The 71678-nt window shown below is 47.4% G+C and overlaps 3 long non-coding RNA genes across 3 annotated transcripts; 2 read left to right on the forward strand and 1 right to left on the reverse strand.

Annotated features, from left to right (window-relative positions):
- Nucleotides 1-4255: 4255 nt before the first annotated feature.
- LOC129638944 (uncharacterized) lies at nt 4256-11046 on the reverse strand. Its single transcript, XR_008708100.1, has 3 exons — nt 10844-11046; nt 9747-9837; nt 4256-4977 (listed from the first exon to the last, which is right to left on the reverse strand). It is a non-coding gene; the product is annotated as an uncharacterized LOC129638944 (long non-coding RNA).
- On the forward strand, nt 10422-35474 carry LOC129638945 (uncharacterized). The gene is made up of 3 exons (XR_008708101.1): nt 10422-10509; nt 30753-30863; nt 35154-35474. It is a non-coding gene; the product is annotated as an uncharacterized LOC129638945 (long non-coding RNA).
- A 5488-nt stretch (nt 35475-40962) lies between these two features.
- LOC129639753 (uncharacterized) lies at nt 40963-53151 on the forward strand. Its single transcript, XR_008708581.1, has 4 exons — nt 40963-41024; nt 51546-51587; nt 51844-52031; nt 52935-53151. It is a non-coding gene; the product is annotated as an uncharacterized LOC129639753 (long non-coding RNA).
- The last annotated feature ends 18527 nt before the right edge of the window (nt 53152-71678 follow it).

Raw genomic sequence — 71678 nt, forward strand, 5'->3', positions numbered from 1 at the left:
TCTTTGAGCTGGAAAGCCTGTGTTCTTTCAAACAGGTGGTGAACAGGGGCAGAGGCCAAATCCCGGCTCAAACACCTCAGGGGGCTTCAAATTAGGGAAATCCCAATTTGGTCAGGGGGCCCAGTGGGTTCCATGTTTGTCTCAGATGAGATGACTGTCACAAGGGGAAACCCTGGGCAGGGGGCAGCTGGGGCCAGGGAGCCAAGATGGCAAGAATTAGGTTGGAACATTCCAGTGTGGCGACAGTGTTCAGAGCTTGGAGAGGTACTGAGGTATATGGGCAGGGACCCAGAGGAGCCTAGTGCCCAGTGGAATGGTGAGCTGGCTCAGGACACAATGCTTGGTGGGCACAGTAGGAGCAAGCCAAGGGCCTGGTGTTGAGATGACTCAGTGCTATGGTTTGACCTGAAATGGAAGGAGTCCTCAGAACCTTGAATCTTTAAGAACCAATGAAGTGGAGGGGTGCTTTTGGCTTTACCAGACCCCTCATGGGCAAGCAAGGTGAGTAGACAAGGAAGGTGTATATGCTACAAAGACGGCCACAACTACAGCTGTCATTCTCACAGTGGGACCAGCCACCCATCCATCAAGTCTATGTTTCCACCCCTTGGAATCTGATGAGACCCTGTGATTCTTTTGACCCGTTGAATACGATGGAAGTGAATCTATGCCCTTAGCCGACCTAGTGGCTTTTTCTTCCCGCCTTTTGAGACTCTTGCTCTTGAGACATGCCCTCTCAGAACCCAGCCACTAGGCAGTGGGAAGCCCGAGCCACATGGAGCTGCTCCCGTTGACAGTTCCAGTTTAGCTGTTGGCTCACAGCCAGCCTCAACCACCAGCCATGTGTATGTGCTATCTTGCATGTCCAGCCCAGGCCAGCCTGCAGGTGACTGCCACTGTATCCACTTGAGAACTCCCAAGTAAGAATGATCAGCTGAGTCCAGTCAGCTCAGAGAACCGAGAAACAGCTTTAAGTTACTAAGCCTTGGAGTTGTTTGTTACACAAGAACAGATAACAGAAAAAGAAAGACAAGGGTCTCCAAGAAGTCAGGCACTGTGGTCGCCAAGAAGTCAAGCACTGTAGTGCTGATGGTGTTGACCTGGGGGTGTAAGGAGGAGAATATTAAGGGAGACTTTACAGGCTTATTTTCATAAGAACACCAGTAAGACCAGGAGCCTAGAAACTTGATATGTGGGCTTGGTCCTGCCACTCACTAGCCCCAGAGTCTTCAGCAAGTTATCACCACTCTGGGCCTCAGTTTCTTCATCTGTAAAATGGATATGATTTATTCCACAAACATAGAATATTGTATCTGAATCCCAACTGGGGTGGGCAATGCAAAGATCCATACAAGCCAGCCCTTGAGATCTTTTGCCCATTCTAAGATGAAACCAGGCATTGTGAGAATGTCTGCATACAAATGCATGTAAGCACATGTTAATTGCCTAGAAAATTCCATGGACAGAGGAGCCTAGTGGGCTACAGTCCATGGGGTCGCAAAGAGTCAGACTGACTGAGCATGTACACACACATGTTGCTGCTGCTGCTGTTGCTGCTAAGTTGCTTCAGTCGTGTCCGACTCTGTGCCACCCCATAGACAGCAATCCACCAGGCTGCCCCGTCCCTGGGATTCTTCAGGCAAGAACACTGGAGTGGGTTGCCATTTCCTTCTCCAATGCATGCAAGTGAAAAGTGAAAGGGAAGTCACTCAGTCGTGTCTGACTCTTAGCGACCCCGTGGACTGCAGCCCGCCAGGCTCCTCCCTCCATGGGATTCTCCAGGCAAGAGCACTGGAGTGGGGTGCCATTGCCTTCTCCCACACACATGTTAATTATATGCAAATCTCTTAGAACAGTACCTAGCACACTACTATTATGCTGTGCCTGCAACTTAACTCTCTGAATAGCCTTTGTACCCTGACTGCAGTTTTAAAAAGCTAACCGGTACAACTACTTTGGAAAACTGGCAATAAACACATACCTACCTTATGACCTAGCAATTCCATCTCTGGGTGTATCCCCAACAGAAATGGGTCCTCATTTCCACTCAAAGGCACATAGGAGAATGTTCACAGCCACTTTATTCACGACAGCCCCAAGTTGGAGACAATCCAAATGTCCATCAACAGTCACATGGATAAATAAATTGTGGTATGTTCATTCAACGGAATAACACTCAGTAATTAAAAAGAATGAACCACTGTTTCATGCAACAGCCTGGATGAATCTGGCAGACAATGAGTGAAAAAAGCCACAGACAAAAGAGCACACGCTGCATGATTTTGTTTATAAAAACAGGCAAGACGAATCTATGGTGATGAATAGTTGGGGGATGTTGACTAAGAGGAGGCCTGAGGGAACCTTCTGGGCTGCTGAAAATGTTTTATAGCTTGACCTGGGTGGTGATTAGGAAGGCAGAAAGGGTGAAAGGGAAAGTGTTAGTCGCTCAGTTGTGTCCGACTCTCTGCGACCGCATGGATTGCAAAGGCTCCTCTGTTCATGGAATTCTCTAGGCAAGAATACTGGAGTGAGGGAGCCATTCCCTTCTCCGGGCGATCTTCCCCTACTCAGGGATCGAACCCTGGTCTCTCACATTACAAGCAGATTCTTTACCGCCTGAGCCACCAGGGAAGCCCTACTAAGGAAGGCAGATCCATATGTAAAAATGAACCAAACTTCCACTTCCACTGTACAGTTGTACCTTATTAAAAACAAGTAAAAAGGGGGAAAAGCTCGCTGTGTGTGGGTTGCTCCTAGGTGGGCACAGTAGGAGAGTTGGGAAAAGGTGGTGGGGGCATTCCTGGGTGCGGAGTCTTCGTAGGTGGGAAGAAAATGCCTCCTTTCCCCCTGGGAGGTGGCAGTCCCCCTTAAGTCTCATAGTGGAGAACTCTCCCTCGAGGGCTGTCCTGAGCTGCTTGTGGTTCCCTAAGGCTGCCATCCGGCCAGGGTAGGGCTCCCAGGAGGACTCCCGAATTCCCCAAGCCTGGGCCCTTCCTTCCACAAGCTGGCTGGAGAAAGGCTTTCTTTCCAAGTGCCCTGTTCCCGTGACCTCCCCCACACCGCCCCTCAGACTTGGAGAGGGGGTTTTTGGAGCCAACAATACATGATGCCCCCTCCCCTAGCGAAGGGCCAAGGTGTCCCTTGGTTCAGACCATCCAAGCCCGCCGTACCCCCAGCCGCCGAGCGCGGTGGATTTAGCGTAATTAATTTAGAAACGAGGGTGGATTTTTATCACCATCTATGCGGGGAGCGGGTTTCGCTGCTGCCTGCGGGCTTCCCTAGGTGAACACTCTGGCATCGGGCCCCCGGGGCATCCCCTCCCCTCAGTGCCCCTGCCCCAGGGCCTCCTGGGCCGCCGGGGTCTCCTGCAGCGCGGCGAAGCCCCAGGGAGCCCACTCCTCGGCCCTCCCGCCCGCGCGTTCCGTCCCTGGCACTTCTCCGGGGACGCGAGGGCGGCCCGGGGGCAGCCGGAGGCCTTGGCACGGCCGCAGGGTAATTGGAGCGCGCCGGGGACCGCCTGGGGGAGGGGGAGGGGATGTCCCTCGGGACGCCAGTCCCCGCCACAGCCCGGGAGGGGGCTGCGGGGACCCGGCCGACCATCTTGGGGGGGGGGGCGCCCAGTCACGGGAGCCCTCACCCGCTCCGCACCTCGCCGCGCCCTCCCCGCGGCTCCGCCCGCTCATTAGCGGAGGCCGGGCGGGCCCGTTCGCCTCCTCCGGCCGCCAATTACCCGCCCTGCTGGCTCCGAGCGCGCCGCCGGGCCAGACAAAGGCGCGGGCGGCGGGCGGGGAAGGGAGGGGAGGGAGCCCGGGGCGCCCGCGCCTGCAGAGCCGCTGCGGCGGCGGCGGCGAGATAAGGGCGCCTGGGACGCGCCGCGCTCCACATGGAAATGAACCCGGTGAGCTGGGGAGGCGAGCGCGGCGGCTTGCTCTGCCTGGGCGCCCGAGGCGGACGCGGCTCGCCCCCTTCGAACCCATGTTTTGAACGCGACGACACCCTCCTACGCCCCCGCAGATGAAGGCAATGGGGCCCGGGTCGCCCCAGGAACGCCAGCCGCTCGCCCCGCACGGCTTGGCGTTTGGAAAGAGCTGGAGCCGGAGTGCCACGTGCCTGGTGCCTCCCTCTCCGCAGCTCCCGAAAGTGGCTGTAGGGTTGTGGTTGCAACTAACCCAGGCCTTGCGTGCTTTTCCCCCTCAACAGCCCCCCTCCCCGTCCCCAGGTCCAGAGGGTCTCGCGCCTCCTAAGCAAAGCTGGGAGCCTGAGTCCGCGGTCTCTTAAATGGACTCAGCATCGCGCCTTGGTAGCCGATCTTCAGGCCAGCTCCTTTTGTGATCAGGAGATTTGTTTTTTTTTTTTAAATATTTGGAAACGTGAGACACGGGGAGATGAAATGATTTATTCACAGCTCTGCGGATTAGTGGCTGCGTCTAGGGCATAGTTCGTGGTCTTCCAGCATTTTGAACATCCTGACTTTTTCAGGGAGAAAACTCCCCACTAAAACCTTGCACTCTGATATTTTCCAATTCTAAAGCTCCCTTGGAGACTCCTTGCCACCAGAGTCTCTTTACATGAAAGAGAAGAACAGGGTCTGGGGACCTCCCTGATCTGGCTACAAAGATTAGGAGGAGGTTTGGTTTTTATTACTTTGCATTATGAAAAACAATAGGTGACATTTCTTCGTCATCCAAATCTAGGTTTATTATGCTGGATATGAGGTCTGAACTTTCAGAATCGGCTCTGGCTGAGGAGAATCTGGAGTTTGGGGGCCGAGTCTGGGCAGGGCCCACCCTGCCCTAGGTCTGCTCTCCTGTGTTGGGAGGCTGGGAGCTTTCTGGGGTGCTTCCCGGGGCTCCTCTGTTAACTCTTCTTTGACATCTATCACCTTGGTCCTCAGGGGCTTTCAGAGGTCACTTCCCCTTCAATCCAGCGCAGGGACGGTGGGGTAGGGGTCAGGGAGACTTGGGCCTTGGGGCACGCCTGTGAGACAAGATGTAGGCTGCCTCAAATGAAGACAAATGTCCCTCAATAAAGCGCCATTCCCAAGGCACCACCACCGCCCCCCCCCCCACACACACACATTGCTGTCTGTTGTCAGCCGTGGCTTAGGGCTCCGAGGTCAAGGTCTTCCTTCCGTCACCTCCCCCTCCCCCCAGGCCACTTAGCTTTTCACAGCACAGAGAATAGCCAGTGGGGGCCTTTCTGCTCACTAACACTGGCCTCAGAGGCCAGGCACTGGGCCAGAGGCAGAGGGAGGGAGAGCCTGGGAGGCTTGGTGCCAATTACAGTGCCCTCCCAGCAGGGGTGGTATAGGGGACGGGGAGACATCTCTGAGCGCCAGCCTTACAGGCCACAGCGTTTCTGCAGTGTGGATAGCAAAGAACATCTGCTCCGGAAGGGACTACTCTTGCATGGGGGCTCCTTCCCAGTGGCCTGGGAGAAACTGCCTTATGGAGCAGTCTTCTGTCCCTGAGGCTTCCCACACCTGTCCTGGATGGCACCTGTTCAAATCCCTCTGTGCTCCTTGGTAAACAGCCCCGACACCCAAGTGCCCTGCTCTCAAGACCTTTCCAGCAATGAAAAGGTTAACAGCAGGTGCAGGGCAGGAGAGGGGGTTGGAACCCTGCCCTAGCCTGCTTCCCTTCAGTGGGGATGACAGTGGGAATGGTCAGTGAGGATGACAGCTGCCCCCAGACCCGGCTTTTACTAAAAGTATTAGGTGGCCAGTCGGTGACCTATCAGTGAACTTGAGAGACTGCATTCACCCTCAGATTTCCCTTCTGCAGAGGCTCCAAATATCTCTCCCATGATTTCATTGTTTTGCATTCAGCTTCGGCCTCCTCTGTGATCCTGTTTTCAAATGTTCTTTATATCTCCGTCTTTGCAAATCTTGTGCCTTGGGCATGGGGCAGCCAGTGGGAGGCAAGATGCAGGGGATGATGTAACTGCCTGTGCAGCTAGAAGACACAGACACTGTGGTCTGTTGGGGGGCCTTTGGGGGCCCTGGGTCCTGAGGTTAGAGTCTCAGAGCAGGGCGGAGGGGACCCGCCTGGTTCTCAGCACCCGGGCCTTGGTGCTTAGGGAAATCCAGAGCAACTGCTAAACCCCTTTGCAGGGTTTGATCACAGCCTGCTGAGGGTGACTGTGTTGGAAGGGGCAACTGGCTCCTGTCCTCTTCCCACACACATATGTTCCAAAAGGAAAGCAGAAAGCCCCTCAGCTCATCTCTGCTTAAGGTTTCCTGAAGCAGACAATACAAAGCTGGTCCCACCCGCCTTTGGAGTATTTCCCTTTGGAAAGGCTGCTCAGGATACTTCCTAGGTTTGAACTCCAGAACCCCTGGTTCCTAGCTCTGTGCTCCTGGGCCAGTTGCGGAACTCAGAGCCTCAGTTTTCTCATCTGTATCAGATCAGATCAGATCAGTCGCTCAGTCGTGTCCGACTCTTTGCGACCCCATGAATCGCAGCACGCCAGGCCTCCCTGTCCATCACCAACTCCTGGAGTTTACTCAGACTCACATCCATCGAGTCAGTGATGCCATCCAGCCATCTCATCCTCTGTCGTCCCCTTCTCCTCCTGCCCCCAATCCCTCCCAGCATCAGAGTCTTTTCCAGTGAGTCAACTCTTTGCATGAGGTGGCCAAAGTACTGGAGTTTCAGCTTTAGCATCATTCCTTCCAAAGAAATCCCAGGGTTGATCTCCTTCAGAATGGACTGGTTGGATCTCCTTGCAGGCCAAGGGACTCTCAAGAGTCTTCTCCAACACCACAGTTCAAAAGCATCCATTCCTCGGCGCTCAGCCTTCTTCACAGTCCAACTCTCACATCCATACATGACCACAGGAAAAACCATAGCCTTGACTAGACGAACCTTTGTTGGCAAAGTAATGTCTCTGCTTTTGAATATGCTATCTAGGTTGGTCATAACTTTCCTTCCAAGGAGTAAGTGTCTTTTAATTTCATGGCTGCAATCACTATCTGCAATGATTTTGGAGCCTAGAAAAATAAAGTCTGAGACTGTTTCCACTCTTTCTCCATCTATTTGCCATGAAGTGATAGGACCAGATGCCATGATCTTCGTTTTCTGAATGTTGAGCTTTAAGCCAACTTTTTCACTCTCCTCTTTCACTTTCATCAAGAGGCTTTTTAGTTCCTCTTCACTTTCTGCCATGAGGGTGGTGTAATCTGCATATCTGACGTTATTGATATTTCTCCCAGCAATCTTGATTCCAGCTTGTGCTTCTTCCAGCCCAGCATTTCTCATGATGTATTCTGCATATAAGTTAAATAAACAGGGTGACAATATACAGCCTTGACGTACTCCTTTTCCTTTTTGGAACCAGTCTGTTGTTCCATGTCCAGTTCTAACTGGTGCTTCCTGACCTGCATATAGGTTTCTGAAGAGGCAGGTCAGGTGGTCTGGTATTCCCATCTCTTTCAGAATTTTCCACAGTTTATTGTGATCCACACAGTCCAAGGCTTTGGCATAGTCAATAAAGCAGAAATAGATGCTTTTCTGGAACTCTCTTGCTTTTTCCATGATCCAGCGGATGTTGGCAATTTGATATCTGGTTCCTCTGCCTTTTCTAAAACCAGCTTGAACATCTGGAAGTTCACAGTTCACATATTGCTGAAGCCTGGCTTGGAGAATTTTGAGCATTACTTTACTAGCGTGTGAGATGAGTGCAATTGTGCGGTAGTTTGAGCATTCTTTGGCATTGCCTTTCTTTGGGATTGGAATGAAAACTGACCTTTTCCAGTCCTGTGGCCACTGCTGAGTTTTCCAATTTTGCTGGCATATTGAGTGCAGCACTTTCACAGCATCATCTTTCAGGATTTGAAATAGCTCAACTGGCATTCCATCACCTCCACTAGCTTTGTTTGTAGTGATGCTTTCTAAGGCCCACTTGACTTCACATTCCAGGATGTCTGGCTCTAGGTGAGTGATCACACCATTGTGATTATCTGGGTCGTGAAGCTCTTTTTTGTACAGTTCTTCTGTGTATTCTTGCCATCTTTTCTTAATATCTTCTGCTTCTGTTAGGTCCATACCATTTCTGTCCTTTATCGAGCTCATCTTTGCATGAAATGTTCCTTTGGTATCTCTGATTTTCTTGAAGAGATCCCTAGTCTTTCCCATTCTTTTGTTTTCCTCTATTTCTTTGCATTGGTTGCTGAGGAAGGCTTTCTTATCTCCTCTTGCTATTCTTTGGAACTCTGCATTCAGATGCTTATATCTTTCCTTTTCTCCTTTGCTTTTCGCTTCTCTTCTTTTCACAGCTATTTGTAAGGCCTCCCCAGGCAGCCATTTTGCTTTTTTGCATTTCTTTTCCATGGGGATGGTCTTGATCCCTGTCTCCTGTACAATGTCACGAACCTCATTCCATAGTTCATCAGGCACTCTATCTATCAGATCTAGGCCCTTAAATCTATTTCTCACTTCCACTGTATAATCACAAGGGATTTGATTTAGGTCATACCTGAATGGTCTAGTGGTTTTCCCTACTTTATTCAATTTAAGTCTGAATTTGGTAATAAGGAGTTCATGGTCTGAGCCACAGTCAGCTCCTGGTCTTGTTTTTGCTGACTGTATAGAGCTTCTCCATCTTTGGCTGCAAAGAATATAATCAATCTGATTTCGGTGTTGACCATCTGGTGATGTCCATGTATAGAGTCTTCTCTTGTGTTGTTGGAAGAGGGTGTTTGTTATGACCAGTGCATTTTCTTGGCAAAACTCTATTAGTCTTTGCCCTGCTTCATTCCGTATTCCAAGGCCAAATTTGCCTGTTACTCCAGGTGTTTCTTGACTTCTTAATTTTGCATTCCAGTCCCCTATAATGAAAAGGACATCTTTTTTGGGTGTTAGTTCTAAAAGGTCTTGTAGGTCTTCATAGAACCGTTCAACTTCAGCTTCTTCAGCATTACTGGTTGGGGCATAGACTTGGATTACTGTGATTTTGAATGGTTTGCCTTGGAAATGAACAGAGATCATTCTGTTGTTTTTGAGATTGCATCCAAGTACTGCATTTCAGACTCTTTTGTTGACCATGATGGCCACTCCATTTCTTCTGAGGGATTCCTGCCCGCAGTAGTAGATATAATGGTCATCTGAGTTAAATTCACCCATTCCAGTCCATTTCAGTTCGCTGATTCCTAGAATGTCGACATTCACTCTTGCCATCTCTTGTTTGACCACTTCCAATTTGCCTTGATTCATGGACCTGAAATTCCAGGTTCCTATGCAATATTGCTCTTTACAGCATCGGACCTTGCTTCTATCACCAGTCACATCCACAGCTGGGTATTGTTTTGCTTTGGTTCCATCCCTTCATTCTTTCTGGAGTTATTTCTCCACTGATCTCCAGTAGCATATTGGGCTCCCACCGACCTGTGGAGTTTCTCTTTCAGTATCCTATCATTTTGCCTTTTCATACTGTTCATGGGGTTCTCAAGGCAAGCATACTGAAGTGGTTTGCCATTCCCTTCTCCAGTGGACCGCATTCTGTCAGATCTCTCCACCATGACCCACCCCTCTTGGGTTGCCCCATGGGCATGGCTTAGTTTCATTGAGTTAGACAAGGCTGTGGTCCTAGTGTGATTAGATTGACTAGTTTTCTGTGAGTATGGTTTCAGTGTGTTTGCCCTCTGATGTCCTCTTACAACACCTACGGTCTTACTTGGGTTTCTCTTGCCTTTGGCGTGGGGTATCTCTTCATGGCTGCTCCAGCAAAGCGCAGCCATTGCTCCTTACCTTGGACAAGGGGTATCTCCTCACCGCCGCCCTTCCTGATCTTCAACGTGGGATAGCTCCTCTATGCCCTCCTGTGCCCGTGCAGCCTCATCTGTATAATGAAGATAATAAAGGTCCCAACCTCCTAAGGTTGTTGTGAGGATTAAATAAGGTAATGCATATATATATATTTCACAAGATAATCACTCAGTGTCAGTTACCCCTCCCTCCCTCCCTTTTCAAAACTCTCACTGCACTTATGAGCTCAATGCAATACATTGGGCTGTGGGAGAAATTATAGATAATTTGAGTTAAATTAGGTGGCAGATTAAAAAATTTTTTTTAATTAGGTGAGAAAATGGCTTCCCCAATAGCTCAGTGGGTGAAGAATCCACAAAGGAGAGGCGGGTTCGATCCCTGGGTTGGGAAGGTCCCCTGGAGGAGGAATTGGCAACCCACTCCAGTTTTCTTGCTGGAAAAGTCCCATGGACGTAGAAGCCTGGTGGGCTACAGTTCATGGGGTCTCAAAGAATCAGACACGACTGAGCAACTAAGCACAGGCACGAGGTGGCAGAAGAGATAGAGTAGATGGCTAGTGCAAAAAGCTACTAGGCCTTTCAGCTGCGAGAATCTAATATAGGGCACTGGTTACACAGGTGATGGGATTGTTGAGAGGCCCCGCAGGGGAGGCAATCAATCCAGAGACTCAAAGTAGCAGAGCTGCTACTACCCTTGGGTGGAAGGCTAAACGGAAGACATGCTATTATTGGAACCCAGAAATGAGGTTGGTATGGCATGTGGGGTTGTGAAGGAAGGGACCTTGGAGCCACAGAAAAGAACCAAGGCTGCTGCTGGGGAGGCCACAGGAAGCAGAGAGAGGGGAAGAAATGCCCTAGCTTCTCCCTTCCTCCTGCCCTCTTATGTTCTGCCAGGGCAAGGGAGCCCATGAACTGTGATTCCCTGCGGTACAGGGCAGGTCAGAACGGGGGCAGGAAGCAAAATGACATTTGACCAGTGCAAGGGCCAGGCCTTCTCCAGCCCTGCTGCCATGGTGACACTGGGTGACAGAGGTCTTTCCAAAGCTCATCAAACTGAGTTCAGCCCCAGCAAAGGCTTACAGGTTTCTGTTGATCTTGGACTCCCCAAGAGTGGCTTCCAGCCTGTAGGAATGCAGGATGGCCATCTCCACTCCCCTAGAAATGCCACCTTTGTCACCAGTGTGGCTGCAGTTGTGGCCCCAGGCCACAGGGTACGGTGGCTTCACTAATTGTCCCTTTAAATCCCTGATTCTTGGGAACCTGGAGGAAAAGTGGAGTCTGCACAAGGGGGAAGGAGGAGGGGGAAGGCAGACTTAAGCCTTTCTGAAGATCCACCTTGAAACATTTCAGGTGAGAGGAGTTGATTCTAAACACATGCCCAGATGGGGCTCTGCATGGTTCTTCTATACTATCTTATGTATCTTGAGAACATAAATCAAATTATACTTCTGTGGGGCTTGTGGGAAAATTCTAGACGGACAACAGGCCTGTTTCAGATCAGGCCTTACTGGAAATCTTGCTTATCAGAAAAGTCCTTGGAAAGCTGGGTTAATTTGGAAATTGGGGTTAATTTGTTTGAAGCCAAAACCAAAAGTCAAGTGGTGGTTCTTTCTGCGCTTTGAGCACGGGCATTTTCTTTAGCACACATCTGGTTTTGGCACTGTAGGTTTTCCTGGTTTATTGCTTTAGCTTGGTGGAAAGATCCAGGAGTTTCTGAAGGAAGGTTTTTTTCAATTTTTAAGATGTTTTTAATTTCATTTACTTATGGCTGCGCTGGGTCTTCATTGCTGCTCCAGCTTTCTCCGGGGAAAGTGGGGACTACTCTCTAATTGCAGCTCATGGGCTTCTCCTTGCTGTGGCTGCTCCCACTGAGGAGCACAGGCTCAATAGTTGTGGCGCACGAGCCCAGGTGCCCCGTGGCATGTGGGGTCTTCCCAGCCCAGGGATCGAACCTGTGTCCCCTGCCTTGGCAGACGGATTTTCAACCTCTGGGCTGAAAGGGAAGTCCAGCATTGTAATTTGATGGTCCTCTTGGGAACCCATAGGACGCCTGGCCAGAGCTAACTTCTCTTTCTCCTCCAAGGTGGGGACACAACAGGGCCAAGTTAGTGCATTGATGCATTCTCTTTTGTCCCTGGTAGTCACCAATGCTTTCATCTTACCCAGACCTCATGTAGGATAGATGCTAATTGACAGAAGGGACCAGAGGCATTTGGAACCAAGAAGAGGTGATTTAAATTTCAGAACCACTGTGGCAGGGCCCAGGCCCCACCCTGCAGGACGATCATTTGCTCCCAGGACCTCCAGAGGAAGAGGAAGGGCCACTGCAAGTGTTCAGTGTGGGTTGAAGGAACCCGCTAGCAGAGAGAAGTTCGCCAAGGAAATGACTACATAAACAACTTTCCAGGGGGCCTATTTAAAATGCTCAGGGGAATAAATTGTTTTAAAGCGTTTAAAAAACACCATTTACATACAATTAATATGTTGATTGCACAGCATTCTTATTAATTCATTATAGCAAGGATTTCCACATAGCAAAACAGCTTTCCAGTACTCAGTTTGTGATATAGCATGGGCTGGGAAATTACATATATAATCGCTATATTTAACAGCTATATATAATTACACACATGCACACATATAAATGTCTAAATATGTAGAGTCTATAGTAACTCAAATCTCATTTCTCAGCATCCATACCCTACCTTACCCAAACATACCTTCTGCCACACAGGGTGGAACGAAGGAGATTTTCTTGTACATGCTTACAAGCCCAGAGCCCTTGTTTGTTGTTATAGTAAAGGGCCATGTGAAGCATCTGATAATCAAGATTCACTGTGTGAGAAATGTAGATGCTATGGTTTAACAGAAACCCCACTTTTACTGAGCAGGAGAGATGAGTCTACCAGAAGGAGAAGGTGGCAGTTAGTGGGGACCTGGAGTAGATCATTGGATACTAATGACAGATATCTGGGAACCTTTCATTATAGGGGTCACCAGGAAATGTGATCTTGACCTTGAAGCCTCTAGAGAATAAAGGAATGTTTTGGTTTTTCATTGCAGGTATAACTCATGACCCCAGAGCTTGTTGGCTGGGAACAAAAATAATTTGATTATTTTTCATGATTCTTTGGGTTGACTAAGGCTCAGCTGGGTGGATCTTCTGCTGGTCTTGCTTGTGGTTAAAGTCAGTTGGTGGGTGAGGCTGAAATGTGATGGCTTCATGCCCACGTCCTGTTCTCTGAGAGGGGGTGGTCAGGAGGTTGAGGCCTTTCTCTCTATGTAGCTAACTTGGAATTCTTTGTGTGGTGGTTGGATTCTAAGATTGAGTGATCCAAGAGAACCTGCTTATCCCCTCTGCCTACATCATTCTTGCTAAGGTCCCATTGGCCAAAGCAAGTCTCACAGAGTGAGAGGGGACTAGACCAGAGGGTGAAAGTGCAGTTTACTGGGAGCTACCACTGCCTGTCTATCACAGGGGACTGCTCTTTCTGTCCTCTTGTTGTCATGTAGTCACTAAGCTGTGTCTGACTCTTCGCGACCCCATGGACTATATCCTGCCAGGCTCCTGTGTCCATGGGATTTCCCAGGCAAGAATACTGGAGTGGGTTGCAATTTCCTCTTCCAGGGAATCTTGCTGACCCAGGGATGAAACCCGAGTCTCCTGCTTGGCAGGCGGATTCTTTACCACTGTGCCACTTGGGAACCCTTTCTATGCTCTTAGAGGCTATTATTTTGTATTCCCTATTCTTTCTTCCCTTCTTGCCTCTAGCTGCCCGCTCTTCCCATCAGAGGCACATGTAGGGTGGGCAGAGGCAGCACAGTAGTCAGTGGTGATGGCGGTGGTGTGGCGATCCCTCACCCTCCACCACCCCAGTCAGCATCTCAGAATCTTGGACAAACAGTCCTTATTTCTGAACTTATCCTGCCCCCACCCTGAATATGAAGGTTTATATAATATACAGATTGAGCAGGCAGGATGTTGATTTTTTTTTTTTAAGATTCCAAGTGAGTTGTTTTAATATTTCACTGAACCACTGCAGAAAGTCCTTCATTATGGGATGGAAATGCTTGGAAAATGGCCTTCTAATTAATGTGAAATGAGAGAGTGCCCCTCAGAGCAAGGGAGACTTGGCAGCTGTGAGGGTGATGTCAGCAGGCCAGCACTTCCTGGGTGGGGTGATTAGATGGGGCCCCATTCCAGCATATATTTGCCTCATGGAGCCCATTCAGCATAAATCCTGCCACGGGGCCAGGCTGGAGACAGCAAATTGAGAACCTTCCACAGCTCACTGAGTTACCGCTTCCCAGAAATTGCTGAAGCCATTGATCTCGATCTTTTTAAATCATTAAATGATTTTAGCATTCAGGCACGCAGCAGGTCTGTGCTTGGTGACCTGCAGGAAGTGGGAGTGGCTTCAACAGCAGATCCTGGCGTGCAGCTTTGGCTGGGCACAGGCTCAGTCACGTGGTGGCATGACAGTGACCTTTACACCAGCGTGCAAGACTGCTTCTAAATAAGACACAAAATCACTCACTCAGCCAGCCCTCCCTCTGTCCTCTGAGAGTCTCAGTAGAGCAGTGTTTATGAGAAACCTTAAAAGCCGCTTGCATCCTGCCCTGGGAGCATCCCCTCCTCCCCCGTTACCCCCTGCCCCTGCCCCTGCCTCCGGAGACAGTTACTGGGATGCGTACATCTCTCTTCTGGGGTGTCTGCCTCATTGGAGGAAGCCTTGGCAGAGCCATCATGGAGTAAAGGGGATTAAGAACCTTGCTTCAAGCTTGAACCATTGGGTGGAAGCAATAACAACAGTAATATTATCTCATACTTATTGAGCCCTTACTGTGTGCCAGCCCTATGCCCCACCCCACCACATTTGAACCTGACGGTAAACCTATGAAGTAGGTACTACTCTGGTTTTCCTTGTATAGACCAACAACAATAAGGAACATGGCCCAGAGCTCCCTATTTTAAAGAGAGTTGCTGCCCCCCTGGCTTCGTGGTTTACTTCTGGGCATCTTATGATATTCGATGTAATCAGTAATGACTGAGTGCCTAAATAAAGCCAGTGCTGGAGGAAGACAGGCCCTAAAGCACAGAGAAAGATTGTAAAGCTTGAGAGCTTTACAATCCAGGTGGGGCAGGAAAGCCAAGCTGTTTTCAGGGCAGTTCCGAACAGTTAGCCACACTGAAGGCAGCATTTTCCACACGTGACTACTGGAGGTGGTAGGGTCCAGTAGAAGATCGTGGGTGCTGCTGTCCCATCAGACTGGGGTTCAAATCTCAACTCTGCTGTGTAGTTTGGGGGAACTTAACCCTTTGAGCCTCAGTTTCGTCTTCTGTAAAATAGGCGTGGCAGCACCAACTTAGAAGTAGCAGAAAGAGTGAAGAGTCTGCCGTAAAGTAGTCTCCCAGCTATTTTCTTAGCAAATGTGGTCATTAGGCGAAGAGCATGAGAGGTGGTGGGTATAAAGTAGAAAAGGATCTGGAGGGGAACAAGGAGGCAGATGAGGTCAAATGGATTGTATGCATCACAGGTGAGTTTGTGCCTGGTTGTGTATACACACACACACACACAAACACACACACACATTGGACCAGAAGATGGTTACCTCAGTCTTCGACAGGGGCTCTGTGTTCCATGCCTGAGGGTTCGGGACTTGGGTTCACTTACCCCAAGCCACTGGCTTTCTGCTTAACTGGAGAGGAGAGAATATTTAAGCACCAGTAGAGCCAGGGTGGTGAATTCTCTGGTGGCTCAGTCGGTAAAGAATGTACCTGCAATGCAGGAGACCCGGATTCAATCCCAGGGGTTGGGAAGATCCCCTAGAGAAGGAAATGACAACCTACTCCAGTATTCTTGCCTGGGAAATCCCATGGATAGAGGAGCCTGGCGGGCTATATAGTCTCATGGGGTTGTGAAAGAGTCAGACACGACTTAATGACAAAACCACTACCACAAAGCCTGGGCAGGGGCCTCCCAGGTGGTGCTAGTGGTAAAGAACCCACCTGCCAATGCAGGAGACATAAGAGACTCGGGTTCGATCTCTGGGTCAGGAAGATCCCCTGGAAGGGGAAGTGGCCACCCACTCCAGTATTCTTGCCTGGAGAGTCCCATGGACAGAGGAGTCTGGCAGACTACAGTCCATAAGGTTGCAAAGAGTCAGACATGACTAAAGCGACTTAGCACGTATCCCGCACAAAGCCTGGGCACGCATTCATCACAAGGTGCCTTCTTTACACTGAAGCAGGGCTGTGGCAGGGTTTTGGAGTTAATACTTAAGGTGGTGGATTGAAGGAAGGTTAGAAAGCTGGGGGCAGGGGTGACCCTCAAGGGGTTTGGGTCAGTGGTGATTGCCCTTTATGTAGTACTTCAATATTTTAACACTTGATTTGACTTTACCGTTGTGTTTAAAAATCAGTTCTGAGCTTAAAGGTTACTTTCTGTTTCAGCAGCATTGCCACAATGCTTGTGTGCAAGACGTGGGAGTGGGGTAGGATGGGGTAGGATGGGGTAGGATGGGGTAGGGTGGGGTAGGATGGGTTAGGATGGGGTAGGGTGGGGTAGGATGGGGTAGGGTGGGGTAGGATGGGTTAGGATGGGGTAGGGTGGGGTAGGGTGGGGTAGGGTGGGGTAGGGTGGGGTAGGATGGGGTAGGGTGGGGTAGGGTGGGGTAGGGTGGGGTAGGATGGGGTAGGGTGGGGTAGGGTGGGGTAGGATGGGGTAGGGTGGGGTAGGGTGGGGTAGGATGGGTTAGGATGGGGTAGGGTGGGGTAGGGTGGGGTAGGGTGGGGTAGGATGGGGTAGGGTGGGGTAGGGTGGGGTAGGGTGGGGTAGGATGGGGTAGGATGGGGTAGGATGGGGTAGGGTGGGGTAGGATGGGTTAGGATGGGGTAGGGTGGGGTAGGGTGGGGTAGGGTGGGGTAGGGTGGGGTAGGGTGGGGTAGGATGGGGTAGGGTGGGGTAGGGTGGGGTAGGGTGGGGTAGGATGGGGTGCTGGTGTAGAAAGAGCTATCACTGTAACCACACTCTCCTGCTTCAGAGTTGGGGAAGCAAATTCCAGCCCCATTAGTGGAATAAAAAATTCAACACTCAAGCCCATGGGCTTCCCTGGTGGCTCAGACAGTAAAGAATCTGCCCTCAATGCAGGAAACTTGGGTTCGCTCCCTGGGTTGGGAAGATCCCCTGGAGGAGGAATTGGCAACCCACTCCAGTATTCTTGCCTGGGAAATCCCATGGGCAGAGGAGCCTGGAAGGCTGCAGTCCATGGGGTTGCAAAAGAGTCGGGCACAACTGATCAACTAAAACAACAGCAACAACTCAAGCCCGTCTGCCTAGATAATCAGAATCCGACTCTCCTAGACCCTGTCTCCTGGTCCTATATGCCTGCCTTGTTTCCCAGCCAGGAGTCTCTTTTGTGCTGGAGGGCTGATAACTTGCCCCTGAATGTGGTTGCCTCCCAGGTGCCTCTGGGAGCAGCTGGGGTCTGGGCAGTCTCAGGACATCGCTGAGTGTTGCTGCCTTCACTGGGGACACTGGAGAATGCAGCTTTGGGTGAGAGCTTCATGTCTGGCATTGGTGGCTGACCGCCTCCAGCAGCACAGTCTGGCCCAGCCCACAGGGCAAGGCATGAGGGTGATGGGTTCCTCCCAGGGCTTCTTTGGGCCACACCTGGTCAGAGACCCTGGACCTAAAGATCTTCACATTTTTCTCCCAGAGCCACTTGTTCAGGGGCATGCCTGCACCCAGTGAGCCCTCCTGGAGCAGGAGGGTGAGGTTGGCTTAGCTGCACCCCCAGGGACCCAAGATGACTATGCTGTGGCTTTGTCACAGGGGGTCTCCAATGCTGGCCTGAAGACTTGATATTTATGTGAGAAGGAATTAGGAATCAATCTCTTTGGGATGGAAATGACAGAAACCCAAATCAAACCAACTGGAGCAAAACATAGAATGGACTGGTGCAGGGAAGGGAAATTTCCAGCCCATAGCTTCAGACATAGGGACTCAAACAATAATTTTAAGTCTCTGTCATTCCATTTCTTAGTCAGCTTTAAGCCACATGGTGGGCAAGATGGCTGCTCCCTTAGGGGAAACAGAGTCCTTATTTCTGGGAGTAACACCCAACAAAGGCTCTGATTGGCCAAGCTAGTGTCAAATGCCCAATGACTGTGCCTGGGTATGGGGGTACACTGATTGGATGACCAGGACTGGGTCCTAGTCTGGTGGGTGGGGGGTGAAGCTGGAGAGAGTAGAGGCGGGCTCAGACCTTTTATTGGAATTGGTTGCCCACAAGAAAGGATTCCCAGGTGGCTCAGTGGTAAAGAATCCACCTGTCAATGCAAGAGACACAAGAGACAAGGGTTTGATTCCCTGGGTTGGGAAGAGCCCCTGGAGAAGGAAATGGCAACCCACTCCAGCATTCTTTCCTGGAAAATTCCATGAGCAGAGGAGCCTGGGTGGGCTACAACCATGAGGTTGCAAAGAGTTGGACACACTGAGCACACATGCATGCCCACAAGAAAGATTCTGTTTCTAGAAGACGAGGGTGCTGGGCAGACAAAGCCACAGTTTCCCATTGAGCTTTCTTAACTATTGGCGGAAATGGTGTTATTAAGGCAGCTCCAGGAGCTTCTTCCAAAAGCAAACTTGCCTGTTTGCCTTCCAGGCTGCCCCATGGAGGTGCCTGGGGCGGCTGCCAAGAGGGCCTGACTCCCCCCTCCCCACTGCCGCCCCCACTGTGTCCAGCTGCATCCATTTAGCGAGGCTATTTGGACCAGGAACAAGGGCTCTCCTTTCACTGTCTGTGGCATTCAAGACGGCCTCGTGCTCAGCCAAAGGGCTGCTCCTTGTCCAGATGTCCGGAGGGGCTGGTTTCATGTGTCTGACAAGGCCGCCTTTCTGGACAGGAGGATCTGAAGCAGGGACATGTCTGCAGCCTGGGCATGGGGTGATAAATGCCCCCTCTGGAATGCAGAGATGAATTCTTGGGGAAAAAAAAAAAGGCTTTCATGGTTATTGCAAAGACCCCATACAAGGGGGTTTCTCATCTCTAACTTCAGGATGCGGGGCAGTGGAGAGGTGTTGGGGAAACAGGGAGTGGGGGTGGAGACAGAAACTTGACTGTGAACCTCTGGGGACAGCCCACCAGCAACAGCTTCTTTTCCTCTTGAGCAGCCCCTGGGGCCACGGGTTCCAGCCTGAGCCCTGCCTCCTGCCTGAGTGCAGTTGCTGTCTGTTAACCAGCCTGGGAGAATGGGGTTGTGTTTGCCTTGCCTCCTGCCCAACCCCCGACCCCCCACCACCCGGGTGGTGGGGGAAGCTGCCCCACACAAATGGCTTTGTACAGCAAGGGACAAAACGGCTGTTCATTCCTCATCCTTGCCTGGGGACAAAAAGCTGAGTGTGGCCCGGTTTGCTCTGGTCTAGGAAAGATGGAGCTGGTGGGGACAGAGAGAAAAGGCTGGCAGCCCAGGGGCGAGGCAGGGATGTACATTGGTGGTGACCACGTGGAGGGACCACGTGATCCACATCCATGTAGGAAGGAGGGCGTTCCTTTAGTGCCCCTTTGACCTGCTGGCACAAGAATGGTGGTGACTGATACCTACATCTGTGGCAGTTTCCTTGTTAGGTCTGATCGCCTGGCTCCCCAGGGCCTCTGGCCTTTACACATCTCAGGAAGCTTTCCTTTCTTCACAGTCTTTATAGAGTCAATGCACTGTGGTAGTTAGGCACGGGCTTGAGGATTAGACAGACCTGGTTTCAAAACCGTGTCACAGTCCTAGCTGTGACCTTTGGCTTGTCACTTGGCTTCTCTAAGCCTCAGTTTTCCCATATGTAAAACGGAAATAGCTATAGCATGTATAGGATTGTTTGTAGGATTGAATGACACGATCCATGTAGAGTGCTGAGCTTAGAGCCTAGTACATAGGAGGTGCTCAATAAACATTGGTAATTAATAAATAACATGGGTAGCTATGTCCATAGTGTTAATGTTGGGGGTGGGGGATGAGAACTCAGGAAGTCCCACTTTATCAATAAATTGTGTCCCAAAGTTAACTTGTAAGTCTGTAATTTGGACCTCAAAACATGGTTCCCATAGAAACAGTGCTAAGAAGAGTCGTGAGGCTCCCGGGTAACCCACAAAAGCCAATTCAACTGTTAGTGCACCAAAAATAGCCGAGTGGTGGCTATAAAACATGGCAGAAAATTCTTTCATACTCTTCCCATTGAGAGATGGGGTCTGTGTCCTCTCCCCTTGAGTTGCATGGGCTTGTGATTGCCTTAGTCAAGAGTATGGCAGAAGTAACATCTCATGGCTCAGAGACTGGGTTGCAAAAGGCCATGCAGCTTCTGCCTTGTTTGCTGGAAGACTCGCTGTTGGAAGCCTGAGCCACCATGTAAGGTGGCTGGCTGCTCTGAGGCCATGTCGGGGGGCAGAGAGAGAGAGAGATGAGAGATGCCTGATGAACCCCCAGTCATTTGAATCATTCTTAACCATTCAAGTCTCACCAGCTGATACCTGGTTATCGTGGAGAAGAGACAAGCCACCCCAAGGTGCCCTGTCTGAATTCTTGATGGATGATATCTGTGAGCTTAATACAATGGCTGTTGTGGGGGGTTTTGCCACTGTATTTTGGGGTAATTTGTTATACAGCAATAGCTGCTCAAAGCACTATGGGCCACTACTAACTGGCTCACAGTTGTTTAGGGCTTACTGTATGCCAGGTACCATGGATTAACTCATTCATTCTTCTGCTGTAAACTAATAGAAAGTAATCTTAGTCACTAAATACAAATAGGACCATCAGTAACTTGAAACGGAGAAAGTTTCTTCTAGCTCAGTGCTGTGGCTTGAAGCCAAACAGGCATGAATTAGCTGGGTCTGAGGAGGCTCACGGAGACATCAGTGATGATGCATGGCACTTCCAGAAATGTCAAAGGTTGGTAGAGATTGATGACATTGATTGTTTATTTTGTCTAATTTCACTTCAAAATGAATAGCCTTTCTTTTCCTCCATTTGATTGTGTCTGTTGCAGAATTTGGCCATCACATGGCTTTTTAGCTCAGATATGGAATGAAGGAAAAGCAAAAGAGATTTTTTTTCCCTAGACAAAATTTGGAAGAGGGGAGTGGAAGAATAGGAGGAAGAGGGAGACAGAAGTAGCCTGCGATTCACTGACTGAACAAAGCTGATGAAAGAGAGGTTTCAGGAGACGTGAACTCTCCTTGGGTTGATGACGGAGATGGTGGGGGAGATATGACCAGATGTAGGGAGTTGTCCCCTTGTGGTGGGTTGAGTCATTGGCTCCAATTCATCCCCCCTGCCTGCATCCATGTCCTTGCCATGGCTTCATCATGGGTAGATGTACATTTCCTCCCTTGACTTTGAGCTTGGCCATGTGACATGCTGGCTGAGGGGGTGGCATGGAAGGGACAGTGTTCTGGCCAGAGCCTAGGTTCCATGAGGTCTCATGAGTCTCTGCTTGTCCTCTTGGGCTTCTGCCATTGCCATGAAAAAAAGAGAGAAAAGCACACTGTGGCTTGTACCCATTCCAGGAGGAGGGGAGAGACTTGCAGAGATGAGGCCCCCAGCCAACCCATGAACTTGTGAGTAAGAAATCAATGCTCATTGTTGGATGCTGCTATGATTTGGAGATTGTTATGCAGCAGTAGTTGGCTGATAGACCAATAACCCACCCACCCGATAAACTATTGGGTGCAAACGTGAGCGAGTAGGGGGCGCTGAGTAGACCAGGAAGTAATTTTCCAGTTGATGGTTTTGCAGTCACCTAATGAGACTGACTCATTTCTTCTTATTGACTATGCCAAAGCCTTGGACTGTGTGGATCACAATAAACTGTGGAAAATTCTGAAAGAGATGGGAATACCAGACCACCTGACCTGCCTCTTCAGAAACCTATATGCAGGTCAGGAAGCAACAGTCAGAACTGGACATGGAACAACAGACTGGTTCCAAATAGGAAAAGGAGTACGTCAAGGCTGTATACTGTTACCCTGCTTATTGAACTTATATGCAGAGTACATCATGAGAAATGCTGGGCTGGAAGAAGCACAAGCTGGAATCAAGATTGCTGGGAGAAATATCAATAACCTCAGATATGCAGATGACACCACCCTTATGGCAGAAAGTGAAGAGGAACTAAAAAGCCTCTTGATGAAAGTGAAAGAGGAGAGTGAAAAAGTTGGCTTAAAGCTCAACATTCAGAAAACGAAGATCATGGCATCAGGTCCCCTCACTTCATGGGAAATAGATGGGAAACAGTGGAAACAGTCTCAGACTTTATTTTGGAGGGCTTCAAAATAATTGCAGATGGTGATTGCAGCCATGAAATTAAAAGATTCTTACTCCTTGGAAGGAAAGTTATGACCAACCTAGATAGCATATTCAAAAGCAGAGACATTACTTTGCCAACAAAGGTCCTTCTAGTCAAGGCTATGGTTTTTCCAGTGGTCATGTATGGATGTGAGAGTTGGACTATGAAGAAAGCTGAGCACTGAAGAATTGATGCTTTTGAAGTGTGGTGTTGGAGAAGACTCTTGAGAGTCCCTTGGACTGCAAGGAGATCCAACCAGTCCATTCTAAAGGAGATCAGTCCTGGGTGTTCATTGGAAGGACTGATGCTAAAGCTGAAACTCCAATACTTTGGGCACCTCATGCGAAGAGTTGACTCATTGGAAAAGACCCTGATGCTGGGAGGGACTGGGGGCAAGAGGAGAAGGGGACGACAGAGGATGAGATGGCTGGATGGCATCACCAACTCGATGGACATGAGTTTGAGTGAACTCTGGGAGTTGGTGATGGACAGGGAGGCCTGGCATGCTGTGATTCATGGGGTCGCAAAGAGTTGGACACAACTGAGCGACTGAACTGACTGAATGAGACTGAGTGATGTCTTCCAGAATTCACTTTCCTCTATATTTCTGGGTTAGGGTTGGGCACGGGAGAGATGTGCATGAGACTTGGAAGGTGGGAGTGAAGGAGCAGCCACTTCTACAGCTGGTGTGGGATGGTGGCCCCTGCAGCGCCCGCAGACCTCCTCCCCACCGCTCCTCCAAGCCCTGGGGCAGGCAGGTGCATGTGTGGCTTCCGGCTAGAGGCCCCCTGCCTGGCCCACAGGTCATTCTGTGCCTTTGAGGTTGGAGGTGGTGAGAGAGAGATGCAAGTCCCCGCTTGTCCTGGCAGGTTCAGCCTGCCCTTGGCCTCCCTCGCTTCACATCCATCTTACCTCCCTGACTGCTGGCTTCTGAGCCGTCACCAGGCACAGGAGTGGTAGCCAGGTAGAGACTGCTTAACCAGCTCCCTCCACTGCATCTAGGGGCTGATCACTATCGCAACTCCCCCTTCTCTAGTTGCTCAGAGGGATTCTGCTTCCCCATCAACTCAGGCTGATACAACCAGCTAGACAACGGTACACCGAAAATAATCGCAAGCCTGGGGTCCCTAACCACAAAGGTGCCACATACCTGCATTTAAGGAACTTCCATTCTTCCTGAGGGGGAAGACAGCTTCACCAGTCAGTCAGAGACTGGTGGGAGGTGTTAAGCTAGGTTGAAAGGTCCCACAGTGGGCTACCTCACCCTACACCCTATGGGCCATTCAGAGAAGGATAAGGCAGGTAAGGAAAATGACTGCTTGGAGTGGGGAGAAATTTGAGATGGATATTTGCCGATAGCATGCTTAGGAGAATTGATCTTTTCTAGACTTCCAGGCAAGGCTGTGTGTTCCAAAGATGGAAGAGGACTGGGGATGGGAAAGCAGGAAGGAGAAAGAATGGCTGTTGCTGTCCCCTCCTTACCTGTAACCTAGATGGAAAATGTCTTTTTTCTCTTTCTACCCTCCGCTGGTCCGGGAACCTGCCCCACTGCCTGTGCCAGGGCCGGGCTGTGAACCAGGCAGTCGGCAAACACTGCTGATCTTGGCCTTCCCTCTTAGAGGGTTTTGCTTCTATTTTTTATGCTGTCAGTGTTCATGCTGCCTGCCTTTCAAATAGATGCACGTTCAGCTACAGCTAATTTGGAACTTGTTTCTCCAAAAGCATTTAGAATTGTTTTTGCCTAATGCATCAGATTTAAATCCTGGGGCTAATTAATACTGAGGCATGAGAAAGAAATGAGCAAAGTCGGATAAAACGCCTGGTGAAAATGAACTGGCATAACCTTCTCTTCGGCATGGCACTCAGAGCAGCCATGATCTGCTGACAAGATAGGAGCTGGTGCCATGCCTGTCCCAGACATCACCTCCTGCCCAGGTGGGCAAGGGACTGGGAGAAATGAGGTGGTGGTGGTGTGCCCTGTTTGCGTGCATTAAGTAGGTCATGTGTACGTGTGTATCATGTTTGTGTATTGTGTGTTGTATACACTCCATGTTTACATTGTATGTGTGTTGTGGTATGTGTATGTGTGTGTGTGTGCCCATGTGCAAATGAGAGTTTTTATTTTTTATTTTTTTTAGCATTAATTCTCCCAAGCTCAAGGAGTTTGAAATGGGCTTTCAAATGTGATTTGTTATCTTTTACTTAGAAATTGGCATCTTTAGCTTCAAATCCATGGGATATTCTCACCACTTCAGGCGAAATCAAGATGAGTGGGGAGGAGGGCTGGAGTAGGGAGAAGCTTGTACCTTTTCAGTTCAGTTCAGTCACTCAGTCGTGTCCAACTCTTTGCGACCCCATGAATCACAGCATGCCAGGCCTCCCTGTCCATCACCAACTCCCGGAGTTCACTCAAACTCACGTCCATCGAGTTGGTGATGCCATCCAGCCATCTCATCCTCTGTCGTCCCCTTCTCCTCCTGCCCCCAGTCCCTCCCAGCATCAGGGTCTTTTCCAATGAGTCAACTCTTTGCATGAGGTGCCCAAAGTATTGGAGTTTCAGCTTTAGCATCAGTCCTTCCAATGAACACCCAGGACTGATCTCCTTTAGAATGGACTGGTTGGATCTCCTTGCAGTCCAAGGGACTCTCAAGAGTCTTCTCCAACACCACAGTTCAAAAGCATCAATTCTTCAGTGCTCAGCTTTCTTCACAGTCCAATGCTCACATCCATACATGACCACTGGAAAAACCGTAACCTTGACTAGACGGACCTTTGTTGGCAAAGTAATGTCTCTGCTTTTGAATATGCTATCTAGGTTGGTCATAACTTTCCTTCCAAGGAGTAAGCGTCTTTTAATTTCATGGCTGCAATCACTATCTGCAATGATTTTGGAGCCCAGAAAAATAAAGTCTGAGACTGTTTCCACTCTTTCTCCATCTATTTGCCATGAAGTGATAGGACCAGATGCCATGATCTTCGTTTTCTGAATGTTGAGCTTTAAGCCAACTTTTTCACTCTCCTCTTTCACTTTCATCAAGAGGCTTTTTAGTTCCTCTTCCCTTTCTGCCATGAGGGTGGTGTCATCTGCATATCTGACGTTATTGATATTTCTCCCAGCAATCTTGATTCCAGCTTGTGCTTCTTCCAGCCCAGCATTTCTCATGATGTATCCTGCATATAAGTTAAATAAACAGGGTGACAATATACAGCCTTGACGTACTCCTTTTCCTTTTTGGAACCAGTCTGTTGTTCCATGTCCAGTTCTAACTGGTGCTTCCTGACCTGCATATAGGTTTCTGAAGAGGCAGGTCAGGTGGTCTGGTATTCCCATCTCTTTCAGAATTTTCCACAGTTTATTGTGATCCACACAGTCCAAGGCTTTGGCATAGTCAATAAAGCAGAAATAGATGCTTTTCTGGAACTCTCTTGCTTTTTCCGTGATCCAGTGGATGTTGGCAATTTGATCTCTGGTTCCTCTGCCTTTTCTAAAACCAGCTTGAACATCAGGAAGTTCACAGTTCACATATTGCTGAAGCCTGGCTTGGAGAATTTTGAGCATTACTTTACTAGCATGTGAGATGAGTGCAATTGTGCGGTAGTTTGAGCATTCTTTGGCATTGCCTTTCTTTGGGATTGGAATGAAAACTGACCTTTTCCAGTCCTGTGGCCACTGCTGAGGTTTCCAAATTTGCTGGCATATTGAGTGCAGTACTTTCACAGCATCATCTTTTAGAATTTGAAATAGCTCCACTGGAATTCCATCACCTCCACTAAGCTTTGTTTGTAGTGATGCTTTCTAAGGCCCACTTGACTTCACATTCCAGGGTGTCTGGCTCAGGTGAGTGATCACAGCATTGTGATTATCTTAGTGGTGAAGATCTTTTTTGTACAGTTCTTCTGTGTATTCTTGCCACCTCTTCTTAACATCTTCTGCTTCTGTTAAGTCCATACCATTTCTATCCTTTATCAAGCCCATCTTTGCATGAAATGTTCCCTTGGTATCTCTAATATTCTTGAAGAGGGTTCTCCAAAGACAGTCTCTTCCAGCTGAAATTGTCTGAATTGGGAGATGAGAGTTTGGAACCCCAAAGAAAAGAGGTGAGGAGTGGTTTGGAAGTGAAAGCATGGGCCAGGCGGTAAAGGAAGAGAATGGGGCTCTAGTCCTGGCATCTGAAGTGAATCACAGGCTTGGGTCCACCACTCGCTAGAGGTGAGGAGCTCTTTCCTTGATTCACACAGGGAGAGGCTTACACTTCCCAGCCTGGAGCCTGGGTTCTCATAAAAGTTCTGTGTACTGAGTGGTATGGTGAGCTGTGGGCAGGAGGAGCCAGGAAACATACATACATGTAGACTCTGCCTTGACATTTAACAGCAGTGTGACCTTGGCCGTGTTCTTTGTCTTCTCTTGATCTCAGTCTCTGTCTTAGCTTGAGTTTCCCTAGAAGAGACCTAGAAACAAAGATTCAAGGGCAAATAGTTTATTTGGAACTACTCACTGGTAGGTAAGTGGGGAGGTAAGGCCTGGAAGAGAAGGAAATCAGTAAAGGGAGAGTTTTTAGATCAGTCATTCCTGTGGGCAGCTCAGTCCTGCTGGAATCTCTGGGAGATGGTTTAGAACATGCTTCACTGATGGCCAGACTGAGGGAGAGGGAGCTGGGGTATTTATCCAGCAAGTGCTGTCAGTCATTGCTTGAGGGCTGCTGGTGGGTGGTGGTAGGCATTCCTTCCCTGTATTCCTGGTCTGCTGCAAGTATGGGCAGAGATGAGGTCCCAGGAGTGGCAACACGGGCTGGACTCTGCCTAAATAGGAAAGCCAAAGAGTTCAGGGGGCCTGGCATTGACTACCACTACCTTTCCTTGCTGTGAAATATGGAACTTACACCATAGCATCTTTTTTTCTTTAATATTTATTTATTTGGTTGTGCCAGGTCTTAGTTGCAGCATGTGGGATCTAGTTTCCTGACCAGGGATCGAACCTGGGCCTGCTGCATTGGGAGCACAGAGTCATAGCTGCTGGACCACCAGGGAAATCCCCATGGCATCTGTATAGTTCCTTTCCATCATGACACTCAGCAACCTATAAAAGAACAAGTCTTTATTCCTTTCTTCTTTATCAATTGAGTGAATATGTGAGCATCTACTGTGGGCCAGATGCTGGTCTTCATGCTCAGGATATGTAGGAGGGCAGGCAGACAGGTAGGGGGACAAACTCAGTTCCAGCAGATGTTAGAAGGCAGGGGAAGGCCATGGTACGTGGAACTCTGGCTAGAGGAGTCAAGAGCAAGCCAGGGACCCTTGTGGAAGGAGCAGGGATTCGTCAGGGAGACAAGGGGGAGAAAGACACTTTAGGAGTAAGTTCAGGGACGTGCCAGCATTGGGGAACCAAAAATAGTTTTGGGTGGCTGGAATATCTAAAGCAAGCCACGAAGTATCAGGGACAAGGCTGGACTCCTAGATAGAAAGTGTGGGACCTTGGGGCCAATGTCAAGGCTACCTGTTAGATCCTGGAGGCACTGCAGAGCACTGCAAAATGTTTGCACTGGGGACTGTCAGGGTCAGATTTGCCTTCCGGAAAGGTCACTTGACTCACAAAGGGAGCAAATGAGATGGGAGGTGGAGGGTTTCATCGGTAAGTGTCTTAGTCAACTGGGGCTGCCAGAACAAAATATCCCAGGCTGGGTGGCTGAAACAGCACACGTTTATTTTCTCACAGTTCTGGAGGCTGGAATTCCCAGATCAAGGTGCCGGCAGAATTGATTTCTCCTGAGGCCTCTCTTCCTAGTTTATGGATGGCCACCTCCTCACTGGGTCCTCACAGGGCCTCTCCTTGCAGGAGAGAAAATGAAAATGTGTGTGCATGTGAGGTCCAGTCATCAGCTCTAGTAGTTCTTTCTTTCTTTTTTTTTATAAGGACATCAGTTCTGTGGGATTAGGGCCTCACCCTTAGGACCTCATTTAACCTTAACTGCCTCCTTGAAGGTCTCATCTCCAGACACATCCTGGAGATGAGACTTAGGGGTTGGGGCTTCAACATAAGAATTTGGGGGAGGGACAATTCAATGAGTAAGTGATTATTTCTAGGTGAGAAATGACGTGGGCCTGAGTTTTGGTATCGGCTGAGAATGGGGGAAAAAAGCAGGGGACCAGCAGTTAGTCATGAGTAGTGAAGGCAATGGCAGCCCACTCCAGTACTCTTGCCTGGAAAAATCCCATGGACGGAGGAGCCTGGTGGGCTCCAGTTCATGGGGTCGCTAAGAGTCGGACACGACTGAGCAACTTCACTTTCACTTTTCACTTTCATGCATTGGAGAAGGAAATGGCAACCCACTCCAGTGTTCTTGCCTGGAGGATCCCAGGGACAGAGGAGCCTGGTGGGCTGCTGTCTATGGGGTCGCACAGAGTCGGACACGACTGAAGTGACTTAGCAGCAGCAGCAGCAGTGGGGTAAAAGGACTTCCCAGGTGGCACTAGTGGTAAAGAATCCGCCTGCCAATGCAGGAGACATAAGAGACCTGGGTTTGATCCCTGGGTTGGGAAGATCCCCTGGAGAAGGAAATGGCAACCCACTCCAGTATTCTTGCCTGGAGAATCCCATGGACAGAGGAGCTTGGTGGGCTACAGCCCATGGGGTCGCAGAGTCAGACACCACTGAAGCGACTTAGCATGTACATATGCAATGGGGTAGGAAAAGCCTGGGCGAGGAAGGGGCTGGTGGGAGCTCAAGGCTTTTCTATGGCTACTATAAATGTTGCGCCCTACCCCTCTGCCCATCTCTGCGTTCACCTGCAGCAGCAGTGGGCAGGTCCTGCCTCTGGTACCCACACTGTTTGAGGTCTTTCTCTGGCACTGTGCGAGCTGCTCAGCCTAGGCAGTGGGCAGCCCAGAAGTTCCAGGAATTTAGTCACCCTGAGCAATTCTCAGCCAATGAGGACCATTGGAAAAAACGTCAGCTTCCTCTTGCTTTGGTTGGAAAATTCCAAAGCGTGCTCTACACACTTCCTCAGAGGGCCTCCAGGGAGGGAGCCCCAGCGTCTACACCCTTTGCTGGCTCTTTCTTCCCTGTCTCTTGTCCCCATCTCCTCACTCCTCATCTATGTCCTTGTCTCAGAGTCTGCTTTGGGAGGAGCAAAACTAATACAGCCTGTCACCAGATAATAAGAGCACTGGAATGCTGGGGACCACAGAAGGATGGGGTTTAGGAGGAAAGGTGGTGAGTTCAGGTGGGGCCATGTTCAGACTGATGGTGGGTCCGTGGAACCCTCCAGTTGGCAGCTGGCGTGTGGGGCAAGAACCTGGAGCCAGATCTGGGCTGTCCACTTCCCTGCCCCTTGAGGACCAAGAACACGAACCTAGTTTCCTGAAAACCACTCTGCTAGGTGACTCTGAACACAGCTGGCTTTCCTGAGGTTCCAGGCTATGCTGGAGGGAGGGCATGGGGGCACCATTGTGGATTCCAGGCCAGTGACCCATCCAGCCACCATTTCCTGTCTCTGCCAGCCATCACCTCTGCTCTCTTCTCCTCCTGACTTCCTGTTCCTTCCTTATATACAGTGTTTTATTTACCTGATTTAGTAGTCTCCCGCTAAAGAGTACTCTTAGTCCCTTCTCTGCCTCCATCAAGGTCTTTTCCTAAAACAAGACTCCTTCTTCTCAAAAAAGAACTCTGTTGCCAGGCGCTAAAATAATTATGTCACCCTGACACACCGAAGGGGGAGGGCTGAGGAAAAACAGCACCGGAGGAGAGTCACCCGGGGCTGCTTGGCAGTTGCAAAGCGCCATCACAGACATCATCTCACTCGAGGCCAGAGAGAGAGGAAATGGGCTAACGGATCATGTGAGGTGGAGTAACCCGGGAGAAGAATCTGGAACAAAGATTGAGGCGCGTGTGATTTATGAAAGACAGGCTCCCAGGGGAGACCATGGAGGGCTGGGGGAGGCGGGTAGGGAGGGAAGGAAGCCAGGCAAGGTAGCATCTCGGGCCAAATCTTAGCTCAGCCTGATTCCACAGGGGAACTCTGGAGTATGAGTTATCCTCCAAGTTTATTCCAACTAGAGGCAAGGGATCTAGGCTGTATGCTCCCATACCATTCAGTCTTAGACTAAATATCTCTCTGGGGGAGCAGGAACTCCCAGCATTTCTAGTTCTGCACAAGCTGCGGAATGCAACTCCAGAAGCTCTGAGCCAACCAGCTAAAGAAAATTATAGGTGTGAGCAGTTGGAACTGAGAACACAGGTTAGGTGCACAGACACGGTCAAAGGCATCTGAGGGATCTAAGCCAAGCATGGCCCTGATCCCTATCCTGATGGATCCATAGTCCCCCCATGGATTAGTTTTCTATTACTCAAAACAACTCTAATGCAGGATCTTGTTGTCCTATAGGTCTGAAATCCCTGCTTGATGTGACCGAATTTTCTCCCCTGAGCTAACCTCCAAGTGTCAGCCAGGGCTGTGGTTCTCCTGTAAGGCATGAGGTCCTCTTCCAGGTTCACGGAAAGTTGACAGAATTTATTTATTTGGGGCTGTAGGGCTGAGAATCTATCTTCTTGTATGCTTCTGGCTGGAGACCATTCTTAGCTTCCAGAGGCCTCCGGTAGCTTCTGGCCATGTGACCCTTATAGGCAGTTTGAATGGATGTTTGCTTTCTTCTAGGCCATCTGGAGGGTGCCACTTTGCCTTCCTGTTCTGTGACCAGCGAGAGAAAATTCTGTTTCTTAAGGACCACCAGGCCCAGCCAGGATGATCTCACCTTTGCCATGCAAGGTAGCATAATTATGGGAGTGATATTTCATCACATTCACAGGCTCTGCCCACACTCGAAGGGGAGGGGATCATACAAGGGCAAGAGTCACTGGTGGGTGTGTGTGTGCTAAGTCGCTTCAGTTGTGTCTGATTGATTATAAGATGCCAGACCCAGCCCAATCCTCTGAGTTCCCTTACTACATTGTGTGTTGAAGGACATATTTTCCTTCATAACAGAACACGGTCCACTTGATTTCAGGATGTGACTAACAAACCAGTGGCCAGACCAATGAGCCAGTCAGACCTTAAAGGTACATCAGAGTCGGTGACCGCCCCTGCCCACCCAGATCCTCAGGACTGCTGGGTCTCCTGCTTTCCTGCTGCCATATTTGGTGATGGTGATGCTGTTTCCACAGTCTCGGACATAAGCTTTCGCTCACCCTCTGCCTCCCATTCTCAAGACCCTCCTGGCTCTGTCTAGAGCCACTGCATTCCCAACCCAGTGCTGGGAAGATGCAACATTTGAATTCTCTCATGGAGGTAACGTATCTCCACTGATTCTCCCCCTCCTCTTCCTGCCCCAGCCTGGCATCCATCACTCAGCTGGGTGGTCACTACCCAGAGCACAGCCTGGAGATGACCACTTCATGGAAAGGTTGACAGGACCTGTGTCTGAGAGGGATTAACCACCCAGCAATGAAAGAAAGGCCTATTTTCAATTTCTATGTGGGGAAAATATTAAAAACACGTAAAAATAGCAATGCCAGGAGAACAATAGGGCCACTTCGAACATGAATCTGGAATGTAAAAGGGTTCAATTCAGGCTTAGAATTCGCAGCACATAATGTCAGATAATGGCAAGACAGTCCTTCATTATTTCATTGAACACACAGTTATTCAACATCTACTATGAACACTGAGTCATAAGGCTCCCTGGAAAGCTACAATTGATAGGTTTATAGGGCCACAGAAACAGAGTAGAAAGGAAATTATTAACAACGGCAATTTGGTTTGCTTCCAGATTACCAACTGAGTATTCCAGAAGGTTAGTTGTAACTTTGTAGTTAGGTCAGTGAGAATGACTCTAGTTAGAGCCTTGTTCCTAGCATCAGAAAACTGGAGTTTTGATCTCAGCTATGGTGCTCACTGCTTGCATAAGCTTGGGTAGGTCCTCTTTCCTTGTTGGCCCTTGGGTTTCTCATCTTGAGGATTTCTATGGTCCCTTCTAGTTCTGACATCTTCTGGATCAGGTATATTCCAACTAGAAACTTATAAATTACCTCACCTTTCCTACTTACGTCATCCTATCCAAGAACTTGCAGATAAAGCCGTGATTAATTTTATGACTGAAACAAGGCACATTTATTGGGTACAGAGGTTTAGTAAAGGCAATTAAAGTTAAGGTGACTGCTCCCTAAATGACCAGAAGCATATAAAAAAGGAAAATTTTGTTAATGTTAAGAAAAAGAAATAGTTGGTGACTAGTGAGATAAAGGAAGTCATAATCGAAGGAACACCCTTGTAGCCACTGTGGATGATGCCAAGGATGATACTTATGTAGTTAAAAGACCTCAAAGATAGATTAAATAATAATCTAAGAACTGATTTTGTCTTGGATGCTTTATCAACATTAATTTTAACTTTATCCCTGCAGAGGAGGTATTCATCATCCCCATTTTACAGATGGCAAAAACTGAGACTCATACAGAATTATTTTTCCCCAAGGACATCCAGCTGGAAAGTAACAAAGTTCATGTGTATTTTTTTCTCATACCCTGCACTGCCTCTCTTGTCAATGACTTAAGTATTATTAAAACATAAAAGCAAGAATACCGGCAGGGCAAATATTCCAGGGGTTTAAACTCACTGTATAGTGAAACTTAGGACAGTGGTGAGCCTGTACAATTTTAGTATTAATATGTGCAAAAGATGTAAACCAGTATATTTATCTGTCAGAGATATATAAGGAAAGAATATCAATATCACAGCCAGGAATCTCAGCAAATAGTGGATTTCATATTTGCTTATATAAATAAATTTCAGCCTCTAGTTCTGGCAGTACTAGGATAAAGATAACCTGAAAACCCATTTTCTACAGCTATCTAGAAAGAAACAAATATTTATTTGAATGAATAGATGTGCACATGGGAAGTTGACAGGGGCTGTGAATGAGAAAACTAGGGCTGAAAACTAGGGCAGCAAGCTTGTGAATGATGATGTAACTGACTTAGGGTAGGAGTGAATGGGGAGAGACAGTCTCACTCTTCTAGGGCCATGGACAATTTAATGATCACCTGCGGGGAAGGGGAAGGAACGGATGGCTTGGGTCCTGTGAGGCAAGAGTTGGATCTCAGATACGGGAAATTATTGAACCAGAGAGTAATGTCAGATAATTACACAGGATGTAGCACAGAGTAATAAAAATATGAAAGGACAATGAAAAGATATGGAGGATAGGATGGAAAAAAGTCCCAAATGCAACTAATAGGAGTTTTAGAAGGAAGAACAGAGAGAAAGTGGAAGAAGCAATATTCAATGACATAATAGCTAGGAACTTTCCAGAATTGATAAAAGATGGATTCAGAATGCACAATAAATCCTCAGCAAAATAAACTGAAACTGAGCCACATTATCATAAAATTCTAAAGAGAAAGAGAGCATCTTAAAAGCAATCAAGAGGAAAGATAGATACCTACTAAGAAAGAATATCAAGACTGGCAGCAGATTTCTCACCAGCAGCAATAAAAACCAGAAGACAATGGAATAATATCTTCAAAATGGTGAGTGAAAACAGTATCTAGAATTCCATACTCTGTTAAATTATCATTATTATTAATATTTTTTGGCCACCCCATGTGGCAGTAGCAATTTTACTGTCAGACAAGCTAGAATTCAAGGCAATAAACATTAAAATACAAAAGGGGATAGTTTATACTAGGAAAAGGAATAGTAGTTCTAGACTATGTAACAATGATGAACATACATTTTTTTATTCATGTAGCAAAATGTATGAAGAAATGCATACAATATTTCAGGCATTGTTCTAGGTTTGAGGGATATAGTAGAGACCAAGACAGACAGAAATACTTATCTTCTTTAGCATTTACATTCCATGCAATTATCAACATAACCTCAAGCATTTAAAGCAACAGTGAGCAGAACTGAAAAATAAAATAGAGAAACCAGGAAGTGTAGCTGGAGAGTTTAAGTTTTTTCTCTCTGCAAACTGATAAATAATGAAGACAAAAAATAAAGCTATTGAAGATTTGAAGCACACAATTAAAACACTTCAACTAATGCATATGAATAGAATTTAACACTCAACAGATTACACACTCTTTTTGAGCACACATAGCACATTTACAAAATGTAACATACCAAAAAGGCAACCTAAATAAATTCCAAAGCCATGACATCAGCCCAGAGACCTCTATGAGAACTTTCAGCTGGCAAAGCAGGATAAGACTGAGCGACTTTTTGACCCTATTGTCTGCAATAGTCTGCTTTACCTAACCGCCCCCCCACCCCCAAATCAAAACAGCAATAACTGTGGCCTATAGCAATGAACTGGGCTGTCCCTATTTTTCCAAATAGGAGTATTTTCTGTTGGCAGGCTCTGCCCCAGGCTCTCTTCAGGTCTGTTGTTACGCTTGTTCTGAGTTTCTTTTCAGGAGAAACAAAATGGTGCCTAGCCAACAAAGAGAAGCTTTGCTCCCCTGAGCCCTGAGCAGAACTTGCGCCCCTTCCTGGCTCTCATATTGGCTGCTTGGGGTGACAGGAGTGGTCCTGGCAGCGGTGAGGGCTCTCCTTTGCCTTGAGCTGGACCCTCCCACTTGAGAACAAGACCACTGGGTTTGTGAGTTGCTTCAGAGACCGCCTCTCAACTGCCAGGCCTTAGGAGGAAATTCTGCCATCAGCTACCAGAACTTCCCCAACAGAAATTCAAAGCCGTCAAGCCAGTGCATCTCAACTTTTGTTAGCAAGGATGCTGCCTTCAGAAAGCCTTCCTGGGTTTGGCAACTTCTTCAAGTGTCCACATCAAAATTCATCCTTGTTGATAAATATTTTTCCAACTAGGCAGAATTTTAGATCTAAAATGTATACCCCCCCCCATTTTCTTTGTTTGTTTTTTTTAAAGTGCTTTATTGAGGTATGCTTGACACACTGCTGCTGCTGCTGCTGCTGCTAAGTTGCTTCAGTCGTGTCTGACTCTGTGCAACCCCATAGAGGGCAGCCCACCAGGCTCCCCTGTCCCTGGGATTCTCCAGGCAAGAACACTGGAGTGGGTTGCCATGTCCTTCTCCAATGCAGGAAAGTGAAAAGTGAAATTGAAGTCGCCCAGCCCAGTCGTGTCCGACTCTTCGTGACCCCACGGACTGCAGCCTACCAGGCTCCTCCATCCATGGGATTTTCCAGGCAAGAGTACTGGAGTGGGGTGCCATTGCCTTCTCCATGCTTGACACACAGAAAGCTGTAAATATTTAATGTATACAACTTGATGTGTTTGGAGGTAAATACACACGTGTGAGAATATCACCACCACCAATGTCATAAAAATATCCATCACCTCTAAGTTTCCTTCCACCTGCTTTTTTTTTCCTTTTGTGGTAAGAGCACTTAAGATCTACAGTCTTAGCATATTTTTAAGTATACAACACAATATCGCTAATCATAGGCCCTAGGTTCTCTGCTTTTCTTTATTTAAAAAAAATTTTTTTATTATAGTTGATTTACAATGTTGTGTTAGTTTCAGGTGTATAGCACAGTGATTCAGTTATGTTATACATACATAAATATATATATATATTTATGCATATATCCTTTTTCAGACTCTTCCTTTATAGGTTATTACAAAATATTGAATATAGTTCCCTGCGCTATACAGTTGGTCCTTGTTGATTATCTGTTTTATATATAGCAGAGTGTACATGTCAATCTCAAACTCCTGATTTATCCCCCCTCCTCAGACATTTCTCCTTTGGTAACATTAATTTTTTTTTTTTCGATATCTGTGAGTCTGTTTCTGTCTTGTAAATAGGTTTGTCTCATTTAAAAAAAATTAGATTCCACATATGAGTGATATCATGATATTTGTCTTCCTCTGTCTGACTTACTTCATCTCAGCTTTTCTTTAATTACAATACTTCTTTCCATCCCCACTCCCCAGACCTCCCTGGGGCAGATATTTTCAGAACCAGGTCTGAGCAGTTCTTTTTCATTCACTTAATTTTAATTTAAAAAATTTCACAAATATATATTCATTTAAAAAAATTCACATCAGTAAAAAAAAAAGAAAAAAAAGTCCAAACTAAAGCCAAGGCAGACACACAGAACTTGTGAAATCTACAGAATGATCTCTGTACTTATTCCTGGATAGCAACCTTTCAGACATAATTCTCAACTCTCACCCACATATTTAAAAAATAAATGAGTCTTTTGATTGGCATTTGGAGTATTGGAACCTGAACCCCGGCTTTATTTTTAAAGCCCGTTCCCATTTGTATTCACAGGCGAGCTTTGCTCTCTGGCTCTGTCCGTGCCTTTTGACATTTAGGTGTTACCCGAGGTAATAAGTGGCCCAGATTTTAGTCTCTGAAGTGGAGATGGGATACCTCCAATCTGCTCCCACCTTGTCCTGGGTTACCACTCAAGGGTTTTCACACGTACAGCTCTGTATTTAATGGTATGTAGTAGTTAATTTGGTTTCACGTTTGAAAACGCCTGTAAAAATGGTTGGTTGCTACAGAAGCTTTGTGTGAGCTTTCTTGTAAGAATGTACTTCGGTAAATGCGTCCATTCCCGCGGCTGCTGTGTTATTACCTGTGGCCAAAGCAACTGCATTTGTGACTCCCATCCTCCGTTGCAGACCCTCCGGGTGGACATAGGCAAAAATTTTCAAGGCCAATTTCTATGTAATTTTCTCCCCTTCTAATTTTTATTTTGAAAAATGTCAAACCTTCAGAAAAATAGAAGGAATAATACAATGAGCACCTGTATACCGAACTACCCTCTATCTTGACTCATTAATTATTATTTTGCTATATTTGTTTTCCTATTGATCTACATACCTATCTTTTACCCCCTATCATCTGAAAGTAATTTAAAGGCATGGTACCACTTCATCTCTAAATATTTCAGCCCCTCTTTCCTAAGAACAAGGGCATTCTCCTACATAACCACAAGACAATTTCTAACACCCAAGGAATGAATACTGATACAAACATATTATCTAATATATAGTACATATGCACATTTTGTCAATAGTCCCTCTACTATACTTTGTATCATGTTCTTTTCCTGATACAGAATCCAATCTAGGATCAATATTGCATTTAGTCGTCATGTCTCTTTAGCTTCCTTTCATCTATTTCTCCAAGGAAGCTGGTTGCTTTTGATGGGGAAAATGGTATTTAGAAACCAAGGGCTAGGTGGGCTCAGTCTGAGTGATGCCTTTTAAACTGGGGTGTGAATTGACTGTGGAGGCGACAGTGGCAACTTCCACTCAATCAGAGCTGGCTCATGCCTTGCTGTCCCACCATCTGCCAGCTCAGGAGGGCATCCTGGGAGTCCTTGATGACGGCTGTGATAGTTGAGTTGGGAGTCTGACCCACAGGGATCGGAACCCCCCCACTTCCACCCCAGAAGTGTATGTAAAATCATTCTGCCCATTTTCTGATCATTAGAATGAAAAATCATTGGACTAATTTCACTGAGTTGGGGAAGAGATTAAACAAGGCAACATGGCAAAATCCTCTGCGTGTTCTCACTCAGCATGGATTTCCAGAGCATGTGTTCCACTGTGCTACACACCGGAGATAAAATGGTGAATACAACTAGTGCATGAACCTGATACTTACCAGGTTTCCCATTTAGTCCAGGTTACAGTCCTCCAGATGGAGCCATAGACCCTCTATCTTATTTATTTTGGTATCCTCAAGGCCTAGCACAGTGCCTGGGAACACAGTAGGAGCTTAACATATGCTGGTTGGACTCTTTTGGAACTGACTTTAGAACCAGCCAACTCTGGGGATTTCTTGGACCCTTAATAGCATTCTAAAACTGAGTCCCTGGCAGGTGAAATCTGTAATGGATCTCTTTTGATGAGTGGTGGGGCTTATGGGGATTGAAAAGATATCCACAGGAGATTTTCAAAGAAACCACAAGTATAATCCCAGGTTCTGTTAATCAGTCAACTGGCAAATATTTTCCAAGGGCCTACTATGTTCAAGACACTGTTGACTTAGAAATGTAGAGAAGTGTAAGACTCAATTCCAATCCTCAAATGCTTAGTAAACACATATAGGACCTAGTGGCCCTCCAGAACAGAGAACTTTCCACGGGAGACGTCATTGTGGGACCAAGGTGACTCTCAACTTGCCAATAGGCGAAAGGAATCCTTGTGATATTGCTGGGCCTTAGATGAGTGGGGATGAGAAGGATGGTAGTGCAGGTCATGGGGACCATCTGAGCACAGGTGTGGAGCTGGAACTATAACTAGGTCCAGTTGGGTTGGAATAAAATAATCATTGGGTTGTGCTTCTTGCCCTGTTCAGAAAAGGGTACTGGTCACTAGGATGAAGCCTGGGCAGCAAACTCTAGAACATCAAATCCTTGACTATCACTAAGTTTACAAAGGGATGCATCATCAAAGACAAAGAAGGCATGCAGTGCGGTGATGAAGACTGAAGACTCATCCTTTACCTGTGCAACCTTAGGCAAGTTATTTAACCTTTGTGAAGCTCAGCTTCCTCTCTTGTTAAGTATGTGTGCTCAGTTGCTTCAGTTGTGTCTGACTTTTTGCAACCCCATGGACTGTAGCCCGCCAGGCTCCTTTGTCCTTGGGATTCTCCAGGGTTACCATGCCCTCCTCCTCCAGGTCTCCTGTGGCTCCTGCACTGCAGGCGGATTCTTTACTGCTGAGCCACTAGAGAAGTCTGTTAGGGGCTAAGTCTACCTGAGAAGCTGCAGGGTGGTTTAAGTGACATACCTGAGACAGTACCCGACTTAGAGAATACGGAATACATGTTGGGCAGTGTTATTTCCCCCCTCAAACTTTCCAAAGGCCTCAGTCCATGTAATTAGAGATGCTGGAGTTGAGGGACCTCACCCAGCCTCTCGTCCACACCCCTCACTTCCCTAGGAGGCTGCCGAGCTCAGCCAGGACTAGACCTCGGGCTTCGTCACCGGCGGCTCCTCTGTGCCTGAGAGCAGATGGTAAGGAGAGCAGACAAAGCCAGGCAGGAGAAGCAGCAACTTGCTCTTGAGCGGGCTGGCAGCCCCCCTCTCCCCTCCCAGCCTCACCCTGGGCTGGGAGCGCGTGCTGGGAAGAGGATTAAATCAATGCCAATTCACATCTCTCCAGAAGCTGGCTCCCTGATCCGAACTAATAAGCAAATCATTAGAGAATTAGGGCTGGGGAGGGCTCAACGCAGCGCTCCTTAACTCCAGGCTGTAAGACAAGCGTAAAAGCCCCAGCCCCCTTCCTTAGCGACCTCAAACTGCTCACATCGAGATCTTCTGTGTGAAAGCACCAATCAAGCTCTCCCTCTGCTCCAACCTGGCCAAACCCGACTCTTTGGGGACCACCGAGGACAGCCAGCACCTTTCTTTTGCTCTGAATGCGGGTTACCAGACCCTGTGCCGCAAAACCTTCCCTCTTCCACCAGGACGCAAAGCTCCTGTTCTCCGCTGTCTCTGGGTCTCCAGGTCTTCAGGGCCGGGCCTGCTAAGATGTGCTCCCCGCTCCCCCGCCCTGGGCACGAACTTGGCCCCCTTGCTTATTTCCCGGCGAAAGCCCATTATCTCTCATTTACATCTAAACTAGCTTTTCATACTATTTTAAAGACTGCTCCTCCCCTTCTGTAATCTCCCTGCGAATGAATTAAAAGTTGATTCTTGAAACGCACAAATCTTGGGGGCAGTTTCTTTTTCCTTCTTATTTAAATCATATGCTGTTTTGGACTAACCCTTTTATTTCCTCCCAATTATGATTTCTGGTGTGTTTTCCAGAGCTTTACAACATGGCATCTGATTATACACAAAGCTTCAGAATAAAGCCCTGTTTTTCCCTTCATTAACGACACAAAGGATGGCTGTGTGATCCACACAGCACTTTGTGATTTAATGCAGCTTTAGAGTCTAAATCGCACCCGGCTTGGGCAAAGCAGATTTGGGAGTGAATCAACGCATTTTCTTGCTGCCAGGAGCTCCCTTGCAGATTCCAGCAAATTCTTTCACCACACGGAATTAGCATTTGATTAAGCTCTGCAGACACGTTCAAACTTTTACCACGGAGCGCCGGCAGGGCTGCGGTAATCTCCTGAGGTGGGGGGGGGGGGGCCACCGAGAGCCACCGCTGCTTCTTCCCCGCTCCTGCCCCTGCCCCCAACGGGTGTACTCGGCAAAAAGTCGTGGGAGTGGTGGGTGATGGATGGCAGATGAGAGAGGGGGTGCCAGAAAATGTGAGGGCTCCAAGGGAGCAGGGTGGGGGGCTGATAGGAAGGAACATCAGATGCGTACTTGGGTCGCAATTCCCTTTCTGCCCCAAACTGGCACAAGACAGGCTCCCTCAGCCAGTGGGCTCACCATGAAGGCACTTTGCCTTTATTATGATGCAGGGTATTGTGATCTTGCACTCGCCCCCGGTCCGAGGGAGGGAGAAGTTCTTTCCGGGGATCCTCCCCAGCCCTGCGGTCCTGTCCGCGGGGTTTGGTGCCCCCTCCCCCCACCCCCACCCCTCGAGCCACCTCCATCCAGACAACCTCATGATTCACTTCCAGGAGAGCTGCGAGTTATGCCTCCCAACAGTCCAGGTTTAAAATCTCGTCCGTTTCCATTATGCAAATACAACAAGCGGAAGTTTATCAAACTGGGGCTTTGTACCTAGAAAGGGGGCTTGCCAGCATGGGGGGGGTGCCCATAAAGGCTTTATTGCCACAACTTTGGGGTGATTGCTTCACTCACAAATGCCAGGAGCACGATTGAATTATGCAGGTCTTCCCAAACAGGTGGCCATAAAAACTTTACAGCCTCCCACACCACCACATATTTTGTTTATGCCTCTTAGATGTCTTATTTTGTTAGAGTTTTTTTTTTTTTTTTTCCCTTTTTGGACCCTTCTGTTACTATGGAAACGAGAGTTGGTGGAGGTGGTTCCAGGATACCTGTTAAGGGAAATACAAGGTAAGTCAGTCATCTTTGGGGTGCTTCAATTTAACTTGTTTGAAGAAATAACCATGGTTCTGGGAGGAGGGGAGCCAATTAGCTCTATGACATCACAACCATTTGAGAACCCCACAGCATCTCTGGAGGGAAGGGAAGGAATGTGTGGAAAGAAACCCATTTTACAGATGGTGAAACAGAGGTATCAAAGGCACCTTTCTGCCAGTAGAGTAGCAAGTCGGCCACATGGGAAGAGAAGAAAAAGCCAAAAGAGTGTGTCGTCTGGGTGCCTGTTTGTCCATGGTTCTCCATAAACCAAAGTTAATGGCTTGTTTTTGGTAACGAAGTCAGGTTGCAGGGACATCTACTGGCCAAAGTGTCACTGGACAAAGCAGTTTTTTTTCTGTTGCTGGCCACCGCTGGGCCAGGAGATGGAGGTCCTTCTACTTATAGTGAGAGGCTTGTGGATGGTGTGGCTGGGGAAGTGGGTTGCACAGCCCCTTCTGAGTGTGGTGTGGAAGACAGGTCCAGCCAGCAGGGTCCAGAACTAAAGGCTCAGAAAGTCCAGATTCCAGGTATTCCGGACGCCCTTTCAGTTTCAGGAGTGAGAGGAGACCTCTGAGGTGGATCTCGGGGTTCCTGTTGCCAATGAGACAAGGTTCTCTGATTTGGGCATCTGGTCTGCTCTCTCCTTTGGGAGGGGTTGGGACTCCCACTCCTTATGGGAGAGGGGCTAAAGAAGGCAGGTAAGAGAGTTAGGAAGACTGTGAGAGACTCCCACTAAAACCATTAGCAACAGCAGAAAGGAGGATCCCCTGCAGAGAAAATTTTCCTTGGGGTGCCCTTGCATGAACAATGGTGTTCCCTCATCAGAATGAGAAAGCTAGTCCAAGAGGTTATTGGAAATGGGGAGGAAGACCTGGCCTTCACAAATTCTTGTGAACTTAAATAAGTTCCATACTGAGTCTTGGTTTACCCTCTTAGCGGGAAAAAAAAAAAGTAATACCTGTCCTGGCTCCTTCCCTCAGGAATATGTCATGAGTGGAAGTGTGATAAGCAGGGCTTCCCTGGTGGCTCAGCAGTAAAGATTCCGCCTGCACTGCAGAAGACTTGCAGGAGATGCTGGTTCAATCCCTGGATTGGGAAGATTCCCTGGAGAAGGAAATGGCAACCAGCTCCAGTATTCTTGCTTGGAAATTCCCGTGGACAGAGGAGACTGGTGGGCTACAGTCCATGGGGTTGCAAAGGGTTAGACACGACAGAGCTACTAAACAACAACACTCAACTAGGTGTTCCTGTCCTGACAAACCCTTTGCCCAGAGATGTCCTCCTCATGGAAGTCTCAACCCCTGGGAGGCTCAGGCCAACTATCCCAGAGTCCTTTGCGGCAGTGCTACTCTAAGAGTAGTCCACAGATCACTGCCAACTGGGGAAAGATTTTTTAACCTAAGTGACAGAAACTGAGAACAAGAATTTTGAAACTTAACACAATGACAAAGTAATTTTACATTGGTTGAATCCAAATACTAAAACTTGGGGCTTTTTTAATTTCATTTTTTCCCCCACATACTTCATTTTTGTTGTATTTTAGCAAAGATTTGTCCGTGACTGATTGGGAAAACAAACAAATAAAAAATAACTGGTTTCTCACCACAGATAGTTTGAGAAGCTTGGCTCTGTGGGGTCCACTGGCCACCCTCCTACAGCATCTTCCTGCTGGGAGATCACAAGAGGATGTGTGTAGCTGCTTTCTCAGTAAATTAAATTATGAATTATGGACAGAGAGCCCTGCTCCGCGCCAGCGGCTGTGCTGATGATGGCTTGCATAGGACATCCATCCGGCTGTTGGTGTGTATGCTTGGGCCTCCCGGCTGTCTCAGTCTTGCCTGCCACGCCTGCCTCCTGGGCGGACCCCCTGAGACCCGTCTCCCCATCAATCTTCCCACGCTTTGAAAGTATGCAAAACAAGCCCTTCCTTCAGCCCCCCTTTTCTTTTCGTCCTAAGTGAACCTGAGCGCATCACAGAAGCTATCGAACAGGCAAATGAGATTTCATGATCTAGTTCATTAGGCTGTGAATCCCTGGGCCCCGCCATCCACAGAGACGCTGCTGTTGCTTCTGTCTCCATGGGGACCTACTCTCTCCGTATACCCATTAGTGCCGTCTGCCTCCCCCAGGTGCCTCACCAGGGTCTGTCTCATTTACACCCCTGGTGCAGCCCTCCCGTTTCTCTGGGCTGAAAAAACAACCTGGGGATAATTTGGTGTTGGAGGGGAGTTGGGGTTTTATATATTTTGGCAAATGACCTCAGCTTCACTTTTCTCATCTGCATGATGCATATAATAGCCATGTAATACAAGTGAAATTGTTAGGAATACTTCCTAGGATCATAGTAAGGGCTTAAAAGTATTGATTATTAATATCTGGTTATTATTGTTTTCTAATGTTTGTGGTCTTGGGAAATTCAAGCTATATCTTCTGTTTTCTGGTCTGTAGTATGGGGATTACAAGGATCTCCTTCCTACGCTTGTCGTGAGGATTACATGAAATGATGCTGGGGTTAGAACACCCCTGTGAGTTCCCAGCATTTCCCCTCTGCCTCTGCCTCAGGAGGGTGATGTCTTCTGGCTTTTTCTGTCCTGTCTTTCCAGACTTACCCTTCTCTGGGAGGGCACATTCCTCTCTGGTCCCCTGTTGCCGTCTTAACCCAGTGACTCACTTTAGTGGGATGACTTGAGGGCATTTTGTCCAGGCAAGAGGGGTGCATTCTCCCAGGGCAGGATGGGAAGAAAGTGCTCGTCAGGTATTTAACAAACGCAGGCCAGGTCAGGAGATGCCAGCTACTAATTCCAGTGAACACACCGTCTCACCACCTACGAAATTCAGCTTTTGCTTTCTTCTATGCTTTTTTAAAAAATTGACCTCACCTCCAAGATTGCCTAGAGCCAGTTTATTTTTAGACAATATGGACAGTTGCTTTTACTTGATGTTACTAATTTTATAAATCGAGTTTCTCTCTCTCTCTCTCTTTTTTTTTCCTGGCAGAACATCCCTTACAATCTTTCACCTTAGCCAGCCTGCCTGGGTGATTCAAACATTTTAAAATAATGAAATAAATACTATGCTGAGGAAGAGTAGCAATAAATCAAGCCATTATATTAATTATTGTCATGATTGGAGTTCTCTAGAGCTGAAAGGCAATATAGATGACACATATTTTAACACCTATTTAATGTCAAACTTAGCACTTTTAAATCTGCTCTGCATTTTGACTCTTTCCTCTACAAAGTTGCCCATGCCGCTGATAATTATAGAAAACCCAAATGAGAACTATTTGCTGCTGCTGCTGCTAAGTCACTTCAGTCATGTCCAACCTTGTGCAACCCCATGGACGGCAGCCCACCAGGCTCCCCCGTCCCTGGGATTCTCCAGGCAAGAACACTGGAGTGGGTTGCCATTTCCTTCTCCAATGCATGAAAGTGAAGAGTGAAAGTGAAGTCGCTCAGTTGTGTCCGACTCTTAGCGACCCCATGGACTGCAGCCTAGAGAACTATCTGCTACTACTGCTAAGTCGCTTCAGTCGTGTCCGACTCTGTGCGACCCCATAGACGGCAGCCCACCAGGCTCCACCATCCCTGGGATTTTCCAGGCAAGAACACTGGAGTGGGTTGCCATTTCCTTCTCCAATGCAGGAAAGTGAAAGTGAAGTCACTCAGTAAGTGTCTGACTCTTTGCGGCCCCATGGACTGCAGCTACCAGCTGCTAAATGCTAAGCTCACAGTGGGATACCAGCTGGTATGTGCTCCATGGTGGGTGAGAGGCTAGAGGTAAGTGGCTACTGCTTAGGCCCCACCTCTATGCCCCAACATTCATTGCAACTGCTGCCTTCCTTCTGTGATGTTTGGACACTTTTGACCACATTTGTGGTGTTCTAGGTACCAGGACTGCAAACCAAACTATTTTCAAACATAGTAGCCTAAAACGAACACTTATTATACTCACAGATTCTTTGAGTCAGGAATTCTGACAGAGCATAGCAGAAATAACTTGTCCTTGCTTCATAATGTCTGGAGCCTGAGCTAGACGACTGAAAGACTGGGGGCTGGAATCTTCTGGAAGCCTGTGCATTCATGTGTCTGGCGGTTGATGCTGGATGTCAGCTGAGATCTTAGCTGGCTGTGGCCTCTGCGTGTAGCCTGGGCTTCCTTACAACAAGGACCAGTGTCCCCAAAAGAGCCAAATAGAAGCTGTATCTTTTTAGGACCTAACCACAGAAGTCACATAATGTCACTTCTGCAGGACACAGTTGATAAGAGTAGTCATGGGACACAGACTCCACCTCTGATGGGAAGTGCAAGGTACTGGGAGTATACACGGGACCATAATATGGGCATCTTTTGCAAATATAATCAACCATACTGGGACTGTCCTTGGTGAGGTCCTGTCCTCTCCTCTGGTTGAGAGCTGTTGGTCATCCTCTTCTGGCGGAAAGGAATGGAGACTTGAGTGATTGCTTTGGTAACCAACAGTGGTAGAAATATGGATCTCAACCACACACTACCAGAATGGTATTTATAGACTTTGGATTAGCACATGTCCCTGCTGGTCCTCCAATAAGATCACATTCCTATCCAGAGAGTTTCGCTGGTAGCTCAGAAGGTAAAGAATCTGTCTGCAGTGCAGACCTGGTTTGATCCCTGGGTGGGGAAGATCCCCTGGAGAAGGGAATGGCAACCCACTCTGGTATTCTTGCCTGGAGAATCCCATGGAGAGAGGAGCCTGGTGGGCTACAGTCCATGGAGTCACAAAGAGTCAGACACAACTGAGCGACTAACACTTTCACTGCTGGATTAGTCAATTTAGGTAGCTGTAACATGAACCGTGTGACTTATAAACAACAGAAATTTCTTTCTCACAGTTCTGAAGGCTGGAAGTCAAAGATCAGAGTGTTAGCATGGTTGGGTTCTGGGGAGGGCCATTTTCTGGGCTGCAGACTGACAGTTTCTCCTTGTATGTTCACATGGTGAGGGAGGGCAAGCTAATTCTCTGGTCTCTTCTTGTAAGGGCTTTGAATAAAACATCACCTCTACAAGATGGTGCCTCAACTTAGAACACTTTTCCACCAAGCCCTTCCCTCGCCTAGATATTCAGTTCCCAAGCTCTAAAGGATCTAGCTCCTTGAACATCCTAAAGAGTATTCCTCAAGAGTATTCCCCATGTCAGAATACCCAGGCCAGAAGAGGCTGGCAGCCTCAGCCACAGCCCAAGTCAGAACCAGCCCATCTTCTATGACTTTCTAGAACAGTGCAGTTCAATGGAAATAAAAAAAATGAGCCACAAATGCGAGCCATGTAAGTACTGTAAAATTTTCTAATTGCACTGTTAGAGTAAAAAGAAACAGTGAAATTAATTTTATTAATATATTGAATCTGCTATATCCAAAATATACTCTGTTCTTTTTTCACACTGAGTCTTCTGTGTATTTTACACTTATAACTCATCTCCAATAGGACTAGCCTCATTTCAGATGCTCAATAGCCACACATGGCTATTGGCCAGGGATCAGACAGTGCAGATATAGGACATTTCAATCATCATATAAACTTTTACTGGACAGTCCTGGTCTTGAGTACGTTTGCTATATCTGAAAGATGGAAGGAATATAATCCCAGATGTACTTGAGTTTCACATATCAGAGTTGTCCCTAAAAACTTGAGTTTTGCAGAATTTTTCAGAATTAAATGATACTTAAACACACTGAGAAGGCTGATTATATATTTAAAAGAAAATCAAAGGGACTTCCAGTAGTTAAGACTCTGCACTTTCAATGCTGTGGGTGTGGGTTTGATCCCTGGTCTGGGAACTAGGATCCCACATGCTAAAATCCCACGTGACCTGTGGCATGGCCAAATAAAAGAAAAGAAAATCAAAGTCAATTAAACATTTTTTTAAATTGGAAAGAATTTCCAACTTAACAGAGACATTGCAAGAATGATTATAGCACAAAGAACAACCACACAGCATTTATCTATATTCACCTGTTTTTAACATTTTAAATCTTACCACATATGCTTTATCACTTGTGTACCCTCTCTCTCTGTATCAATCACTCTACACACATACACATATATAATTTTTTCTGTACACTTTGAGGGTAGGTTGCATCCATCACAGCACTTTGCTCTGAAATATGTCAGTATTTCTTAAGAATAAGAATATTTTCTTATATAACCACAGGAGAGTAAAGTTACCAACTTCAGTAAATTTATCAATATGATCTTTTTACCTAATCTACCATTCATAGTCTCATTTTATCAACTGGCCCAATCATGTTTCTAATAGCATTTGCCTCTCTGGGATAGAGTCTAGTCCAGGATCAGATATTGCATTGAATTACTGCATCTCTCTCTACTCCTATGTGGAACATTTCCAGGCCAATTATTTTCAAGTGAAGAATTCTTTATGAAATGAGGCTCCTTTTCCTCGCACCTCCAACTTATTTATTCTGTAAATTTAGATTTTTAAAGGATTGGGTTTTCTTAAGACAGAACACTGTTGTTTTACCAAGGTGGGTATGAGACAAGAGGCCTGCTCAGAGCCCTAAGCTGTCTTCTCTAGTTTGGGGGTCAGGCCTCAAACTCCAGTTCTGAGAAAGGACCTCATCAATCCAGCCCTTCCTAATCTGGGAGACTGTTCTCAGAGTGGATCACCTGCCTGAGGGATGGGGGCACAACAGTCCCATGTATTTCACCAGCTCCCGAGGCCATGCAGCTGGCTGATCCATCCTCCCCTCTTCCCTTGCCTTTTTGGGGACTTTTCTGTACACGCCAGCGAGCCCACCAGGAAGGCAGGCAATGGCTGGCTGGAACACCGACTTTCCCACTCTGTGATTTAAGACTTGGCTCCTCCACAAGTTCGCATAACCTTTCTTGACTGTCTAGATTGCAAAACCAGGCCAGATTTCCCTACACTCCCGGGAGACCTACACAAGTCCTCTCGTTTGCTCAATTGCAGCAATAGACAGATCACAATGGAAGGAAACACTAAATTAACTATCACAGTCATTAATATGACCTGCGCAGTGGCAGCGACGGTGTTGGGGGAATCACAGGTCCGATGGTTATAACATATTGGTGATGGGGCTGCCCCCATTGGCTCCTCTGCGGGCCTTGAACTTGCTGGAAAAGACCAGGCCTGCACACAGGGCCCCGTAGCTATGGCAACGGGCTCTCGCTCAGCAAAACACATAAAGATGATTCATTTTGTTTTCCTTTCCTTTCTTTCCACCCAAATTTTCATGTGGGTGGGAATCTATTTTTAATTTTTTTCCTTGGGGGAGAGGCTATTTTTAATTTTGTTACCTCCCTCCTGGGGGCCTGCCAGGTTTGGATGTGAATGACCAAGGGGGTGGGCCACACCAGGCCTGAAGTCCTGGAACTTTTCTGGGTTCTGGGGAGGCAGTGGGGGGTGGATGGGAAGGTGTTGTCTGGGATGGAGTGGCCTTGGTGTTAAAGCTGGGACCTCATGTTTTGGAATAGCACTCAAACTCTTCCCCTCATTGGTCTGTCCAGCTCTCTGCTGGAGGAAGTGCCCTCATGTTATCATTTGCGGTTCTCATAATGAGTTTGCCTCAGAAAATCAAACTCTTTTCTGCTTTGATAGGTGCTTTCACATCCATTTTCTTATTTGAGCTTTGAGGTGGCTACATGGCACAGAGACCCCATGTGCCCACCTTCTCAGGGATCCTCCTTCCTGACATAGTGCATTTCCTTCAATTATGAATGTAGGTAACAAACCATGGTGGTATTAGTGGTCCCTGAGACCTTGTCTCCAGTAGAAATCATAGACATTTCATATCATATTACCATTGTTACCCATATCACAAAATATCATTTTCACGTATCACTTCTTAGAAATTGCACCACTGATTAGACCTGCCACTCTATCTTATTAATTACTGCGTTAATGAAGAGGCATATATATCATATATCACAACTGTGGTTTTTTTTTATTTTGATAACTACATTTCAATGTAATTGGTTTTCTTTATAATTTTATTTTATGCATTTACAAGCCTTTTTCTGAGAAGCACCCCTTAGATTTCACCAGACTGCCAAAGGAGCACCATGACCCTGACACCATGACCCTGACGTGAATGAGTGACAAATCATTTACTGGGCTGTGCCAGAGACATTTAGGAGGTGTTTGTTCAGGCATCTAGCATTCCCTCCTCTGACTGATCCACCAGGCAGGATGGCATACTATCTCATTGTGTGAATGGAGAACTGAAGCTCACATGTGACACTGAGATTCAAATCTTGTCTTCTTAACCTCAGTCCAGGGCGCTTTCAGACATCCCATATGGTCCTATCTTTTCTGTAGCTCAGCCTCAGAATGCTTCTGTGTAGAGATGGTGTGGTGAACAATCTTCCTCAGCCTAAGTGTTTGTCAGCTTTTCCTGCCCATGAGTAAAGCTTGTTGAACAGAGCTCCAGACCCTTCTATGGGGATAGGCATAGTCTATGTCTGCACTATCCAATATGGCAGCCATTAGCCACACATAGCTACTGAGTGCTTGAAATTGTCTTAGTGGACTGACAATCTGAATTTTTAATTTTATTTTGTTTTAATTAATTAAAATAATTCATGACTAGTATACTGGAGAGGGTAGCCCTAGGGCAGAGTTCTTTAACCTTTAGTGGGCATCAGAATCAAGTGCAAGGCTGCTTAAAGCACAGAGCGCTGGGTACCCCCAGAGTTTATACTCCCATAGCTCCAAGGTGGGCCCAGCTGATGCTGACGTTGCTAGTCCATTCTCAGCCTCAACACTGTGGCCATGCGGGGCCAGGTACATTTTTTGTTGTGAGAACTGTCTTGTGTATTGTACATTGTTTAGTAGTATCCTGGCCTCTACCTACTCCATGCCATAGCACCCATACCTCCCCACCATCAGCCGTGATAACCACATGTGTCTCCAGACATGGTCAATGTCCCCTGGGGAGCAAAATCTTTCTCCACTCCCAATTGAGAACCACTACTCCAGACATATACAAAAAACTTTTTTTTTAATCAGAGTTTTTTTTTTTACATTAAAAAAAAAACCATCTTGAATTTAAATCTGAACTGAATCTCTCCTTACATTTGCTCTAAAAGTGCCCCCCAAACTTACTATGTTTCAGCAACATACCAGCCTAGGTTGGATTTCCTTTTTTTCCATAAAAAATAATCAGTGGGTCTATGGCTGGGTATTCACTGGGCGGGAAATGTTTGGGCTGTCCCCACGTTTCCCTTCTTCTTTCCTTCCCCCGTGGTTGCTCAGAGGTTAAAATGTCTGCCTGCAATACGGGAGACCTGGGTTCGATCCCTGGGTCAGGAAGATCCCCTGGAGAAGGAAATGGCAACCCACTCCAGGATTCTTGCCTGGAGAATCCCATGAACAGAGAAGCCTGGTGGGCTACAGTCCATGGGGTCACAAAGAGTCGGACACGACTGAGCGACTTTGCTTCCTTACTTTCTTCCTTCCCCCCACCTATTTTCTCCCTCCTAGTCTTTCTCCTTTCCTTCCCAGTCTTCCTTTCTCTCTTCCAAGCTCTTCCCTACTACCTCGCTGGGCTTCTGGTCCCCATCTTTATCTCTTCTGTCCATTTCTCGTCACAGCCCAAGCCACTCTGCCTCCCTCCCTGCCTTCCCCTACTCCGCCACATCCCTCCTCACCCCACCACACAGATTTCCCAGTCCCCTGTGCTGTTCATTTTCTATCGCTGTTGTCTCTGTCGCCTCTGGCTCTGTTTCCCACTTTCCCCTCTTTTATCTGCAGTCTGTGTTTGTCTTGGCCTGGCCAAGTTTGGCCTCTGGCCCCAGACAGTCTCGGCTCTGTCTCTGCACCCGCTCCCTGCCCCCACCAGCCGCATCAGCTAGCAGCGGGCGGCTCCCGTGGAGCACTAAAGTGTGACAAGGATTGGGACGATAAAGACGTATAGATAAGAAAAGCGAATGGGATAGCTTTCCTCAGCCCAATGCCATAATCCCCGTTATGCCACCCGATCCGGAAAGTGCCAAGGATTTAGTCGGTGCTTCTTTTAAGTTAAGCATTTCAAAAGTGTCATCATTGTGGTTACAGAGAGTAAGGAGCAATTTATGTTGGTGGGACCACCTCATATGGCATTTGTCCTGTGGAGAAGTCAAACATGTCAGAGGCTGACATTCTCATATGGAGGTGACATTAAACAAACAAGGTGGCGGGGAACTCTTTAAGTTACCTGCAATATTGTGAGCAGTCAATCAATAGTTCTGACAAGCTGGGACCACACACTTGCCCGTGACCACTGGGTTTTGCTTCTCACACCGCACGCTTGACAGGAACTGTGCCACTAATTTGGGACACTAAGCCTGTCTCTCTACCCTGACTTTTCCCCACTGTTAGTGCATTTTGAAAAAAAATGACCTTTGAAAAGACCCAGGCTGAAGACGATTTCTACTGACCACTAAGTAGGTGGGATTACTTGGAAATATCAGATTGTTGACTAATCCTTTCTGTTTTCAGGCGCCTGTTTGAGCTGGTGGCAGAGGCAGTATCTTACCCAAGGTGAGTCTCACTCTATTTAAATCCTTATTTATGAACGTAAAGACAGGGGCTGGAGGAGCCCAGGTGAGGCTGGTTCCCAAAGGAAAACCACAAGGCTATTGTAAATTCCTCGAACAAGATGCAAGGTTGACCGCGCTTCATTCCACAGCAAGAGATAACACTTCAAATCCAAGTGCTCCTGGAAGGGAGGGAAGACCTGGGCTTCAATTCATGCTAAGTTGTAAATCACTAATATTGGAAAGTTATTCTCAACCAGGTTTTGATTGAGGAAGGAAGGCCAGTGTGATGGTTCTGGCTGACCAAGGGTGGGGAGTCATGTTGGGAGAGAGAGCCTCATTTCTTCGGCCATGGGAGAGAGGCTGGCACAAAGCTGGGGTCCTCTCTGGGGCAAATACCAGCTCAGGAAAACCACAGGAGCCATTCCTTCACGTGGACCCAACTATGGTGAGTAGCATTCTGCTTTCATCATTGAAACTGAGAACATAAGCCTCGGATGTAGCAGCCGGGAGGGGCCGATGAAGAAGTGAAACAGCCTAAGCCGGGGCTGGGGAGGGGTGCTAGGGAGCAGACAGGAAGCCAGGGACCGGCAGGGAGAAAGATGGCAGCATGAACCCTTGAGGACAGTAGTGAGACAAAGGTTTTGTGGACCAGGTGGCGGTCTCAAAGTACTAGAAGATTGGAAGGACCCTCAAAGGTCTCTCTATTGTCAAGTGTCCTCCACGATAAACCTGCGAAGGGATTCTATTGCTTTCTACTCGAATATTTTAGCAAAGAGTAACTCATGACTTCTGAAAACTGTCCAATCCCAGACAGTTCTGATGGAGGGATTTATCTCTCTGGTTTCTCTCAGCCGGTCTTAGGATTCCAAGTGTGATGAAGAGTAAATCCACCCCCTGTTTCATGTGACAGTTTATCACATGTTTGGTGGCTATCTTTACATTCTCCACGCAACTCCTTATTTTCAGCATAAATGATACCAGTGTCATCAATTGCTCTTTATAGCCCATGTCCTTGTGACCCTTCATGGTTCCTGCTGCCTCCTTATAGATTCATTCTAATTTGTCAAAATCCCTCATCAAGTATGACTCTCAGAACTGTACACAGTTCTTATTTCAGTTAGCTAGTGCTGTGTAACAACCAACCCCAAAAATCCCATGTGTGTACAACAATAAGCACTTATTTAGCTCATGAGTCTCTGGAGCAACTGGAGCCCAGCTTATTGAGGCTGGGCTTGTGGGGACAATCTTGCCAATCTTGACTGGACTCATATTTCTGGGGTCAACTGATTTAAGCTAGGCTTAGCTGGGGCCATTCAGTCCATGTCATATGTTTCTCATCTCCTCCTAGGACCAGAACATTCTTCTCATGGAGATGGCAGATACATAAGAACAAGCCCAGTTGTACAAGTGTGCCCCACTCCTGAGTTACTGCTTTGCTGTGGCCATCTGGTTTCCAAGGTCCTGCTGGATGGGTCAGCACACCAAATTACAAGATGCTAGATTTTGCCTGGAGTATAAGGATACTGTTTGCATGAGTCTTCTTCTGGAATCAACAGTCAAACACGCCCAACATGCTAGTAATCAGAATGAGTTTTATTTCAATTGTTTATAACTGTAATTATACTTAACAAATACCTGTTTATCCCCCAGGAGTTAGCAAATGGGCCCTCACCCAAGTCTAATAGCAGATGGGGGATTAGGGAATGAAGGAATGTTAGTACAAATTTCACAATCACTGAGTTAGGTGTATAACATCTTTTATTTCTATGAGATTCAACTGAAATTGGCCTGGCACTCCATTCTACCAAATTGCAGAAAACTTGACCTATACCTCCACATAAATAGAGTCAGAGATTGTAAAAATCTCACCCAGTTCAGGGTCTTGCCCCCAGTTTCCAGTGCTTCTAAGCTCTGGTGGGCTGGTGGTGGTCCAGGCCTGGGAGTGAGGTCTCTTGTATGAGATTGATTTCTGTCCTGCCCTGCTTTTTGGCCCAGATGTGGGCTTGATGCTTATTTGGTCATTAGTACCCACCATACTGCCTGTGCCTGGAAAACGCCTGTATCCAGCTCACAAGGTATATGCTATTACCTGGCTGCTGCCTAGTTTGGCTGTGGAACCACTCCACACCTTTGTAGTCTCCTCTCAGCCACTCTGGACCAAGCTAAGCTGTGATCACCTCTCTGAGATCCTTCTCATTTCAAGCCCCAAGACAAGCTACCAATGCCCCTTGGGCATTGTCTTGGCTTGACCAAGAGCTCCTTTGAAAGGTGCTTCTGCTTAGGGATTCACCCAAACTCATCTGCCCTTTCCTCTGGAATTCTTCTTGTCCTGGCCCAGGAACCAGCCAGGCTTAGTTGGGGATGGGCTAGGGGGTTCCTTTGTGTGGTGGACTCACCAGTATCTGAGCATCTAAGCTTGAATCACCTCCTCTCTAATTCTCTCCTCTGCCCAGCTGGCCTATCCTTGATCTACTTTGAGATTCTTTCTTGCTCTGTTATTTGCAGCTGCAGTGTCTGTTCCTGGCCCCTTAGGTTCTTATTCTCTTGACACTCAGAAACCTTTGCTCTCTCAAGAGCTCCGTGCTTGTCACTGAAAGCCCTGTCTTTCAAACTTTGGCCTCTGTTCTGAGTTTTCTAAAAATCTGTGCGGAAACTCAAATGACTTCTTTGTTTTCAGCTATATTCTCAACCCTCCTTCCTTCCCCAACTCCATGAATGCCACTGACACCATGCACTGAAGGTTTGTAGAGGCAAGAGGAAAAATGTAGGAAAGAAAATTCTGTTATTATTTCAAGATATTATACCATGGCAATGGGGTTCTTTTTTAGTTATCAACCAGAAGACCAAATCTCCAAAGAAAGTGGCTTGTGGGCACTGCTTCTAGGTGGCCTCTGTTTATCATACCCCTTTCTCTGTGCACATCATCAGGAAGAATCTGCTAGAAGACACCAGTGCTTTGCTGCCTTTCCTGTTTCTAATGTGTACATCACCTATGGTTGCTAGCACAAATGAGAGCATAGCTCACACTGGTGCTGCGCTGGACAAGCTCTGAGTAATAGGCTGCATTCTTATTCTTCTCACATGACATTTGAAGAATTCAAAGTATTTAGGATGAGGGGAGATTTTGATTAATGTGAATTTCTTTTTTTTTTAATTGAAGTATAGTTGATTTACAATGCTGTGTTAGTTTCAGGTGTATAGCAAAGTGATTCAGTTATATATACACACACACACACACACACATATATACACACACACATATATATATATGCATACATACATATATATATACATACATATATACATACTTTTTCAGATTCTTTTCCATTAAAGGTTATTGAATTGAATATAGTTCTTTGTGCTATACAGTAGGTCCTTGCTGTTTATCTATTTTACATATAGCAGTGTTGAATTTATTTCTAAATGAGGTCCTGCTTCCCCCCTTGACCCCATAATACATAGATTCCAAAAATGGCCACAGATGCTTCCCTCTCCATCAAGATGTAGAGACATTTTCTTTACTTCGTCACTCTGACCTTGGCTGTGTGATTTGCTTTAGCCAATGGGATTGACACAGTGCTTGTGCACTGGGGCTCACCCTCTCGTGGTCTTGAGGGCCCTGCCACCACCAGCATGTGAGTAAGCCCTGGGCTAGTCGGGCTGGATGACGGCAGACCTGTGGTCTAGTCACCTTTGTGACCTCGGCTGACCTGGTAGCTCACCACAGATTCATAAATAAACCGGCCTGAGACAAGCAGAACTGCTCCGTCAAGCCCAGCCCAAATTGCTAGTCCACTGATTCTTGAGCTGTGCTGTGCTTAGTCTCTCAGTTGTGTTCAGCTCTTTGTGACCCCCATGGACTGTAGCCCACTATGCTCCTCTGTCCATGAAATTCTCCAGGAAAGAAGGCAGGAGTGGGTTGCCATGCCCTCCTCCAGGGGATCTTCCCAACCCAGGGATTGAACCCAGGTCTCCCACATTGCAAGCGGATTCTTTACCAGCCGAGCAAACAGGGCAGTCCAAGAATTCTGGAGTAGGTAGCCTATCTCTTCTCCAGGGGAACTTCCCGACCCAGGAATTGAACCTGAGTCTCCTGCATTACAGGTGGATTCTTTACCAGCTGAGCTACCAGTTGAAGTCCCGATTCTTGAGCTAAATAAATGGCTATTGTTTTAAGCTACTGAGTTATGGGGTAATTTGTTACATAGAAAAAGCTAACTGCTACAGGATACTAAACATAATGGAATGTTTTGTGAATTGGCATTTTGTAATTCTAGGGGTCATAGACTGAACACTGATTCTTTAGAACTGTGGGTTTAAAAGACAGAGCCTAGATTTATACCTAGTCCAATATTATACCTTATTTGTTTTTCTAAAAAAAAAAGAGCTAATCTACATATTATTAAGTTTAAAATGCAAATATTAGAATAGTATGCTAAGTGTGATTCTATTAGATTAAATTTATGCTGTATGTATACACATGGAGATAGTGAAGGACGGGAAGCCTGGCGTGCTACAGTCAATGGGGTCGCAAAGAGTCGGACATAACTTGGGGACTGAACAGCAACAATATACATGGAAAATTCTAAATGAACACTGAAGAAATTGCCAGTCGAAAATATCTTTGGGCCTAGGATAGGGATTGAAAGAAGTTTTTTTTGTTTATATTTTGAATTTTTTAGTATGATCACCTGCTAACTTTGTAATTTAAGATACTAAAATTAAAAAAATAGAAGTCCATCACCAAATGGTTTAAGAGTACCAGCCTAGCTCAAAAACTGTCTTGTTTGTTTCATTTGTACTTTTTTTTTCTTAAAAGCTCAGTGTCCAAAATACATCCCATTATTTCAGGATTTTCATCAGCGTAGGCGTCAGTGAATTGAGTTTTTAATCTGGTAAGCATTTGCTGCATGTCAAAAATACTGGCTTTAAAGAAAGAAAATGCTTATTTATTTAGTTTTGTATTAATTTCTCACCTACTTCCAAGAAATATTTGAAACTCCTAAGGTAACGTGTTAATTAAATGCTGTTAAGGCAGAATTTCTGGCTAAATAAAAGACCTTGTATTACCATAGCGCTACATTTGCAAGTTGGAAAAATAAAGCACCACAAAAATCTGACTTCTTTGAAGGATCCCAGCTCAGACCCACTGAATAGAGTTTGAATTAAGACTAGGATCGAATTAACAAAAAGATCCTACTGTATAGTACAGGATGTTCAACATCCTGTGATAAACTATAATGGAAAAGAATATGTAAAAGAACATATATGTGCTGTACTTAGTTGCTCAGTCGTGTCCAACTCTTTACGACCCCATGGACTGTAGCCCACTAGGCTCCTCTGCCCATGGGGATTCTCCAGGCAAGAATACTGGAGTGGGTTGCCATGCCCTCCTCCAGCGGATCTTCCAACGCAGGGATCGAACCCAGGTCTCCCGCACTGCATGCCGATTCTTTACCGTCTGAGCCACCAGGAAAGCATATATATATATTCTTGGAGGACGGCATGGCAACTCACTCCAGTATTCTTGCTTGGAGAAGCCCATGGACAGAGGACCTTGGTGGGCTACAGTCCATGGAGTTGCAAGGAGTCTGACATGACTAAAGTGACTTATCACACACACATACACACACACACACACACATATATCTGAATCACTTTGTTGTACAGCAGAAATTAACACAACACTGTAAATCAACTATACTTCAATAAAATTAATAATAATAATAAAGAGTAGAAAAGGAAAAAGACCCCTAAAATCAGGGTGTCTGAATGAGGAGATGAAGACCTTTCACCAGATGAATAAGATCCAGGCCTTAGATAGTTGGCGTTCAGACACAAGGCTGGTTACTCAGTCCTGGTTGCCCATAGGCTGCAGTGACACCTTTGCTTTTGAGTCCCAGTTCCATCAAACCAATGCAGTAAAGAGCCCGAGGGAAACTCTGACTCTGAGTCCCTAGGGCTCTCCCCGGTTCTCCTGGGGTCCGTCTAACTACAGGACCATAAGGCATCAGTCATCATAAGATCACGCCATCAGCCTGCCTGTAACACACTTGCTGCAAAGACGCAGTGGGAAACTGACCTTCAGTTCAGGCCATGGAAAAATTCCAGGATCAGGGTTCAAGTGGATTTCTCACATACAATACATAGTGTGATGAGTGTCTTTACTTAAGGTGCTTGGACACTATGATTTATAAGAAATATATATTTCATCATTTAGATGACCAAAGTACATTTCTCATATCTATTTGGTTTCATCCACGGTTCCTGGCCTACAGCTCCCAAAACTCTTAGAATTTCTTGAGTGATAAGAGCAATGGGAGCATCTTTTATTAATATTTGGTCTCCTGTCCTCAGTTCCCAAAATCCCTTCAAAGCCATAAAGGTGAAGTGGGTACCTTGTTACTCATAATAAACCCTTCTCCATCACAACTAAGATTATGTTAATGAGGTGACTTTTGGAAAGCACCAAAAGTTGGGGGCTGCCAGGGGAACCAATGATGTGATTGGATGGTTGATCTTGTGAAAAAGACATCTTTAGAAGGGGAGGTGGAGCATGAGCACATGATAAAAAGATTTACACCCACATGGAAATCCATAGTCCTGAGGGTGGGGCTGTGTTGGAAACCATGTGGGTGGAGATCAAACGCTAGGGGAACAGAAGTCATATTGTTGTCGGAGTGTGTTACAGGCTGCCAGACCAGATGGGGGTAATTGATGAAAGGTTTCTGACAGACCACACAACTGGCCTGGAGTCGAGACACCTACTGATGGCGGGGGAGGGTAGTGCGCGAACCAGCTGGACAGCTGCTCAGAGTCACCATCAGCTGGAAGCAGAGTCTGAACAAACTCTTGACTTACCTTACTGACAGTTTCATCTCCTGTTAAGACTGAGCATTGACAAGGAGAATTGCTACTCTTGAGTTAATTCAAACCAAGAAGGAGGAACTGTTTGGTGAGGGAGCGGGACAAGACCTTGGGAGAAGGTGAGTCGGTCTTCTCAGAATAAGTGTGTGTGTAGTCGCTCAGTCGTGTCCGACTCTTTGAGAGCCTTATGGACTGTAGCCTGCTAGGCTCCTCTGTCCATTGGATTTTTCCAGGCAAGAATACTGGAGTGGGTTGCCATTTCCTCCTCCAGGGGATCTTCCCGACCCGGGGATCAAACCGGCATCTCCTGCATTAAAGGTGGATTCTTAAGAGCCATGGGGAATAGGCTGCTCAGACTTTAAAAGGCTCGGAGCTGTGGTTCTCAGGCTTGAGGGTCATAGACAACATCAAGGGCTGATACAACCCCCACCTCCAACCCACCAGGCTCTGCCTCCAAGATTCTGATTGGGTCTGTTGGGAGTGGGGGTCAGGAATCTCTGTTCTCATTGTGGGGGTGGGGGCCAGAGGGCTCTTTGAGGGAAACAGAAGTTTTCCTCAACTCACAGCTTGAGATGCCACAGCAGCCACGCCGGAGGTTGGAAGGATGCAAAAACGAAATTCCACATCAACCACAACAAAGGAGCTTAAGGAAGATAAAATGATGGACTTGACTAAGCTGCTGCTATGCCAGGAGCCCTGGGGACCTCAGTTTTCGTGCTCATGCCGAAGAGCTGGTGGGTAGCCAACGAGGAGCATAAAAACAATTGCAGGGGACAGACAGTACGAGTGGTGTCAGGAAGGCTAAAGAGTGAACTGAGGCTGAAACCATGCCAGGGCATCCACAAGGACTTTCTAAGTTAAATTCAGGGTAGGAGGGTAGAGAGAAAAAATGTCTGCTCGTGGCTTCGGGTGTACCATGAACTGCCATTCACTCACGACAGAGGAAGTGACTTGCACCCCTTTTTCTCTTTGGTGAATGACAATGACCATTATTAGGCACCTCTCTGTGCAGATATTGCCTCATTTAATCCTCAGAACAACTTTACAAGGTAGGCATTAAAAAAAAAATGTTTCAGCTGTGCTGCATGGCATGTGGGCTTACTTCCACCAACCAGGGATTGAACCTATACCCCCTTCATTGGAAGGCAGATTTTTAACCACTGGACCACCAGGAAATTCCCAAGGTAGGCAGTTTTTGTACCAGTTGGCTTTCTTCTCTTTGGTCCTGGGTGCTATAGCCTAGATGCTGCTCTGTGCTCTGGCATGGGGCCAGCCAGCTGCTTAGTCCGTTCTCTTTTCTGAGGCTGATTCTCCTCAGGAAGCACCCCAACACCTGGGGGTGAATTCTCCAACCTCTTGGGCTGCTCTGGCATGGGGAGCACTGGGCTGGACCCAGCTAAGCTCAGTGAGATTTTCTTTCACCTGCTGTTTTTGGTCTTACCTTGGGTTCCCTGCAAAGCAGACTCGAGATAAGAGTTTCGGTGCGAGTTGTTTATTCAGTGCAAGGTGAGTCCAAGAAGCACAGAAATGAGACAAGGAAGGAGGGAAAGCCAGTGATGGGCATTTCAAAGAGCAGTTTTCCACTGTGGGCAGGGGGGCGCAGTCCCATTGGTGACCTTCTCAGAGACTGTCTGAAATGTGGCTCAAAATGGTTCCATTCAAAAGTGAGCATGCGTGCATGCTAAGTCTCTCAGTTGTGTCCAACTCTTTGTGACCCCCATGGGCTGTAGTCCACCAGACTCCTCTGTCCATGGAATTCTCCAGGCAAGAATACTGGAGTGGGTTGCCATGCCCTCCTCCAGGGGATCTTCCCCACCCAGGGATCGAACCTGTGTCTCTTATGTCTCCTGCATTGCCAGGCAGATTCTTTACCATGAGCACCACCTGGGAAGCCCTGAGAGTTGAGAGGGCTGGGTATTTCTCCAACTCCTCCTGGCCTGCGTTGTTGGAGGGCTGCCCTGGATGATGCTAAGTCCCTGGCACCTCCACCCTTCCCAAACCTGGGCTCAGCCTGTGCTGTAGCCAGAGGTGGCCCTCAGGCAGAGGGATGGAAAAAGCAGCTGCTGTGTTGACCACCCCCCGTCCCTGCCCCGCCACCCCGTAAGCGGAGGGGATGCAGGCGAGGCGCTGACAGCATCCATGACATTTGCCTTAACTTCAAAGCGTGCTGGAAAAGTTGACCTGGAGGAAGGCGTAGGTATTATTAGGTGCAATTTTGCAGATAAGGAAAAGATTCAGAGAGGTTAAGATGCTTCCAGAGGGTCACACAGGCCCAGTACTGCTTGTCTTAGTGAGTCTAGGGTTCCACCACCCCCTCAACAAACTCACCCTTTACCAGTGCTGAGGATGGCTCAGAACCGGGAGGGGTGGGAAGTCCTTTAGGCTCCAGGACCCCTAAATCCAGATATGCTCTTATAGATGGGCAGTGCTGGGTGTGGTCAAAGGACACTGCCCTCAGGGCAGTAAATTAGTACAGCCACTATGGAAACAGTACAAAGGTTCCTTAAAAACTTAAGAATAGAAATTACCATCAGTTCAGTTCATTCGCTCAGTCGTGTCCAACTCTTTGCAACCCCATGAATCGCAGCACGCCAGGCCTCCCTGTCCATCACCAACTCCCGGAGTTCACTCAAACTCATGTCCATCGAGTCAGTGATGCCATCCAGCCATCTCATCCTCTGTCGTCCCCTTCTCCTCCTGCCCCCAATCCCTCCCAGCATCAGGGTCTTTTCCAATGAGTCAACTCTTCGCATGAGATGGCCAAAGTGCTGGAGTTTCAGCTTTAGCATCAGTCCTTCCAAAGAATACCCAGGACTGATCTCCTTTAGAATGGACTGGTTGGATCTCCTTGCAGTCCAAGGGACTCTCAAGAGTCCAGCACTTCCACATCTGGATATTTATCTAAAGGAAATGAAAAACTGGGTCTCAAAGCGGTACTGATCTCTATTACCCATGTTCACTGCAGTATTATTCACAATAGCCAAGATAGGGAAGCAACCTAAGTGTCCATCAGTGGAAAGTGAAGTGAAGTCGCTCGGTCGTGTCTGATTCTTTGCGACTCCATGGACTGTAGCCTACCAGGCTCCTACATCCATGGGATTTTCCAGGTAAGAATACTGGAGTGGGTTGCCATTTCCTTCTCCAGGAGATCTTTCCCACCCAGGGATCGAACCAGTGTCTCCCAAATTGTAGACAGACGCTTTACCATCTGAGCCACCAGGAAGTCCATCAATGAATGAATGGATAAAGAAGATGTGGCATATATGCATACAATGGAACATTATCTAGCCAGAAAAAAAGAAGGAAATCTTGCCGTTGGTGACAACATGCACCTTGAGGGCATTATGCTAAGCGAAATAAGACAGACAGAGAAAGACAAATACCACTGGTATCCTGTATAAGTGGAATCTGAAGGGGAAAAAAAGCCTAACTCTTACAAATAGGGTAGAGAAGTAGTTGCTAGGGGCTAGGAAGAAGGGTGATGGGAAGAGGGTGGTAAAATGATCCCAACTTTCAGTTATAAGATGAATAAAGTTGGAGGGTCTGATATAAAGCATGGTGACTACGGTTGGTAACACTGACAGTGTGGTTGAGGTTTGGGGGAAGGATGGAACTCAGATGTTTTCACCAAAATAAAAAAGAGGAAGAGATAGATATGTGAGATGATAGGTATGTTAATTCAAAGTTTGTTTGTCAGTATACTCAATAACCTCAGTTATGCAGATGACACCACCCTTATGGCAGAAAGTGAAGAGGAACTAAAAAGCCTCTCGATGAAAGTGAAAGTGGAGAGTGAAAAAGTTGGCTTAAAGCTTAACATTCAGAAAATGAAGATCATGGCATCTGGTCCCATCGCTTCATGGGAAATAGATGGGGAAACAGGGGAAACAGTGGCAGACTTTATTTTTAGGGGCTCCAAAATCACTGCCGATGGTGACTGCAGCCATGAAATTAAAAGATGCTTACTCCTTGGAAGGAAAGTTATGACCAACCTAGATAGCATATTCAAAAGCAGAGACATTGCTTTGCCAACAAAGGTCCGTCTAGTCAAGGCTATGGTTTTTCCTGTGGTCATGTATGGATGTGAGAGTTGGACTGTGAAGAAGGCTGAGTGCCGAAGAATTGATGCTTTTGAACTGTGGTATTGGAGAAGACTCTTGAGAGTCCCTTGGACTGCAGGGAGATCCAACCAGTCCATTCTGAAGGAAATCAGCCCTGGGTTTTCTTTGGAGGGAATGATGCTGAAGCTGAAACTCCAATACTTTGGCCACCTCATGCGAAGAGCTGACTCATTGGAAAAGACTCTGATGCTGGGAGGGATTGGGGGCAGGAGAGGAAGGGGACGACAGAGGATGAGATGGCTGGATGGCATCACTGACTCGATGGACATGAGTTTGAGTGAACTCCGGGAGTTGGTGATGGACAGGGAGGCCTGGGGTGGGCTACAGTCCATGGGGTCACAAAGGGTCAGACACGACTGAGTACACATGCATCTGCACACATAGTTAATAATAAAGCTGAAATTAAAAAATAAAAAGGACACTGCCCTGGGACGGGGGCTTGCCATGACCAATTCACTCTCTGAATACCCCTGGGCAAATTATTCTGCCTCTCTGATCTCCAAATCTCTTACCCTTCAAATGAGCCGAGACCAGGCCCTCATGTCTAAGGCCATTCCAGCTCCACAAGTCTATGATTTTATGTGATGTTCAGAGCGATACCGATACTGAGCAGGACCCTGTGGGGCTTTGGGGGCACAAAAGCCTTTCTGTGTCCCCCATTTCTTGATTACAGGAAATAGGCTTCATTCAACCTCCGTGACCTTCCAGGAGTTCCAACAGGCAGGTTCAAACAGATGCTAATTAGGGAAGGGAGGAGATGTGGAGATAAGGGAGGAGCAGCCAGGAAATAATAATGTAGCCTTTGGGGCAGGGTCCCCGTTCCCCCAGAAGGCATTCACACAATAGCTTTTTGCAGATACTGAAGCTCCCACCAGGTGGGAGAAGTTAAAGGTATGCTGCTCCCAGGCACGTACACCCTAGACCAGTTGGAACCAGAGGCTGATAATGCTGATTCTCAATTACCTCACCACCAACTAATCAGAAGAATGTCCATGAGCGGATCACACCCTTCTCTTTGAACCATTACTATAAAACTCCTTACTACCCCCTCCAGGTGGGGACACGCAGGTTTTGAGGACATAAACCTGCTGTGGCCTCCCCGCTTCCTCTCAAAGCGATAAGGCTATTCTTTTCTGCTTCACGGTGTCCTTCACAAAGGCTGGAGTGGCTTCAGGACTGCATATAATTCAAATGGCATGTGAGGCTCAGCGGTGCAGAACCCTGACCCTGGATAGGGCTGACTAGGCCTCAGACAACGCCCGTCAGAGGGACAATTACCCTGGTGGCCTGTCTACAGCCAAGTGTGGCTCTCAGCTTTGTAGGCTCAGAAACTCAGTCTCACCACGGTCCATGCTAGTCAGCTCTGGAACCAAGTTAAAACAAGGCTGCTAGAAGGAGCCAGGTTAAAGCTGTCATTTGCAGTCAGAAACTGGTTGACTAGCTGCTGCCATTCGCTAGCTCAGGCCCTGCAGGTTGGTCACAGGACTGCCTCATTGACTAAGGCTGGCAGGGTGGCCCAGTCTCCAGGAAGGGGAAGGATTGCCAGGACTTGTGAGTTTACTGGGAGCAGGCTGGGATAGCCCGTCCATAAGGCTCCACGGGTCAGAGGTGACGCCATGTCCTTCACTGATCGATAGTGCTTGAGTGGGTAACCCAACTCCAGTTTCTGCCTCAGATCCCCTCAGGGTTCAAACAGCAAAGGGTGGGCAACACCCACATTTGGATAATCTGCCTGCTTGCCTGCTCAGTTGCTTAAGTCATGTCCGACTCTTTGGGTCCCCATGGACTGGAGCCTGTTAGGCTCCTCTGTCCATGGGGTTCTCCAGGCAGGAATACTGGAGTGGGTTGCCAGTTTCTCCTCCAGGTGGGATCATTTAAGAAAGGCTTATTTCAAAGGTGCTGTTTGCAGAGGAATGGGCTTGAAGCATCCCTCAGCCCAAAGCTACTGAATAGTTAGCAAAACCTAGTTGGAGAAGGAACCTCATGAGGAGCACTGAGGGATCCTTGGTGGCAGTGGGAGAGCAGGGGAAAGAAGTAAGTTGACCCCACTCCCCTACCCCCAACCACCTTCTGGGGCTGCTTATTGGCTCAACTCCATCAAAGCACGTTGGAAGCCATATAGATCAGCCTGCCGGGGCCAGCACCAGCAAGGGAGGGAGGAGAATGACTTTAGAGAGAAAAAAGCCAGGAGTCCACCCGACCCCACCCCCCACCCCCAGCTTGATGGACACATACTAATTTCCTAACGACTTAAATCAGACTGCTGCCAAGTCTCACTGGCCTGGGCATTCCACTCCTTCAAGGTGACCTCGCTCTGACACATTCAGTGTTGATGGTTTAGACTGCTTCCTAAATACCGGAGTGGGTTGCCATTTCTTTCTCCAGGGGATCTTTCCGACCCAGGGATCGAAACCGGGTCTCCCACATTGCAGGCAGATTCTTTACCATCTGAGCCACCAGGAAGACAGGCTTCCTGTGGGCAAACTTATTTCCCTTATTTTCAATTCTGGTGCGAGGTGTCACTTTGCAGCCCAAGTAACAGAATGGAAAGAGAAAGCTTAACAAGGGGGCATTTGAAAAGGTCTGGAGAACATCAGGGGCTGTGGGGCAGTGAGTCAATGGTGAAACCAAGTGAAGCTGTGAGCCTTCCAAGGCTGCAGTGGCTTGGAATAGCTTCCCCCCCATGCAGGAGTGCACCCAGAGCCACGGGCTTTTTTTTAAATTTTTTGACAATGATGAATTGATGCCAATTTGGTTTCATTTCTATCTATTGGACTGTTCTGAAGCAAATCCCAAACATCCTATTACTTATATGTAACTATCTGTGTGTGTGTGTGTGTGTGTATGTGTGAGTGTTAGTTGCTTAGTCATGTCTGACTCTCTGCGACCCCATGGACTGTAGCCCACCAGGCTCCTCTGTCCATGGAATTCTCCAGGCAAGAATACTGGAGTGGATTGCCATGCCCTTCTCCAGGGGATCTCTGTTCGTATCTCTAAAAGATAAAGGCTCTTTTCCTAATATAACTATATTATTTAACAATTACCTGTTAATATTTTCAAGTATCCAGTCAGTGTTTCAAGTTTAATTGCTTCATACATTTTAAAGTTGTTTTTTTTTTTTAAGTTTAGATTGGTGAGAGAAGGCTTAACAACTTCCTTTGATTACATCACATGCTAGCTATGATCCTGGGTCCTCCTGCCTCTCGGAGTCAAGAGTCTTGAATGTGTAGTCCACAGCAGCTGACTCAATTTCCTTTTCTTTTATTTACTTCTCATCTCACTGACATCTAGTTCCAGGCACTGCCACATCTCTGAAACTGCTTGGTCCAAGCTCAAAGTTGACCCTCTTTGCCAAAGCCAAGCTTCCCTTTTCTCTCCTTCTCCTGTGTATTTTGACCCTAGTTTAGAGTCTGGTCTTAGTTCAAGGATGGGAGAAAATGACGACTTGATCTGGTTCAAGGTTGTTTTTAGTTGGTTTCCTTCCAAAGCAGCAACCAAACTATACAAAGGATCAAAGCAAGATGCTGATACCAGTGGGTGGGTGGTTTCCTGCACCTCTGTGGGGGCTCCCAAGCCATGGGCACCCTTGGATGGGTAGGGAGAGTGAATGAAGAAGGGAAGAGAACAAGTAAAGCGACTCACTGTAGTGGACAACTGGAGCTCAGTCCCTTCTGGGCCCTTGAAGAACCTGCGTGAGATCCAGCTCAGAACTGAGAAGGCTGAGGGATTTATCTGATGGTTGCTACTCCCTGCAACCACCTCCCCAAACTTGGGGGTTTCAGCTTCTACCTTCCAATCTGTGCCTGTACTTGGCTAAACAATCTCCTATGGGGCCAGAGAAAGTCCCAGGACATGGGGAGACAGGCACTCAAGGCAGAAGCTGGCCACGTGCCCAGAGGTTCCCAGCCACAGGTGTGCTCAGAGAAGGTATAAAGGGAGGGGCATCGACAGTGTGGGCAGCGCCTCTCTTCCCCTCCTTCAAAATCTCTCTTCCCACCGCCTCTGTGAACCACTCTCTTCTGGTTTCCCATCTAGCTGACTGTTTCTTCCCAGCACACTTTTCAGATTCCTCTCTTCCCCCCAACTTCTAAATGTGAAACTGGTAACCAGCTGAGCCTCTCTCTTAGACCTCTCACTCCACACTTCCTCCCTGAGGGAACTCAAACCCTAACCTTACATCTAGGGCGGCAATCCTCACTTCTTTGCTGCTGACTCCCAAATCCATGGCCGAAGTACAGAACTCTTTCAGTTACAATCCAACCCTTCACAACGAATTTCTCCACTTAGCATCTCTGTTTTGGGATACTTCACAGGCTTTTCGACTTATATGCCAGACTGAACTGATTAACTGCCACCCTCGCTTCCAGCAAACCTGTTCCTCCTCTGTATTTCTGGTCTCTGTGAATGGTACCATCATCCCTTCAGTCTCCCAAGCCTGAAATTCAAAACCCATTCATGGAGTCCACATGGATCGCAGCTGGAGGGCAAGGGGCTGAAAGCCGGCGGTGGCCAGGAGCACCCTTTTCCAGGTGCGGGGGTCTTGGGCTACTTGACTTCCTCCTGTGGATGTGGACTTGCACGCAGTGAGATGGACACACCCCCTCCCACGCCCCACTCTGAGTTTCGGACTCCGATTCTGATGACTCGCTTGTCACAGATAGAGAGTTGCAGGAGGTGTTTTCCTGAGGGCTTCTGAAGCCAGGCCTCAACATGGTGCTAGAGGGGCTGAAGAAGGCCTTGAACACCGTGAATGGCCTGAAGCAGTGTTTGGCTGAAATTAAAAAAAAAAAAAAACCATTAAAAAAACAAATTAAAAAAACAAACCAAAAACCCATTCGTGTCAGACACTGTTGGTTGCCTGACCCAAACTGCATTCCTGATAATAAATCACATCATGGGAACAGGGGCCATAGTTCTGGCTGATGAGCTGTAAGCAGGCATCTCTGCTGTGGGTTCCTGGGAAGGTTTTTGTCTTCCTGATACACGCATTGCCCTTTCCCCTTCTTCCTGCTGGAATGTAGATGAAAAGGCAAGAGCAGTTGCAGTCATGTTGTAACCATGAGGGAAGGGCCAAGAGAGTCACAGAGTCTAAGGTGCTCACGTTCTTGGACTGATATTTGCTTACCTCCTCTCTTCTTGTGGTGTGAGCAAAATCCATCTTATTTGTTGAAGCCTCTGTAGTCAGGGTTTTTTTTTGATACATGTAGCACTGCACAGATGTACCACTTGGATTCTCCCTTTAACACGGAGGCACTCATTTCTGCAGCTGTTCAGAGTATTGAGTGCCGAACATCACCCAGTCCAAATATTTCATAATTTCCATAATTTCTTCCAAGATTCCACTGTCTGATTTAGCCTTCTTTCTTTCTGTAGTTTACTTATCTGAGTTTCTCACTGGGCTGTAAGTTTCTGAAGGACAAGACCATGTCTTCCAGGACTTTGTCCCTTTGGTATCTCACACAGGGGCGGGCACATAGCCCACTTCTGTGTTTCATGATCTTTCACGCTACAGATTATTTTCTTCAGAGTGTGTCCAGTTTGCCAAATGACTTTTTCAAAGTGTGACTTTCAGAAGTGAGCTGAATGTTTCAGGAGTGGTCTTGATAAGAGTAGGGCGGTGTGGGGCCATCCCTTCCCTTTTTAGAGACATTTCCATCTGTAACTATACCGTAGGAACCGAGTTCTTTTTAATTTTTCCAGTCACTGTATCCTACTCTTTACTCAGACTGAGCTCATTGTTCATTACGGTCTTTTTTTTTTTTTCAATCTGAGATGTTGCTAAACCACATTGCTCACATCCTGTACCCCGACTTTTGCTTTCTGGAACTAGGATAGAACTTTAGATTTTTTCCTATTTAATGTCACCATTCGCACCAGTCCTGATGTCCAATGCTACTTTACACCAGAACTGAACCTGACTTTTATATTGTTATTTTAATATTTTGATTTAATTTACTACAATTTCTGCAAATCACCTCAATACCTTTATGGAAGAGGAGGAGAAGGCATATATTAATAAATTAATAAATAAGTGAATACCATCTTGATAGACTCGCTTTATTGTTACAGTCTGTTGAAACATAATTGAAGTCCAAGTAAATTATCTGCTTGGTATATTAACTACTCTACCAGCTTGCGGGCAACCAGGAATTTGATGGGTGTGTGTTTTCCACCGGTCCACCTGCTCCATGCATAAAATTGTTGAACAGGACTGAAAAAAGAGGCCTGGAGGGGAATCTGAAAGTGTATCAGCTACTTTGGATTTTATGAGATTTAACTGAAGCTTCCGTCCCTCCCGCCCCTGGGCCCCACCACCTGGTTCCAGCAGGGCTGCCTATAAGTGAGGGCAAGAGATGGTCAGAGGGGGACCCAGAGAGGCTTGTGTGTATCACTTCTTGTCCTCATACCAAATCCAAATCATTTCTTTTTGGATGACCTCCTCTTGAATACACTCAGTACCTTCTGGAGAGCAGGCTGGTTCTTGGGCCCAGACACGAGTTATTGCTAGGCTGCGAGGATGGGGTGGCCCTCATCACTTGGGCTCCACAGGCGCTCCCTGGCTGGCGTGTTCTCTTGGTTACGATGCAGCGATGCTGGGCATACTTGTTATGACTGTGTGTTTTCTCTTTCTTCCAGCATTAAAATTTTATTCACCACATGTCAACTTGCTTATTAAGACGTTCCCAGGTGCTCTTACCTCAGCTGCGTGCCTGCCATCAGCTCTGGCCGCTACTGTTTTCTCATCTATTACGCATTGTACATGCTGAACCGCCTCACTTGGGTCTCAGAAAATGCGCAGCAGGCAGAGGAGAAGGTCTTAGCATGCAACATACCCAACTTTTCTTGGAGTGTGGGGTGGTACCCACTTATCCCATCTCTTTTCTTTCCACCCCTCCCCCCAGACGAATTGGGCTGCTCCCCCAACTCATGTTCACCCCCAGCTTCGGCCCCTTTTCCAGTAACTCACTCCCTATGTTAATTTGTCTTCCACTCCAGTGGGCAAACCTCAGGGTTAACCCCCCTACTCCTTTTCACATCGGGGGCTGACCTTTACCTCCCTCCCCTGCCCTTCCTCCTCTGAAACTAGGAGCGCTTAACCTTTTTCGTGCTACACACCCCTGTGTCCTGCTTAACCGGAATTGGAAATTACTGCAGGCTCTCCTTAAAACGCAGATTCAGATTCAGTAGGTCTGGGTGGGGCCGAGATTTGCATTACTAACGAGCTCCCGGGCGCTGCTGCTGCTCCCTGGCCCACATTTTGAGTTGCCAGGTCTCGGGGGATTTCAAGATTGTAGGTGGTGAGGGATAGGGTGGATGGAATGGCGCTGCACTTGAAGCCTGCTCCCTCTTCGCCCCACCACCCCAAGCGCCAGGGAAAACCTGCGCCCACATTTGATGCATAAACAGAACCCGGCAGGCGCAGAGCATCACAGGTGCGCATCCGGGCCGGCTCCGGCCCCGCCGCAATTCATCAGCTCCCAACAAATGCTTCTTTATAATCAGGAAATAGAAACCCTCTCTGGCCGAGCGGAGAACGCTGAGCGCGCTCCTCCCACCTTTCCGGGCCGCTGCGCAAGGGGCGGACTCCAGGCGGGGCGGCTTCATAAACATGAGGAAAAGAGACGAAACAATTAAACCTAGCGAGTCAGGATTGCTCCAAGGAACAGGCTTTCAAAGGCAGGGGAGTCTGGCTTTTTTCCAGGTTGTGGGATCAGCCAAAGGGCGCGGGCCTCCTTCCCTCAGCGTGACAGGTGCGCCGGAGGCAGGCTCTGGGATCCAGGCTTGCCCATGGCCCAGCGTCCCGTGAGAGTGAAAAAGGACCCGCGTCTGGTAGGGTAACCCACCTTGCGATCCCCACGTAATAGGAAAACACAGAGAAAAGCCATATTCCTTTCAGTCCAGCCATGGAGCTGTGCCTGCTCCCTGACTCTTCAGAGTATAGTTGTAGAATCACACCTTCCAGAGATGTCCTGCCCTGTTCAACCATCTTCCTTCCTTCCATCCTGTCTTCCTCCCTCCATTCTGTCCTATTTTGAGGCCCTTCCCTTTAACTTAATAGTTATTTTGCTCACTGAATCCAGAGCTAGATACCTGACATGCTAAGTTACTCAGTCGTGTCTGACTCTTTGCAACCCCATGGACTGTAGACCGCCAAGCTCCTCTGTCCATGGGATTCTCCAGGCAAGAATACTGGAGTGGGTTGCCATTCCCTTCTTCAGGGAGTCTTTCTGACCCAGGGATTGAACTCATGGTTCTTGCATCTCTTACATCTCCTGCATTGGCAGGCAGGTTCTTATATTTTTAAAGTCAGATAGATGCCATGGGGTCCCAATTTCTGACCTAATTACAGGCACTAGTCACAGATTTGAGTGATTAAAAAAATTTTTTTTAAAGAAAGACAGAAATTGTCTTAAAGCAGTGTTCTCCAAGTGTGGCCCCAGGAGCAGCAGCATCAACATGGCCTGGGAACTTGTTAGAGACACAGGTTCTCTGATCCTTATCCCAGGCCTGCCGAATCTAGCCACCTTGTGGTGGGCCTGGGCCCTCTCTGTTTTAAGGAGTCCTCCAGGTGGAAGTTTGAGAAGCACTCCTCTAAAGAAAGAAATAGGGAGCCCAGACCCAAGGTCTCCATAATGGACGGGGAAGAGAGCTGGAGAGCAGAGGGGAATCAACATGCTGCCTCCTGGGATGGTGGGGCAGGGGGACTTGGGTCTCGAAGATGCCCTGTGCAGACTAGCCTGGGTTGTAGCAAATGGGCAGAAGCTGCAGAAAGGCCACTGCTTCACAGGAGCCATTCCTTGTGTTCAATTTTGTCACCCATGCTCCCACACTAACTGCCAGGAAACTCGACTGTCTACTTTGTGCTAATAAGCTGCCTTGGTTCTTCTAACATGCCGAACATGATAAGAGCATGGAGGGATGAAATATCTGGAGTAGTTAAGTAATCAAGGCAGGAGTAATTAGGTAGACTAAACCCCAACAGAAATAATCCATCTTTTGGAAAGAAATGACATTTTGAAAAATTTAGAAATCTTCATCAAGCTATTATGCGGCTGAAATATATAAGCACTTTGCATTCTGTTTTCTTTCTCTGCAACACGCAA

The sequence above is a fragment of the Bubalus kerabau genome, chromosome X, assembly GCF_029407905.1.
Source record: "Bubalus kerabau isolate K-KA32 ecotype Philippines breed swamp buffalo chromosome X, PCC_UOA_SB_1v2, whole genome shotgun sequence".
Lineage (NCBI taxonomy): Eukaryota > Metazoa > Chordata > Mammalia > Artiodactyla > Bovidae > Bubalus > Bubalus kerabau.